The sequence below is a fragment of the Schistocerca gregaria genome, chromosome 9 (genome assembly GCF_023897955.1).
Source record: "Schistocerca gregaria isolate iqSchGreg1 chromosome 9, iqSchGreg1.2, whole genome shotgun sequence".
NCBI lineage: Eukaryota > Metazoa > Arthropoda > Insecta > Orthoptera > Acrididae > Schistocerca > Schistocerca gregaria.
In genome coordinates, this window is record NC_064928.1 from 174,391,205 (window position 1) to 174,463,293 (window position 72,089).

General features: G+C 39.7%; 1 protein-coding gene and 1 long non-coding RNA gene across 4 annotated transcripts; one reads left to right on the forward strand and one right to left on the reverse strand.

The window, feature by feature from the left end:
- Window positions 1-14,133: 14,133 nt before the first annotated feature.
- LOC126291827 (uncharacterized) lies at window positions 14,134-39,908 on the reverse strand. Of its 2 annotated transcripts, XM_049985526.1 has the most exons (4): window positions 39,769-39,908; window positions 35,931-36,255; window positions 17,226-17,346; window positions 14,134-14,984 (listed from the first exon to the last, which is right to left on the reverse strand). In XM_049985526.1, exons 2-4 carry the CDS (start codon window positions 36,114-36,116, stop codon window positions 14,821-14,823), a joined length of 471 nt encoding a protein of 156 aa, XP_049841483.1. In that variant the 5' UTR covers window positions 36,117-36,255; window positions 39,769-39,908; the 3' UTR covers window positions 14,134-14,820. The 2 variants fall into 2 exon arrangements, 1 of the variants encoding a protein (XP_049841483.1); XR_007551885.1 differs by lacking the exon at window positions 14,134-14,984 and having other exon boundaries at window positions 17,157-17,346; window positions 35,965-36,255; window positions 39,769-39,896.
- A 679-nt stretch (window positions 39,909-40,587) lies between these two features.
- On the forward strand, window positions 40,588-43,045 carry LOC126291828 (uncharacterized). 2 transcript variants are annotated; one of them, XR_007551887.1, is made up of 2 exons: window positions 40,588-41,957; window positions 42,902-43,045. It is a non-coding gene; the product is annotated as an uncharacterized LOC126291828 (long non-coding RNA). The 2 variants fall into 2 exon arrangements; XR_007551886.1 differs by having other exon boundaries at window positions 40,588-41,144.
- Window positions 43,046-72,089: the final 29,044 nt, after the last annotated feature.

A 72,089-nucleotide genomic window follows, 5' to 3' on the forward strand; every position in this document is an offset into this window, starting at 1 on the left:
GGCGTTCTAGGAAGTGGTTTGTGTCCTTGATGTAGGATGGGAGCCTGCAGGTGATAGGTTGGAGGTGTTGGTCTACCAGAGCTGAGATACGTTCTGTTGGGGCTTTGAAGCCTGCTACAATGGGACGGCCAGGATGGTTCTCTTTGTGGATTTTGGGTAATAGGTAGAAGGTAGGGGTACGTGGCTCAGGTGGAGTGAGTAAGTCTATGGAAGCCATTGTGAGGCCTTGTGAGGGACCTTGGATTTTTAGGATTTTCTGCAGCTCAGTCTGAATGGAGGGAATGGGATCCAGGGTAACAGCTTTGTAGGTTGAGGTGTCGGAGAGTTGACGCAGTCCTTCTGCCACATACTCCACACGGTCAAGTACCACAGTTGTGGAGCCTTTATCCGCCGGAAGGATTACAATAGAGCGGTCTGTTTTCAGCTGTTTAATGGCACGGGATTCAGCTGGGGTGATGTTGGGGGTTGTCGGAATGTTCTTCAAGAAGGACTGGGAGGCAACACTGGATGTGAGGAATTCCTGAAACGTCTGCAAGGGATGGTTTTGGGGGAGGGGAGGAGGATCCCTTTGAGAAGGCGGTCGGAACTGTTCTAAACAAGGTTCAACACTGGGTCTAGTATTTGGGGGCTGTGTTTGGGTGGTGAAGTGATATTTCCAGTTGAGGTTCCGGGTGAAAGAGAGGAGATCTTTAACCAGGGCAGTGTGGTTGAATTTAGGTGTGGGGCTAAAGGTTAAGCCTTTTGATAGAACTTTTGAAGGCCAGACCTACAAACAAATCAGGGGAACTGCCATGGGAACCAGGATGGCTCCATCCTATGCCAACCTCTTCATGGGCCGCATGGAGGAGGCTTTCCTGAAGACCCAACAGCTGCTTCCCCTGGCCTGGTATAGGTTTATAGATGACATCTTTGTGGTCTGGACTCATGGTGAAGAAACACTCCTTAATTTTCTCCATAACCTCAACTCCTTTTCGAATCTGAATTTCACCTGGTCCTTCTCCAAAACCAAAGCCACCTTCCTGGATGTTGACCTTCATCTTGTTGAAGCTCACATCCACACCTCTGTCCATATCAAACCCACCAACAAACAACAGTACCTTCACTTTGATAGCTGCCATCCATTCCACATCAAACGCTCCCTTCCCTACAGCCTAGGTATTCGTGGCAAACGTATCTGCTCCAGTGACGAATCCCTCAACAATTACACCAATAACCTGACCAGTGCTTTCCTCTCCCGCAACTATCCTGCAGACCTTGTCCACAAACAGATCTCCCGAGCAATACATTCCTCCCCGTCCAACAACAATATTCCTAGCCTCAGACCACACAGAAGCATCCCCCTTGTCACCCAATATTATCCTGGCCTCGAATACATCAATAAATTACTCCGCCAGGGATATGACTTTCTCAAGTCAACCCCTGAAATGAGATCATCCCTTGACAAAATTCTCCCCACACCACCCAGAGTTGCCTTTCGTCGTCCCCCCAACCTCCGTAACATCCTTGTTAAACCCTGCAATATTCCCAGACTACCTTCTCTACCCAGCGGTTCCTACCCCTGTAACCGACCCCGCTGCAAAACCTGCCCCATGCATCCCCCCACAACCACCTACTCCAGCCCCGCTACTAGGAAAACACACACAATTCAAGGAAGGGCCACGTGTGAGACTACACATGTCATTTATCAGCTGACATGCCTGCACTGCACAGCCTTTTACATCGGTATGACAACAACTAAACTGGCTGAGCGCATGAACGGACACAGACGAACTGTCCGCCTAGGAGATGTCCAATACCCAGTAGCGGAGCATGCCCTCCAGCATAATTCTAGGGACCTAGGAACCTGCTACACTGTACGTGCCATTTGGCTTCTCCCACCCAACACCAGTCCCTCTGAGCTGCGGAGATGGGAACTTGCACTCCAGCACATCCTTTCATCCCGCCATCCCCCTGGACTAAACCTACGTTAAACAACCTCACTCCCATTTACTTTTCAGTCTTCTCCTCTTTCCCTTTCCTCTTTAGCCATTCATGCATCTTTCCATCCTACATCTTTATACTATACACCTCTTTACTTCTGTATGCATCCTCTTTGGCTTGAAGCTGGCACAGTACCTGCAGTAGAATATCTTTGGCTTCCCTCTGACAACCATGCCTCCATCCTTGCTACCTTCCCTGTTTTCCTTTCCCTGTTGCTTCATAACCTGGGTTGTGAGTAACTAAATCCACTTTCCCTTCTTCCCTTTCTTTCCCCTCTCTCCTCCCTGATGAAGGAACATTTATTCCGAAAGCTAGGAGCTTAAATTTTCGGTTGTTTTTTGTGTCTCTATCGGCTGTACTGAGCTGAGGTAAGTACTGGCCAGCCCCTCTATCTCTTTGTTAGTAATTGTTTCACATCTTTATATGAGATTTTCCATTTATTATTTAGATCACCTATATGGTCCACATTCTTCATTGTTTTGTCCCTTTTGTTAGCTATCACTTACATCTGTCATCTAAACACTTTCTCTTCTTCAGTGTTTTATTTTCGTCACCAACTGTGCTAGTTTCATTTGCCTCCTATTGTCTTGTTCGGTTTATAGTCCACTTCTCTTTTTCTATTTATTGATTTATTTATTTAACATTCCATTATTTAACATTCCATAGTTTTAACGTTCGTTATTCGCTGTTTTCCAGCCAACAATCACTGCCAACAATCTCTTCCACACCTATCAGTATCATCCAATTCCGTCGATTTCGTGTTGCTCGTGATATTTTCGTGCCATTGCCTATCTTTCTCTGCCACAGGAAACATTTTTTGGAACATTTCTGCGCCACCCGCGAACCTTTTTGCGTCACGCGCGATCTTTTTTGCGTCACGCGCGATCTTTTTTGCGTCACGCGCGATCTTTTTTGCGTCACGCGCGATCTTTTTTTCGCTACTCGCTATCTCTGTTTTTGAGCAGCGTGTGTTCTTTTTCCCCTGATCTGGACATACCTGCTTGGTCTGGTCAACTTTTTCCGTATTTTTCTTATTCGGTGGTCTTTCTTTGGTATTTAACGTTACCAACACAATTTCTTTCTTTCTCGCCCTTCCTTCCGTGTTTTATTCCTTCTTATGATTACTATTCTAACTTTAGTTATTTAATTTCCCTACCCACCAGTTACCCACTATGTACCCTAATCCTATACCACATTATTTACATTCATTCCGGAAACATGCATTTACCGTAGCCAAACTGCAATCCCACATACTTTTCCTCCGTTCCTGCTTAACCTTTGGAATTACCCCTAAAGGACTTACCTTAAAAGTTCCCATCTCTGGGTGCAATTCCTCCTTCCACCAATCTCTCCTGGACTTCCAGAACCTTCAATCCTTAGCCCTTACCCAACTTGTCCTGAACCTCTACACTACTTCATGTAACCACCACTCCCAACAGCTCCTATCTCTCTTCAAAGTCCTCCACCTCTCAAACCCTTGCTTGGAGAACACACTCAGGAACATCATCCTAGAAGCCAGCCGCAAACTTGAGTCCCATGCCACACACCACCTGAAAAAACTATCCACAGTGCTAGTGCAACACCTAAGAAGTGGGGTCCCTCTCCCTATCCCTCACAAACACCAACCACAACAGAACCATCAACAAACCCCCCTCATAGCCAACAAACCTAGCCTAGCCACCCTACTCAATCTCCCCATCCCAGCACATACCCCACACAGACCAAATCTCAACTATAACCACAGTCAAATGCCACATATCACCAACTCCAATTCAGTTCTAAACCTCTCATCCAGATCCCTCTCTCCTCAAGAGACATCTGTTCTATCAAAAGGCTTAACCTTTAGCCCCACACCTAAATTCAACCACACTGCCCTGGTTAAAGATCTCCTCTCTTTCACCCGGAACCTCAACTGGAAATATCACTTCACCACCCAAACACAGCCCCCAAATACTAGACCCAGTGTTGAACCTTGTTTAGAACAGTTCCGACCGCCTTCTCAAAGGGATCCTCCTCCCCTCCCCCAAAACCATCCCTTGCAGACGTTTCAGGAATTCCTCACATCCAGTGTTGCCTCCCAGTCCTTCTTGAAGAACATTCCGACAACCCCCAACATCACCCCAGCTGAATCCCGTGCCATTAAACAGCTGAAAACAGACTGCTCTATTGTAATCCTTCCGGCGGATAAAGGCTCCACAACTGTGGTACTTGACCGTGTGGAGTATGTGGCAGAAGGACTGCGTCAACTCTCCGACACCTCAACCTACAAAGCTGTTACCCTGGATCCCATTCCCTCCATTCAGACTGAGCTGCAGAAAATCCTAAAAATCCAAGGTCCCTCACAAGGCCTCACAATGGCTTCCATAGACTTACTCACTCCACCTGAGCCACGTACCCCTACCTTCTACCTATTACCCAAAATCCACAAAGAGAACCATCCTGGCCGTCCCATTGTAGCAGGCTTCAAAGCCCCAACAGAACGTATCTCAGCTCTGGTAGACCAACACCTCCAACCTATCACCTGCAGGCTCCCATCCTACATCAAGGACACAAACCACTTCCTAGAACGCCTCAAATCCATTCCCACTCCTCTCCCACCTGAAACCTTTCTTGTCACCATAGATGGTACATCCCTTTACACAAACATCCCACACACCCATGGTCTCTCTGCCCTTGAGCACTACCTCTCCCAACGCCCACCCGAAGATCTTCCAAAAACCTCGTTCCTTATCACACTTACCAACTTCATCCTCACCCATAATTACTTCACTTTTGAAGGCCAGACCTACAAACAAATCAGGGGAACTGCCATGGGAACCAGGATGGCTCCATCCTATGCCAACCTCTTCATGGGCCGCATGGAGGAGGCTTTCCTGAAGACCCAACAGCTGCTTCCCCTGGCCTGGTATAGGTTTATAGATGACATCTTTGTGGTCTGGACTCATGGTGAAGAAACACTCCTTAATTTTCTCCATAACCTCAACTCCTTTTCGAATCTGAATTTCACCTGGTCCTTCTCCAAAACCAAAGCCACCTTCCTGGATGTTGACCTTCATCTTGTTGAAGCTCACATCCACACCTCTGTCCATATCAAACCCACCAACAAACAACAGTACCTTCACTTTGATAGCTGCCATCCATTCCACATCAAACGCTCCCTTCCCTACAGCCTAGGTATTCGTGGCAAACGTATCTGCTCCAGTGACGAATCCCTCAACAATTACACCAATAACCTGACCAGTGCTTTCCTCTCCCGCAACTATCCTGCAGACCTTGTCCACAAACAGATCTCCCGAGCAATACATTCCTCCCCGTCCAACAACAATATTCCTAGCCTCAGACCACACAGAAGCATCCCCCTTGTCACCCAATATTATCCTGGCCTCGAATACATCAATAAATTACTCCGCCAGGGATATGACTTTCTCAAGTCAACCCCTGAAATGAGATCATCCCTTGACAAAATTCTCCCCACACCACCCAGAGTTGCCTTTCGTCGTCCCCCCAACCTCCGTAACATCCTTGTTAAACCCTGCAATATTCCCAGACTACCTTCTCTACCCAGCGGTTCCTACCCCTGTAACCGACCCCGCTGCAAAACCTGCCCCATGCATCCCCCCACAACCACCTACTCCAGCCCCGCTACTAGGAAAACACACACAATTCAAGGAAGGGCCACGTGTGAGACTACACATGTCATTTATCAGCTGACATGCCTGCACTGCACAGCCTTTTACATCGGTATGACAACAACTAAACTGGCTGAGCGCATGAACGGACACAGACGAACTGTCCGCCTAGGAGATGTCCAATACCCAGTAGCGGAGCATGCCCTCCAGCATAATTCTAGGGACCTAGGAACCTGCTACACTGTACGTGCCATTTGGCTTCTCCCACCCAACACCAGTCCCTCTGAACTGCGGAGATGGGAACTTGCACTCCAGCACATCCTTTCATCCCGCCATCCCCCTGGACTAAACCTACGTTAAACAACCTCACTCCCATTTACTTTTCAGTCTTCTCCTCTTTCCCTTTCCTCTTTAGCCATTCATGCATCTTTCCATCCTACATCTTTATACTATACACCTCTTTACTTCTGTATGCATCCTCTTTGGCTTGAAGCTGGCACAGTACCTGCAGTAGAATATCTTTGGCTTCCCTCTGACAACCATGCCTCCATCCTTGCTACCTTCCCTGTTTTCCTTTCCCTGTTGCTTCATAACCTGGGTTGTGAGTAACTAAATCCACTTTCCCTTCTTCCCTTTCTTTCCCCTCTCTCCTCCCTGATGAAGGAACATTTATTCCGAAAGCTAGGAGCTTAAATTTTCGGTTGTTTTTTGTGTCTCTATCGGCTGTACTGAGCTGAGGTAAGTACTGGCCAGCCCCTCTATCTCTTTGTTAGATATTTACAATTTATATGACATACACTAACACTGATTATGTTACTGAAGTATTCTGCAGGAACTCATCCAGATTTCAGTAAGTAGCTAGCATCACTAGCTTTTATATAGTTTAAAATTGTACATATTCATCAACACTATAATAGAGTTTATTTAAAAGATATTTCTTTAGAGCCATTTTGAAATTCCTTAAATTTTTATGTGTCTTAATGTGGTGTGGTAACTTCTTGTAAAGTTTTTTTCCCTGTGAGTAGAGGCCCATCTTTTCTAAGTTTTGTTTTTGCATATTCACTATACAGTTACATTTTCTGTCATGTATTATGAATTGTTTCATTTTTTTTTGTACTAGTCATCTTCAGTGTCTGTTATTTTCTTAATAAAATGTGAACCTTCCAAAATGTGTAAGCAAGGTAGTGGAAGAATTTGTAGGTTTTGAAAGTATAATCCTGCAAGAGCTTCTAGCAGTTGAACTTCCCATGGTCCTTATAATTCTTTTTTGGACAACAAAGCAACTTCTGATAGCAGGTGAGATGCCCGCAAAAATTATGCCATTTCCTAACAGAGATTTCACCTGTATGTAATATATATTTATTTATCATTTGTTGTGACATGCAGCCAGTCAGAATTTTCATGCAGTGGTAGGTGGCACTTAATTTCTCATTGATGAAGCTTACAAATTTGTCCCACTTTATGTTTTCTTGGATCCATATTTCAAGAAATTTAGTGCTGTTTAAAGTTTGTAACTGATTGCCAGATAACATTATGACAGGGCTTGAGGGGTGTATCCTCTGTGTTGTATGTAAACGCATAGTTACTGTCTTTTCTGCTTTTATGATAAGAATGTTTCTGCAGAACCAATCAGTTATCTGCAAATTTTATACACATCTGGCAAGGGGTTGCTGATTCTAAGTCATTTGTAAACAGGAGGAACAAGAGTGGACCTAAAGTGGAACCTTGGGGCACACCATAAATAAGATTTTGTTTCCCTGGCTTGTACATATGTATGTTGTTTCCTTCTTGATATTTAAGTTCCCCTATTAGTTGGCTGTTGTTCAGGTATGATTGTATCCATTTGCGTTCCAGTTCCCTTACACCCATGTGTTCCAATTTTGAGAGCATGTGACTCAGAATCAGAAGTGTTTATGGTTAATGACATCAAAAGCTTTGGTGAGGTCCAAAATTACAGCAGATAAGTTTGGTTTATGGTCTACTGATGTCAGCGCTTCATTTATAAAATCAAAGGTGGCAGTTTCTGTGGACATACATTTATGAAATCCATGCTGTGATTTTGAGAAAAGTTTATTTTCTTCTATAAAATGAATCAGCCTCTTATAAAATATTTTTTCTAATTTTTAAGAAAGCCAGACAGTAGATAAATTTGTATGTAATTTTTTACCACTGTTCTTTGGCTCTTTTTAATCAGAGGACTCACTTTTGCTATTTTTAACTTTTCAGGAAAAAATCCCTGTAGCCAGTGACAAATTACAAATATCTCCAAAAGGTTTTGCTATTACTGCTGACCATTTCTTTACAATACCATCAGGGATGTTATGAAGGCCAGATGAGAATTTTGATTTTAGTCCTCTTATGACATTTGATATTTCTTTCTCATTTGTTGGATATATATAAAAAAAAAAACACTTATTAAAACGCCCTGGAACTTATTCTGTCCTAGCATTTGGATAATATTTTCTGCTAGTTGTGTAAAGTATGAATTAAATTTATTTGTGAAGAATACTCAGTATTGTAGAACACTCAGTATAAAGTCGTGTATTGAAACTGAACTACACTTCTCGAACAATCACTATATACACACACAAACAAATAACTTATAGACAATCATTCATCTGGAGCATCGGTGAGGTCCATCGGAGTTGGTCCTAGCTCGGTGAGGAACTGGCTGTACTGCTGCTGTGCTGGCCTTATAAAGCCGGCGGAGGCTTTACATATCTTGTGTAATCGGGGGTGCTGCTTCTTAATGATGCCACAGGTTCATCTTGATGTTACTGCATCGCCACACGGGAATCATGCAATGGTTAAAAAAAAGTCCAGTACTTCTTGTTCACAACAAGTTTTATTTCGCACACTAGATGTTTGGCGCCGAACTACATGCGTAACATTGCCTTAACAGTATCTCATGACCGATGTAAGACTGACCTCAGACTGAATGACTTGTAGCAGCATATAAATCACCTCCATTTATATGGTTTTAAACAATTACTGTCATTTTTACATATTAAATTTTTAATTTATACATTTAAAATTTTTATGTACATCTTCCAAAGTTACATAGAAATTTAGATGAATTAAAAGGGAATAATTTCACACAAAGACAAGAAAGAATCTGTCTCTATTAAAACTATAAATTAAATGTTTCATCATTACAACAATATATTTCATTAATTTGCATAACTCATTTTACTTACTTAAGGAATGATCACTATCAATTACAGGTGAACACAGTGATTAGTTTTATTGAATGAAAGGCCTAGATTCAGTTAATTAAATTTTGTATGAGTAAAATTTTACATTTTTATATATTTGTAATTGCAGTTCTGTTAACTAACTCCAATTAGAACATGAGCATATTTGGTTCTGACAGAAAAATCATCATGTCACATTTCTATTAGGGATACAAACATTTTTTAACTTGGAAACATAAAATTAGCTGTCTTTCGATGACTAGAAATATCAGAATTTTAATCATTAATTACTCCATAATTAAATAGCAAAATTATTCCTAGCATGTGCTTGAAGTTTGTATAATGTACAAAGTGTGGTGATACATCAGCTTTTAATAAAGCATGTTTCCTTCATTCTGCATACTGGTGAAGCCCAATGTAAACAATGTCGAAACCATAGCTTAAATTAAAATCAAAGCAGCAGGTAAATGGTGTAATATGCCCTCTTTAGGAGAGTGGGGATGAGACTGGAAGAAGATACAGGAACCAAAAAGGGTTGAGGGCATGTGAAAATACATGTTATGTATAAAGTTCAGTCAGTCCACTTTCTCATATACAAGAAAAATACAAGTGAATAAAATTTCAGTTTTATCCTCTTGGTGCACTTATGCACTCCATTGAATTTTCTATGAGGTTTCTTATTACTATATTCAATTGTTTACATATTATTACATAAAACCTTATATCTAAAAAAAATGTTAGTGTGAGTGACAAGAACATGACTCCACTGGCATGCCAGACATTGGATACATGCTGTGTCAAACCGATTTCAAATAGATTAAGGAAATGTATCATATTCCAAATTTAATGGTCAAATATATTAAAAACAAAGATTCCAAGACTTACTAAGCGGGAAAGCGCCGGCAGACAGGCACAATGAACAAAACACACAAACACACACACAGAATTACTAGCTTTCGCAACCGATGGTTGCTTCTTCAGGAAGAGAGGGAAAGATGAAAGGATGTGGGTTTTAAGGGAGAGGGTAAGGAGTCATTCCAATCCCGGGAGCGGTAGGACTTCCCTTAGGGAGGAAAAAAAGGACAGGTGTACACTCGCGCACACACACACACACACACACACACACACACACACACACATATCCATCTGCACATACACAGACACAAGCAGACATATTTAAAGGCAAAGAGTAAGGGCAGAGATGTCAGTCGAGGCGGAAGTACAGAGGCAAAGAAGTTGTTGAAAGACAGGTGAGGTATGAGCGGCAGCAACTTGAAATTAGCGGAGGTTGAGGCCTGGCGGATATCGAGAAGAGAGGATATACTGAAGGGCGAGTTCCCATCTCCGGAGTTCGGATAGGTTGGTGTTGGTGGGAAGTATCCAGATAACTGTGACGGTGTAACACTGTGCCAAGATGTGCTGGCCGTGCACCAAGGCATGTTTAGCCACTGGGTGATCCTCATTACCAACAAACACTGTCTGCCTGTGTGCATTCATGCGAATGGACAGTTTGTTGCTGGTCATTCCCACATAGAAAGCATCACAGTGCAGGCAGGTCAGTTGGTAAATCACGTGGGTGCTTTCACACGTGGCTCTCCCTTTGATCGTGTACATCTTCCGGGTTACAGGACTGGAGTAGGTGGTGGTGGGAGGGTGCATAGGACAGGTTTTACACCGGGGCGGTTGCAAGGGTAGGAGCCAGATTGTAGGGAAGGTGGTCTGGGGATTTCATAGGGATGAACCACGAGGTTACGAAGGTTAGGTGGATGGCGGAAAGACACTCTTGGTGGAGTGGGGAGGATTTCATGAAGGATGGATCTCATTTCGGGGCAGGATTTTAGGAAGTCGTATCCCTGCTGGAGAGCCACATTCAAGGTCTGATCCAGTCCCGGAAAGTATTCTGTCACAAGTGGGGCACTTTTGGGGTTGTTCTGTGAGAGGTTCTGGGTTTGAGGGGATGAGGAAGTGGCTCTAGTTATCTGTTTCTGTACCAGGTCGGGAGGGTACTTGTGGCATGCGAAAGCTGTTTTCAGGTTGTTGGTGTAATGCTCGAGGGATTCAGGACTGGAGCAGATTCGTTTGCCACGAAGGCCTAGGCTGTAGGGAAGGGACTGTTTGATATGGAATGGGTGGCAGCTGTCATAATGGAGGTACTGTTGCTTGTTGGTGGGTTTGATGTGGACGGATGTGTGCAGCTGGCCATTGGACAGATGGAGGTCAACGTATAGGAAAGTGGCATGGGATTTGGAGTAGGACCAGGTGAATCTGATGGAACCAAAGGAGTTGAGGTTGGAGAGGAAATTCTGGAGTTGTTCTTCACTGTGAGACCAGATCATGAAGATGTCATCAATAAATCTGTACCAAACTTTGGGTTGGCAGGCTTGGGTAAACAAGAAGGCTTCCTCTAAGCAACCCATAAATAGGTTGGCATACGAGGGGGCCATCCTGGTACCCATGGCTGTTCCCTTCAATTGTTGGTATGTCTGGCTTTCAAAAGTGAAGAAGTTGTGGGTCAGGATGAAGCTGGCTAAGGTGACGAGGAAAGAGGTTTTAGGTAGAGCCCTAACAGCCATGGGTACCAGGACGGCCCCCTCGTATGCCAACCTATTTATGGGTCGCTTAGAGGAAGCCTTCTTGGTTACCCAAGCCTGCCAACCCAAAGTTTGGTACAGATTTATTGATGACATCTTCATGATCTGGACTCACAGTGAAGAACAACTCCAGAATTTCCTCTCCAACCTCAACTCCTTTGGTTCCATCAGATTCACCTGGTCCTACTCCAAATCCCATGCCACTTTCCTATACGTTGACCTCCATCTGTCCAATGGCCAGCTGCACACATCCGTCCACATCAAACCCACCAACAAGCAACAGTACCTCCATTATGACAGCTGCCACCCATTCCATATCAAACGGTCCCTTCCCTACAGCCTAGGCCTTCGTGGCAAACGAATCTGCTCCAGTCCTGAATCCCTCGACCATTACACCAACAACCTGAAAACAGCTTTCACATCCCGCAACTACCCTCCCGACCTGGTACAGAAACAGATAACTAGAGCCACTTCCTCATCCCCTCAAACCCAGAACCTCTCACAGAAGAACCCCAAAAGTGCCCCACTTGTGACAGAATACTTCCCGGGACTGGATCAGACCTTGAATGTGGCTCTCCAGCAGGGATACGACTTCCTAAAATCCTGCCCCGAAATGAGATCCATCCTTCATGAAATCCTTCCCACTCCACCAAGAGTGTCTTTCCGCCGTCCACCTAACCTTCGTAACCTCTTGGTTCATCCCTATGAAATCCCCAAACCACCTTCCCTATCCTCTGGCTCCTACCCTTGCAACCGCCCCCGGTGTAAAACCTGTCCTATGCACCCTCCCACCACCACCTACTCCAGTCCTGTATCCCAGAAGGTGTACACGATCAAAGGGAGAGCCACGTGTGAAAGCACCCACGTGATTTACCAACTGACCTGCCTGCACTGTGACGCTTTCTATGTGGGAATGACCAGCAACAAACTGTCCATTCGCATGAATGGACACAGGCAGACAGTGTTTGTTCGTAATGAGGATCACCCTGTGGCTAAACATGCCTTGGTGCACGGGCAGCACATCTTGGCACAGTGTTACACCATCCGAGTTATCTGGATACTTCCCACCAACACCAACCTATCCGAACTCCGGAGATGGGAACTCGCCCTTCAGTATATCCTCTCTTCTCGATATCCGCCAGGCCTCAACCTCCGCTAATTTCAAGTTGCTGCCGCTCATACCTCACCTGTCTTTCAACAACTTCTTTGCCTCTGTACTTCCGCCTCGACTGACATCTCTGCCCTTACTCTTTGCCTCTAAATATGTCTGCATGTGTCTGTGTATGTGCGAATGGATATGTGTGTGTGTGTGTGTGTGTGTGTGTGTGTGTGTGTGTGTGTGTGTGTGTGTGTGTGAGTGTACACCTGTCCTTTTTTTTCCCCCTAAGGCAAGTCCTTCCGCTCCCGGGATTGGAATGACTCCTTACCCTCTCCCTTAAAACCCACATCCTTTCGTCTTTCCCTCTCCTTCCTGAAGAAGCAACCATCGGTTGCAAAAGTTAGTAATTCTGTGTGTGTGTTTGTGTGTTTTGTTCATTGTGCCTGTCTGCCGGCGCTTTCCCGCTTGGTAAGTCTTGGAACCTTTGTGTTTAATATATTTTTCCCATGTGGAAGTTTCTTTCTATTTTATTTACATCATCACAAATTTAATGGTCAGAACGATCACAACTATATCAGTGTTCTCAAACAAATATGAATGTACATCAGTAAACAAAATTAATTGTTTCTCAGAGTAATCCTTTTGTTGACATACCTATTGTGCCTCTCACCTCTATAAGTTTATCAAATGCAGTAAACTGTATATCAGTATAGGGTGCTGCGTTTTACCATACTCCACTGCACATCACTTTCTTCCAACTCCTCCTTTGGTTCATTTCCAACTTGCATCAGCACAAGATCAATTAATTAATCTAATCATAGTGTAACTTCCCATTCAGAAGTATGGTGAGATGAATGTAAAGAGTTATTCTGTGTATAAAATACAACGTGACAAAGCAAAATTCAAGTTGATAACATAAAACCTAACCTACTATACCAGACAAAATGTATATTCATTTCCATGAATGACAACTCAGATTCAAGAGTTATACTGCATCAAATCATAGAAGTACACTAATTTTAAGCATATAACAGAAAAAATGCAAAGGACAAATCCCTCCAGTCTGTTAAGTGAGACCTAGGTAGTGCATATAACTGTACAGAGTTCATTCCCTCATGGGAAATACATACATAAAAAAATGTTTTGCATTGTCTTGGTTCTGAGAGTTCCGGAATCTGTACAGAAAATTGTAATAGAGATCAACATAAACATCATTTCTGTCTCTCTTATTGCTCAGATTGATGTGCACACCGGTACCTCTAATATCCAGTAGCATGTCCTCTTGCATTGATTCATGCTTGTATTCATCATGGCATACTATCCACAAGTTCATCAAGGCACTGTTTGTCCAGATCGTCCCACTCTTCAACAGCGATTCAACGTTGATCCCTCAGAGTGGTTGGTGAGTCATGTCGTCCATGAACAGCCCTTTTCAATCTATCCCAGGCAGGTTCATTAGGATTCATGTCTGGAGAACATGCTGGCCACTCTAGCAATGTCTTTATCCTGAAGGAAGTCATTCACAAGTTGTACATGATGGAAGAGTGAATTGTCGTCCATGAAGACAATTGCCTTGCCAATATGATTGCACTATCGGTCAGAGGATGGCATTCACTTATCATACAGCTGTTACAGCGCCTTCCATGACCACCAGCGGCATACATCGGCCCCACATAATGCCACCCCAAAACATCATGGAACCTCCACTTGCTCGCACTGGACAGTGTATCTAAGGTGTTCAGCCTAACTGGGTTGCCTCCAAACACGTCTCCAACGATTGTCTAGTTGAAGGCATATGCGACACTCATCGGTGAAGAGAACATGATGTCAATCCTGAGTGGTCCATTTGGTATGTTGATGGGCCCATTTGTACCGTGCTGCATGGCGTTGTGGTTGCACATATGGACCTTTCCATGGACACTGGGAGTGAAGCTGCACATCATGCAGCCTACTGCGCACAGTTTGAGTCATAGCATGATGTCCTGTGGCTTAGTCAACATGGTGGCATTGATAAGCCATAGGTAGTGGTCATCCACTGTAGTAGTAGCCCTTGGGCGGCCTGAGCGAGGCATGTCATCGACAGTTCCTGTCTCTCTGTATCTCCTCCATGTCCAAACAACATCACTTTGGTTCACTCCAAGATGCCTGGACACATCCCTAGTTGAGAGCCCTTCTTGGCACAAAGTAACAATGCAGATGTGATCGAACCATGGTATTGACCATCTAGGCATGGTTGAACTACAGACAACATGAGCCATGTACCTCCTTCTTGGTGGAATGACTGGAACTGATGGGCTGTCGCACCCCCTGCATCTAATAGGTGCTGCTCATGCACAGTTGTTTACACCTTTGGGAGGATTTAGTGACATTTCGGAACAGTAAAGGGGACTGTCTGTAATACAATATCCACAGTCACCATCTGTCTTCAGAATTACTGGGAACTGGGGTGCTGGAAAACTTTTTTTGGTGTGTGTACAATTGCAGCAAATGACTGTAAGGCCACAAAACAAGTTATTTTTTGAAGAAAATCATTTACACCATAACATACAATCAAAAACAAGAGTTAACCTACAATGCACAAAACTATATAGAAAGTCCAAAATCATGACATCACAATGGAAAACCATATCAAATGGTTATAGCAAGCAAAATTACATGAAGCTGTAATTTGGCATGAGACACCTCAAACCAAATTGAAAACACTCAAGGCCTATGTTTGTGATGATCAGACCAACCTGAAAAATCCAAACCACTGGGTAATAACCAGTAAGAAAATGCATAATCAATCAGTTCAAATCTAAAAATCCGTAAGGAATAAGTATGCAAATATATGAATCAATATGATATGGAACTTCAAGTTCTAGACAAAATGTTCGAGGCCATGTTTGTGATGCACGGACCAACCTTAAAGTTATGACTTTCCATTCCAAGAAATAAGAACTGGAGCATTTTATCCAGGCCATAGAAACAGAAGATTATTAAATGGGGTTCATGAGTCATGAACTGGATTTTGTGATGAGGTTTTGCTCACAAGAAATGTCTATAGACAACAGACAACGATTACAACTCATGTCAAATGTGGGAAAATCTTCCAGATAAACAAAATTATTCATGTTCATACTGTAATAAAACATGGTGAAAATGATTTTACAGATGATGTTCAGCCATTATCTATCTATTTCATACCACATTTTAATACGAATGGCTGTTTGAAGAGAAATACATATGTTGGTGCATAAATGATTCAATAAGAAAAACAATGTAAGTATTCAATAGTATCCTGCACAAACAGTTGAAGAAACTCAATGACAATACCCATACATATCACTGATATCATGACATTGATGTAAGAATGTATCCTGACAAAAGCATTTCAACAATGATGATGTCAAAGATTCTGTGGCAAACTCCGACAACATGGTTAAATTGAGAGATAAAGTTGAAAATATATATGTATTCATAAGTTATATGTAAGAAATTTTATCTAACAAAAATATGTTGGTCAGATGGTCATGTGCATAAAATAAAACTGATTAAGTAGAGTATCAATATACTGCATGACAATGTTGCAAATCAAAGTATTAAAGAACGTATTATATGATGAATGCTAACAACCTGTATAGAAAAGATGACCCAAAAACACATACAGAATCAAATATAGATAAAAGCATGAAGTGTAATGCAGAGCAAAGTAACACACTTGACATACTGAAACATAGATTAAAATCCATGCGTAACTGGTGTGTCAAAGAAACAGTTGATGTCCAGCCAGAGCATCCAACCAAAATATCTCCTACTTCACTGATGCCTTCAACAGACTAATCAGCCAACACATATATTTCATCAAGACTGTGGTCATCTGTAACCACACAGCCAAAAATCCACTATTAATACTATTGGCACCCTAGGACAACAACAAGCAGACTAATCCTAAATCATATTAATCAAAAGCTTTGAGAGACAACACCAGATTTACCATAGAGCAGTGAGATTCATTATAGTCAAAACAGAGTAAATGATAAGTAAATCATTATAATCCACAGAATTTGTGTCATGTATAAACTTCAAATAGCAGGCTAAGTGTAATCAATGTAATTTATGTCGACTGTCACTAATTGTCTCTGTAATAATCATGCTGAACATTTAATAATTTAGTATGAAGTACTTCAGATTTACATGATGTTGAATAATTGTAAAATCATAAAGCTGTGAAATAATGCCAAATTTTATACAAGTGACCAAAATTATACCATAGTTCCTGCTGATCAACTAGTGTGTTAAGTAGACAAATGCATGTGTATTATCCAGTTATTATACTTCTCTTTGAAATTCATATTGTTGTCAGTTCCTGTCAGTATAGATGAGATAAGATGCTATTTGCAGATCAGCAAATCACTTTATATGCCAAGAATTGGTTTAAACATGTGACACCAAACTAAATGCAAATGGTGCAAAAGTATAGAAAGCCTAGCAACCAAGAAGTCATAAAATTAATCAGTAGCACATGAGACTGAGAATTTAAATGTATCTTAACGTGCAATAATATAAAATATGGCTACTGTGATTAAACAAGAACATTTAATGACTCTCTTCTCATTCCTAAATGCAGAAACTTTAGTATACACATTTATTTAAATGAAATTTAATACACTGAAAACTGTCATTAGAATTTAAAACTACTATTTATTTTAGGTTTCATTTTAACTGCTTTTATATCAAGACACAAGCTTACCAGTAAGTGGTTTCACAACAACTCCAGACATTCCTAATGTCTCTCCCATTATGAAAGAATTTGCTGTCAATATCAGCATCTCTGGCATATCACTGCAATGTTGCAGACAAACTTTTCTTTTCTGTAATTACAAAAGGAATTCAAACTATGAAAAAGTTAGTCTGTTGAGAACAAAAGGAATGCAAAGCTGAAAATCACTTTCATATGATCATATTTTATTCAGTTCATGGTTTTGTAAGAGAATTTATCACAGTCTGTATTGAATATTTTACAATCACTGCTATTTTGCTCATCTACTTTTTGTTACTGAATGTATTCCTACAAATTATTTGCTCATTAGAAATGCTGCTAAGTTATATAATGAACATATCCTAAGTACTGCTTATTATTAATGAAACCTGCTTAGGTTGCAGACGATTGTAAATGGTCAAATAATCATGAATCCTTGATATAGCTCTTTCTTTACAGTGTAATTTGATAAGAAAGTCATACAGGGATAGGACCCATCCTTGGGTTAGTATTCACTGTGACCAAAAACTATGAAAACAATCACATCCCTGCAACATGTTGATTGGAAAATGTTATGACCATTCCTCTTGAATTTGCAGTGCTCACTTTAATCCACTACGCAACTGCATGTTAATAATGAAATAATAATCAACCAGTTGTGTATAGGAAATTTAATTCTTTGACCAGTTTGAGGCACTTGGTGTCCTTCTTGAGAAGATTAAGCCTGTTGCATCTTTTGTGTGTCTCAATAATGGGGTGCATACATCACAATGCCATGGTCCTAATACCATAACAAACATAGCATAAATACTGATTATTGAGAATAAAAACTACTTATGTTGCAGAACATTATAAGTGGTCAAATAATCATGAACTCTTGATATGGTCCTAGGACTGTGGCATTGTGCTTTATGCATTTTATTATAGACACTTGCAAATAATGTGGCAGGCATTACCTTCTGAAGAAGGGTAGTAGGTGCCCAGAACCAGTCAAGAAAATAAATTTCCTGTTTGCAACTGGTTGCTTATTATTTCATTACAGTCAGCCACAGTTGAAGATGGACAAAATACTCAGCTGCATGTTATACAGTGCCAGTTGATCAGAGGAGGCAAGTGAGGCCGGGCCTCCTCTCTTTTCTGTGGTAGAAGAGGTAGTATACTAGCAGCAGTAATTATTTGTACACTGAACCTTAATGAACTTTTGTCAGTGATCACAAAAGACGTTAGAGCAAGTCAAAGTGCGAAACCTTAATTGTAACCTAAGGCACACGGAGGAGTGAAGCATATGACGAGGAGGCCAGGCACTTGCCAAACTGCCTGTAAATGCTTGGTTGCTGTGGTAACCCCATGTCTTTCGTGTGCACAGTATCACAGGTGTTGCTTTGTGTTTCTGTGGCATGGCAAGCCAGTAGTTGTGGTGCCGTATCTCTATGTTTTTCTTAACATTAGTTGCCCCATGTGCAGTAGTTGAACCACGTGCAATGGGCATAAATGAAATGCAAATCAGGTACAAGTACTGATGTAACAGTTTTATGTATAGACATAATTACCTTCTTGTAGGAGCTGTCATTTTGAAGGAGATGTGAAACTGAATGAGGAATTTTTGAAGAGTGGATGTCCAATATTGGTGCACATCTGCATAAGCAGGAGTTACCTTTCAGACATCATGATGAGACAGAAAATTCCCTGAATCCCCAAACGTTCAGACCCATTTTTAAATTTGTGCTAAACATAAATGAAGATTTGAAAGCATGCTGGGAGAAAATGAGGTATTTGCAGGGATTTTTGAATACTACACAGAACAAACTGATGGAATGTATAAATGAGGAGATTTGTGTTCATGTAGATTCAAGTATTGACAGAACTTCACTTTATGCCTGCATTGTGGGCAAAACTACACACCCTTCATACAAATCACAATGCTCTATTATTGTGAGTCTAGTGGACTCAAATGGTGATACTCCAGAATATTTTCTTGGTCTTCATGATCTTAGTGAAACCAGAATTGCTCCTGCTTCATCGACTGTGCTGAGTAACATGTTTCACAATTATGATATAAAGAACATATGATGGTGCTTCTGTTCTGGCTACAGAATTAAATGGCATGTAAGCTGAGGTCATTGAAATTGTCCCACAAGCTCTTTTTAGGCACTGTTTTGTACAGTGTTTGGATTTATTTTTGCAGGAGAGCTATTCCTGTATAAAACCAGTAAGGAATTTTTCTCCACACTTCAGTATATTCCTGCTTTCTTCTACTGGTCTTCCAAATGCACAGCAGTTCTCAATAGTATTGCTGGTAAATGTATTTCTTCAAACAGTGAAATGAGATGGAACAGTAATGCTAGAATTATATCTGCCATTCACAAAAACCATCTGGGACTCATTGAGGTTTTAAATGAAATAACTGACAATCCTAACTTCAGTGCAATGTCTATAAGAATAGCCTGTGGTTTCAAAACTTCCCTCCTAGAGTCTGACTTCATTTCCTTCTCTCTATTTTTCAAAGCATATTTTTAAAGACTGAATTGCTTTTCAACATTCTTCAGAAAAAAACAACAACAGTGAAGCACATTTTTGGAACAATATTGTCCCAGAATGCATAGCTTACAAGAAAAACTCAGTAAATGAAGATATATTGCCTGATTTTTTAAATTCCATGAAACATATGACTAATTTGCAATATATAGCTTCTGAGACTAGAGCTGAAATGACAGATGAATACATTGGCAATCCACTGACGTCAAAATACAAATAAGTGTACTTTGAATTTTGTGATAATATTGTAACACTACTGGATACAAGATTTTCATATTGTAAGAAACTGTTCTTCATTAAATTACTTTATACTACACAGTTTACCAGTTATGGTCATCATTTCCCTGTATATGGTGTGGAGTCAATATTAAATGGCATAATCTTTTGGGGAAATAAATCTACTGGCAAAAGTTGTTTTATATGCCAAAAGAAAAATGTAAGAGCAATAGAAAATGCTGCATCAAGAAGCTCATGTGAGCCCTTATTTAAGAAACTACATATCCTTCCACTACCATGACTGTACATTTTACAAGCAATCATATTTGTAAGGAAAATCTTAGAAAATAGCAACAATCTTGTGTCAACCAACCAGAGTATCCACCTGTATAACACAAGGAGAAACCAGGACATACATGTTCAACATGCACATACAACACTGCAAACAGGAAACAGACTATACAATAAGCTACCTACGAACATTAAAACAATAAAAGACACTTCAAAATTTAAAACTGCTGTCCATAAATATTTATTGCAAAAATGTTATTATAGTATAGATGAATATCTCAAAACATAAAAATTTATTGCCAAGGTTAAATATAATGTATGGAAGCTGAACCTTCAGTTGTGATAATATTAAGCCTAAATCAATGTAAATATTCTTGTATGATTTAAAAACATGCACTGTAAATCACAATGACTTGTCCAATATCATATTGTATACCTTGTACAACAAATGATCAAAAGGACCAATAAAAACATAACATAACATAACATAACATAAAGAATATAGTAACAAAGTATAAATATGTTGAAAAAAAAAAAAGATACTACATTAGCTGGGGCCCTTGTGCTTGCCAGACACAGGGTACACACAGAGAATATACCCCCTTGAGGGTTGATCATATTAAACCACACTCTGCAAATTCTCTAACTGCTTCTCAACCACCTTCCTCTTACAAACAGGTACTCCATAACGCTTTATGAAAATGGTTCATGTAGTTTTAACTTATACACGTAATATTTCACCCTGCCCGGTTTGTCACTGAAAATGCTATTATATTCCCACAGGAATCCCTCCAAGTCAGTTTTTTTCATCGCCACTTAAATTGTCTGCTAAGTTAAGTTTGTCCAATATTAATTGAGAGAAGTCTTCACTAACCACCTGGTTATCAAAATATTAATTATCTCCATCAAAACATTTTCTGTCATCAAATACTTCCACTCCCCTTAAATTATTGATACAATTCTCATCAAACATTACGTATACTTTAGTTTCACCATGAAAGCCAGATTTTGGATCAATAAAATCTAACTCCATATTTAACCAATCAAAGCTAGCATTAACTTTCAGTATCCAAGACATCCCTAATAACATGTGTTGATTCAGGTCAGTTATTACCAGCTATCCCTATTCAAATACAACGTTACTGACAGTATCGACATCTACATCTACATCCATACTCCGCAAGCCACCTGAGTACCTATATCGGTTCTCCCTTCTATTCCAGTCTCGTATTGTACGTGGAAAGAAGGATTGTCGGCATGCTTCTGTGTGGGCTCTAATCTCTCTGATTTTATCCTCATGGTCTCTTCGTGAGATATACGTAGGAGGGAGCAATATACTGCTTGACTCTTCGGTGAAGGTATGTTCTCGAAACTTTAACAAAAGCCCGTACCGAGCTACTGAGCGTCTCTCCTGCAGAGTCTTCCACTGGAGTTTATCTATCATCTCCGTAACGCTTTTGCAATTACTAAATGATCCTGTAACGAAGCGCGCTGCTCTCCGTTGGATCTTCTCTATCTCTTCTATCAACCCTACCTGGTGCGGATCCCACACTGCTGAGCAGTATTCAAGCATTGGGCGAACAAGCGTACTGTAACCTACTTCCTTTGTTGTTGGATTGCATTTCCTTAGGATTCTTCCAATGAATCTCAGTCTGGCATCTGCTTTACCGACGATCAACTTCATATGATCATTCCATCTTAAATCGCTCCTAATGCGTACTCCCAGATAATTTATGGAATTAACTGCTTCCAGTTGCTGACCTACTATTTTGTAGCTAAATGATAAGGGACCTATCTTTCTATGTATCCGCATCACATTACACTTGTCTACATTGAGATTCAATTGCCATTCCGTGCACCATGCGTCAATTCACTGCAGATCCTCCTGCATTTCAGTACAATTTCCCATTGTTTCAACCTCTCGATACACCACATCATCATCTGCAAAAAGCCTCAGTGAACTTCTGATGTCATCCACCAGGTCATTTATGTATATTGTGAATAGCAACGGTCCTATGACACTCCCCTGCGGCACACCTGAAATCACTCTTACTTCGGAAGACTTCTCTCCATTGAGAATGACATGCTGCGTTCTGTTATCTAGGAACTCCTCAATCCAATCACACAATTGATCTGATAGTCCGTATGCTCTTACTTTGTTCATTAAACGACTGTGGGGAACTGTGTCAAACGCCTTGCGGAAGTCAAGAAACACGGCATCTACCTGTGAACCCGTGTCTAAGGCCCTCCGAGTCTCGTGGACGAATAGCGCGAGCTGGGTTTCACACGACCGTCTTTTTCGAAACCCATGCTGATTCCTACAGAGTAGATTTCTAGTCTCCAGAAAAGACATTATACTCGAACATAATACGTGTTCCAAAATTCTACAACTGATCGAGGTTAGAGATATAGGTCTATAGTTCTGCACATCTGTTCGACGTCCCTTCTTGAAAACGGAGATGACCTGTGCCCTTTTCCAATCCTTTGGAACGTTTCACTCTTCTAGAGACCTACGGTACACCGCTGCAAGAAGGGGGGCAAGTTCCTTCGTGTACTCTGTGTAAAATCGAACTGGTATCCCATCAGGACCAGCGGCCTTTCCTCTTTTGAGCGATTTTAATTGTTTCTCTATCCCTCTGTCATCTGTTTCAATATCTACCATTTTGTCAACTGTGCGACAATCTAGAGAAGGAAGCACAGTGCAGTCTTCCTCTGTGAAACAGCTTTGGAAGAAGACATTTAGTATTTCGGCCTTTAGTCTGTCATCCTCTGTTTCAGTACCATTTTGGTCACAGAGTGTCTGGACATTTTGTTTTGATCCACCTACCACTTTGACATAGGACCAAAATTTCTTAGGATTTTCTGCCAAGCCAGTACATAGAACTTTACTTTCGAATTCATTGAAAGCCTGTCGCATAGCCCTCCTCACACTACATTTCGCTTCGCATAATTTTTGTTTGTCTGCAAGGCTTTGGCTATGTTTATGTTTGCTGTGAAGTTCCCTTTGCTTCCGCAGCAGTTTTCTAACTCGGTTGTTGTACCACGGTGGATCTTTCCCATCTCTTACTATCTTGCTTGGCACATATTCATCTAACGCATATTGTACCATGGTTTTGAACTTTGTCCACTGATCCTCAACACTATCTGCACTTGAGACAAAACTTTTGTGTTGAGCCGTCAGGTACTATGTAATCTGCTTTTTGTCACTGTTGCTAAACAGAAAAATCTTCCTACCTTTTTTAATATTTCTATTTACGGCTGAAATCATCGATGCAGTAACTGCTTTATGATCGCTAATTCCCTGTTCTGCATTAACTGATTCAAATAGTTCGGGTCTGTTTGTCACCAGAAGGTCTAATATGTTATCGCCACGAGTCGGTTTTCTGTTTAACTGCTCAAGGTAGTTTTCAGATAAAGCACTTAAAAATATTTCACTGGATTCTTTGTCCCTGCCACCCGTTATGAACGTTTGAGTCTCCCAGTCTATATCCGGCAAATTAAAATCTCCACCCAGAACTATAACATGGTGGGGAAATCTACTCGAAATATTTTCCAAATTATTCTTCAGGTGCTGAGCCACAACAGCTGCTGAGCCCGGGGGCCTATAGAGACATCCAATTACCATGTCTGAGCCTGCTTTAACCGTGACCTTCACCCAAATCATTTCACAATTCGAATCTCCGTCAATTTCCTTCGATACTATTGCACTTCTTATCGCTATAAAAACGCCTCCCCCTTCACTGTCCAGCCTATCTCTGCGGTATACATTCCAATCAGAGTTTAGGATTTCATTACTGTTTATGTCTGGTTTTAGCCAACTTTCTGTTCCTAGTACTATATGGGCGTTGTGACCGTTTATTAATGAGAGCAGTTCTGGGACCTTTCTATAGACGCTCCTGCAGTTTACTATTAGCACATTAATATTGTTATTCCTTGTTGCATTTTGCCTACTCCTGCCTTGCCGCGTCTCAGGAGGCGTCTTGTCGGGCCTAGGGAGGGAATTCTCTAAGCTAAAAAAAACCCCATGTGCACTCCACACGTACTCCGCTACCCTCGTAGCCGCTTCCGGCGTGTAGTACACGCCTGACCTATTCAGTGGGACCCTACATTTCTCCACCCGATAGCAGAGGTCGAGAAATTTGCACCCCAGCTCTCCGCAGAATCGTCTGAGCCTCTGGTTTAAGCCTTCCACTCGGCTCCAAACCAGAGGACCACGATCGGTTCTGGGAACGATACTACAAATAGTTAGCTCTGATTCCACCCCGCGAGCGAGGCTTTCCGCCTTCACCAACTCCGCCAACCGCCTGTACGAACTGAGGATGACCTCTGAACCCAGACGGCAGGAGTCATTGGTGCCGACATGAGCAACAATTTGTAGTCGGGTGCACCCAGTGCTCTCTATCGCCGCCGGTAGGGCCTCCTCCACATCTCGGATGAGACCCCCCGGCAAGCAGACAGAGTGAACACTGGCCTTCTTCCCCGACCTTTCCGCTATTTCCCTAAGGGGCTCCATCACCCGCCTAACGTTGGAGCTCCCAATAACTAATAAACCCCTCCCCCCATGTGCCTGCTCGGACCTTGCTGAAGGAGCGGCCACATGTCCACTCACAGGCAGAGCGGGCGATGCCACACGGCCAGCCTCCACATTGACCCTCCGCCTCATGCGCCGCAAACGCCGCTGAACCCGCCACTCCCCTTGGGGAGAGGGTGGCCCAACCGCGCCCGGTACCTGCGAAGATGTCTCGACAGCAGGGACAGTGGGTGAAGCATGTAACACCTGGGGTGTACCTTGCGACGCACCAGACTCCCCACTGCCGCTACACTCCGAGGCAGCAGCCTGAAGCTGGCTGACCGCGGCCATCAACACGCTCAGCTGTTCGCGAAGAGTGGCCAGCTCCCCCTGCGTCCGTACACAGCAGCCACACATCCTATCCATCCTAAGAAATCAATTTACTATAGAGTGTTAATCAACTTTTAAGTAGACTGCTAATTCACTAAAAGCGGTTGATTATTGGCTAAACTGTGATTGCTAACCACTTCTTGTAGAAAACAAGGAAAATAGCACTACCTGTCTCTGGACTGTATTGAAAACAAACACTATCACTACTAGCACTATGACTGACTAAAGGGACTCTCTGACTGTATTCAAAACAAACACGAGATCTATGGAACACTTAATAGCACTCGACTATTAAAGCTTCCTAAAAGCAAAAACACACAGAAGAAGAAGTGACAAGTAAGAAAAATACAGATAATACTTAAATTAAGGTAGCTCGCTGCACAGCAGACGTGAAGCAGACGGCGGTTAGGAAATTAATGCTTGCCTACTGATTAATTTACTGAGTTTACCAGTTGCTCCTTTTATTTTAGCACCAGTAATGAGAAATTCAGTATACTGGTCAGTGTTCTTTAATCTATCTCTTAATTTACCAGACACACCACTCATCAGGCTACCAGTGTTCAATAGAGCAACTCCCTTCCAGTTGCCTACAGATATTTCAATATAGGGACTACTGAGCATTTCATGCTTATTACTTCCTTCCTCTTCTGCCAATAAATCATCTTCGATATCCCTACAATTTAAATCAGCATTTACTGGAACCTCATTTCCTTACTTAGGTTGTAAAGTACTTAAAGATAGCTTACAACTAGAGTGTGTGTGTGTTTAATGCTATCACAGTAATCACCTTTTCTTACAGACTCCTCATTATCTTCCAATACTTTCAGTATCTTAACACTAATTAGCTTATCTTGAGCCTCCTTTCTGTAACAACCATGTAGTATCTCTCTGACCTCAATGGGTATCAACTGATTTTCATGTACCTGTTTTTCTGACTCCAAATTATCATATCCTATTATTCCATTACTCATATCATTGTCTAGTACTTCCACATAAACCATACCACCTAATTCATCATAAAAAAACATCAGCATCAATAGTCACAAAATACTCATTTGCAACATCATCTGCACCTACATGAACCTCAATTTCAAATACACATGTCTCCACATCACAATCACTATAAAAGTACTAGAAGTCATGTCAGAGGGCACATAAACATAACTAACTTATGTATATGATCCTTGCTTTCTTCTACATATTTTTCAGTCAACAATGAAAATTCATCATCACATAATAAGCAAACTAAATCATACTCATCAGCATCATCATAAATATTACCATTAGAAAACACACAACTCTCATCAAATAAGTTAGTCAAATAATCTGTACTAAGATTAAATTTATTTTCTACTCTTATCTTTACCCATTTATGTCAGCATGAAGTTCCAAAATGCTTTATCATAATCAGCTCTGTTTATCTGGTAATTATTGTGTGAATTGTGGTACTTGTGACCTGAATTTCACCTTCCTCTCCCACCTCTAGCCTTATTTCTGTAATGGTCCTTGTTGTTGGTGGTGCTCTGGTGGTGTTGTGATGACTCCATATTCTGAAAACTGTTCTCCCAAGCATGACCCAATTTACCTATGTATTTCAGAAATTCCCCAACAGTGTCATCTGGTCCATAAACAAGACTCCACTGAACACGGCCAGGTAAACGCTGCTTCAGTGCATCAATTTGGATTAATTCATCAAGTGATTTATCTAAGTATGCTATTCTGTCCAAAATATGTTTAAAAATAATTTTTCAAACTCTGCGAATGTCATTTCTGGGTTAACATGTTAGTTAGCCCAGGATAATGATTCTCGATCTAAATATATTTTAGCAAATTTCACTTTCATATGTTCTGGCATGCCCGGTGCAAAGCTGTCCTTGCACTGGTACAAATAATTGACAGGGAGAAGTTTAAAATCACCCGAAAAATTTTCATATTAACATTATTGCAACTGTTTTGAAACATGTCACTGAAACATTCCACGTGGGAAAAATATATCTAAAAACAAAGATGATGGGTAAGCGGTGGCAGGTCGATAGGTCTATCGACCTGCCACCGCTTTTGATTGGTAAATCCCATCATCTAAACATATTAGTCTCTAGATTTACAAGTTTTGAGTTGACTGTTTGAAGATTATTTGATACTTCATTTACTTTGACGTTTACTGAAGAGATTTGGTTCCAAAACAAGTATAGAATTTAATTTTAGTTACGCATCAATGAAATTATTTTCAGTTTCAATATAAGTATGTATGTTATGCAAATCTGATTTTCGTCTGTTGAGTTCGTCAATGGCAAAGTTTTCTATTCTCTTTACTCGTCCATTGACTACATCAACACATAATTCAGTAACAGCAAAGTTCTTCAAACCATCCACTTCAGATTCCACACTGTCCACTCTTTCATTTAAACTGTTTATTTGTCTATTTGCCTTATTAACATCTTCCCTAATTTGCTACTAGCTTCCGGTTCATTTTTACGAGAATATTGTCTATTTTTCTAAAATTATTTTCAGTGTCTCCTCTATTTTTTTTTTTTTTATTTAGCTCCAACTGTTCACCATCCAATAATTTATAAAGTTGATCTAATATATTTTATGATTGTTGAAATCCATGGAAAGGTGAAATTATACTATTTAATGGATTCTCACGGCTTTGAGTGTTTAGATTCAGTGCCGATGCATGCAGCTGGCAACCCAATCTTGTTGTGATTCCATTTTGGTCACATATAGAAAATATATTGTTACTACTCATTTTGACTACTATTGCACAACTTGATGAGATGATAAAAAACACTTCTGAAAGCTATCTCTCCTATTATATTTTCAAAGTGTGTCACACACAATTATTTTTGCCTGACTTACACATGCAATTTCACTTCCTAACAGTGCACTGTTTCACTACTCTGTTACATAAATAACATTTTGGTACTCATCTGACAATTCATGCTGCTGGCTCTTGCTGTTGGCCCATTATTATTCTCACACATCCATTTTTTCCATGCAGGTCCTTGTTTCCATTCACATCCCAATACTGGTATATGGGGCAGTACACTGTATACAATTGTTTCACCTGAAACTTAATAACCATTAGCATACACCAGCCCACCTCCTTTCACCACACTGTAACATAAGGTGGAGTAAATGTTTTTCTGTGAGGTTTGGGATGTGTATCATTGCTTAACACAAGAAAAGCAGAATACCACATCATATTATGGATATTCTCCACCAAATAAATAATACATCCGGGGTGCTGCATCTTAATGCTGCCATAGGTTCATCGTGATGTTACTGCATCGTCACACAGGAATCATGCAATGGTTAAAAAAGATTCCACTATTTCTTGTTCACAAAGAGTTTTATTTCGCACGCTACATGTTTAGCGGCAAATTGCATGTGTACAATTGACTTAACACTGTCTCATAACTGACCTGTGGTGGCATACAAATCGTCTCTATTTTTTATGGTTTCAAACAACTACTGTCATTGTTACATACTAATTTTTTTGTTGTTGTGGTCTTCAGTCCTGAGACTGGTTTGATGCAGCTCTCCATGCTACTCTATCCTGTGCAAGTTTCTTCATCTGCAAGTACCTACTGCAATCTACATCCTTCTGAATCTGCTTGGTGCATTCATCTCTTTGTCTCCCTCTATGACTTTTACCCCCCACACTGCCTCCAATACTAAATTGGTGATCCCTTGATGCCTCAGAACATGTCCTACCAACCGATCCCTTCTTCTAGTCAAGTAGGGCCACAAACTTCTCTTCTCCCCAATCCTATTCAACACCCATCCAATCTTCAGCATTCTTCTGAAAGCTTCTATTCTCTTCTTGTCCAAACTATTTATCGTCCATGTTTCACTTCCATACATGGCTACCCTTCATACAAATACTTTCAGAAACGACTTCCTGACACTTAAATCTATACTTGATGTTAACAAATTTCTCTTCTTCAGAAACGCTTTCCTTCCCATTGCCAGTCTACATTTTATATCCCCACTACTTCGACCATCATTTTGCTCCCCGAATAGCAAAACTCCTTTACTACTTTAAGTGCCTCATTTCCTAATCTAATGCCCTCAGCATCACCTGACTTAATTTGACTACATTCCATTATCCTCATTTTACTTTTGTAGATGTTCATCTTATATCCTCCGTTCAAGACACTATCCATTCCGTTCAACTGTTCTTCCAAGTCTTTTGCTGTCTCTGACAGAATTACAATGCCATCGGTGAACCTCTAAGTTTTTATTTCTTCTCCATGGATTTTAATACCTACTCTGAATTTTTCTTTTGTTTCCTTCACTGCTTGCTGAATATACAGATTGAATAACATCGGGGAGAGGCCACAACCCTGTCTCACTCCCTTCCCAACCACTGGTTCCCTTTCATGCTCCTCAACTGTTATAAATGCCATTTGGTTTCTATACAAATTTTAAATAGCCTTTCGCTCCCTGTATTTTACCACTGCCACCTTCAGAATTTGAAAGAGAGTATTCCAGTCAACATTGTCAAAACCTTTCTCTAAGTCTACAAATGCTAGAAATATATGTTTGCCTTTCCTTAATCTAGCTTCTAAGATAAGCCGTAGGGTCTGTATTGCCTCATGTGTTCCAATATTTCTAGGGAATCCAAACTGATCTTCCCCAAGGTCGGCTTCTACTAGTTTTTCCATTCGTCTGTAAAGAATCCGGGTTAGTATTTTGCAGCCATGACTAATTAAACTGATTGTTCGGTAATTTTCACATCTTTCAACACCTGCTTTCTTTGGGATTGGAATTGTTATATTCTTCTTGAAGTCTGAGGGTATTTCGCCTGTCTCATACATCTTGCTCACCAGATGGTAGGGTTTTGTCATGACTGGCTCTCCCAAGGCCATCAGTAGTTCTAATGGAATGTTGTCTATTCCCTGGGCCTTGTTTCGACTCAGGTCTTTCAGTGCTCTGTCAAACTCATCACACAGTATCGTATCTCCCATTTCATCTTCATCTACATCCTCTTCCATTTCCATAATATTGTTCTCAAGTACATCGCCCTTGTATATACTCTCTATATACTCCTCCCACCTTTCTGCTTTCCCTTCTTTGCTTAGAACTGGGTTTCCATCTGAGCTCTTGATATTCATACAAGTGGTTCTCTTTTCTCCAAAGGTCTCTTTAATTTTCCTGTAGGCAGTATCTATCTTACCCCTAGTGAGATAAGCTTCTACATCCTTACATCCTCTAGCCATCCCTGCTTAGCCATTTTGCACTTCCTGTCGATCTCATTTCTTAGACGTTTGTATTCCTTTTGGCCTGCTTCATTTACTGCATTTTTATATTTTCTCCTTTCATCAATTAAATTCAATATTTCTTCTATTGCCCAAGAATTTCTACTAGCCCTCATCTTTTTACCTACTTGATCCTCTGAGCCTTCACTACTTCATCCCTCAGGGCTACCCATTCTTATTCTACTGTATTTCTTTCCCCCATTCCTGCCATTTTTTCCCTTACACTCTCCCTGAAACTCTGTACAACCTCTGGTTCTTTCAGTTTATCCAGGTCCCATCTCCTTAAATTCCCACCTTTTTGCAGTTTCTTCAGTTTTAATCTACAGTTCATAACCAATAGATTGTGGTCAGAGTCCACATCTACCCCTGGAAATGTTTTACAATTTAAAACCTGGTTCCTAAATCTCTGTCTTACCACTATATAATCTATCTGAAATCTCTCAGTATCTCCAGGCTTCTTCCATGTATCAACCTTCTTTTATGATTCTTAAACCAAGTGTTAGCTATGATTAAGTTGTGCTCTGTGCAAAATTCTACTAGGCGGCTTCCTCTTTCATTTCTTAGCCGCAATCCATATTCACCTACTATGTTTCCTTCTCTCCCTTTTCCTACACTCGAATTCCAGTCACCCATGACTATTAAATTTTCGTCTCCCTTCACTATCTGAATAATTTCTTTTATTTCATCATACATTTCCTCAATTTCTTCGTCATCTGCAGAGCTAGTTGGCATATAAACTTGTACTACTGTAGTAGGTGTGGGCTTCGTATCTATCTTGGCCACAATAATGCGTTCGCTATGCTGTTTGTAGTAGCTTATCCGCATTCCTATTTTCCTATTCATTATTAAACCTACTCCTGCATTACCCCTATTTGATTTCATGTTTATAACCCTGTAGTCACCTGACCAGAAGTCTTGTTCCTCCTGCCACCGAACTTCACTAATTCCCACTATATCTAACTTTAACCTATCCATTTCCCTTTTTAAATTTTCTAACCTTCCTGCCTGATTAAGGGATCTGACATTCCACTCTCTGATCCGTAGAACGCCAGTTTTCTTTGTCCTGATAACGACATCCTCTTGAGTAGTCCCCGCCCCGAGATCTGAATGGGGGCCTATTTTGCCTCCGGAATATTTTACCCAAGAGGACGCCATCATCATTAACCATATAGTAAAGCTGCATGCCCTCGGGAAAAATTACGGCTGTAGTTTCCCCTTGCTTTCAACCATTCGCAGTACCAGCACAGCAAGACCATTTTGGTTAGTGTTACAAGGCCAGATCAGTCAATCATCCAGACTGTTGCCCTGCAACTACTGAAAAGGCTGCTGCCCCTCTTCAGGAACCACATGTTTGTCTGGCCTCTCAACAGATACCCCTCCATTGTGGTTACACCTACAGTATGGCTATCTGTATTGCTGAGGCACGCAAGCCTCCCCAAGGTCACGGGGGACTAAATTTTTTAGATTTATACAATTAAAATTTTTACATACATCTGCCAAGATTACATGGAAATTTACATGAAATAAAAGTCAATAATTTGATACAAAGACAAGAAAGAATCTATTTCTATTAAAACTATACACTAAATGTTTTATCATTACAACAATATATTTTGTTAATTTGCATATATCATTTTACTTACTTAAAGAATGATCGCCCTATCATTTACAAGTGAGCAGAGCGATTAGTCTAAAATAAAAATAAATAAAAACATAAAAAACTTCAGTATTTTCTAATTCAGATAACCAGAAAAGACAAAATCAAAGCAGCAGTTTAAATTGGTGTAAATTACTGGCATTTCACATATGCCCTATTTGGGAAAGTGGGGATGAGACTGGAAGAGAATATAGGATCCCAAAAGGGTTGTGGTATTACAAATTCACTGTCTTTATGCCACCTTGTTATCTGGAACTTGGGTCCTTGAAGTTCAATAACCATTTCAGTGTGGCATGGTTTGTAATCACTGGAAATTCTCTTCCCGTCATGATAGATCTGTTACGTATTATATAAAAAACCAAAGCACAAAGCACCTTTTCTGTGTTAGTGTAATGACGTTCTGCTTTTTTTTTAAATGTCTGGAAACAAATAATGTTTAGCGTTCATTGCCCTCGAATTCTTGATATGAAATAGCACCAACAGCAAAATTTGAAGGATCTATTGAAAGAATGAAGGACTTGCTGAAACCTGTACAGGCTAACACAGGAGATGTGGTTATATCAGGTTTAAGTTCTTCCAACACCTTTTTTCATTCTGTTGACCAATTAAATGTGGTTCCTTTTTTCAATAGCTGCATCGTTGGATGTGCTATATTTGCACAACCAGCTATGAAATGTGTAGAAATTCGCTAATCCAAAAAATGATAGTAGTTAAGTTCTGTGGTTCAGGAAAATTCTTGTCAGCTTCAGTTAATTTCGGATCAGGGCAAATGTCTTCCCTGGTTATAACATTGTCCAAGGTAGTTCATTTGGCTTTGTGAAAAATGGCATTTGCCTATTAACAAGGACGGATTTGAACCTTTTATATGCCTGAAAACTATGCTGCATAATGTTTTCACTGAAAATTACTGTGTCATTGAGGCTTACAAGAGTTTGTGTTGGTGTGAGCTCTTGTAAAATTGAATCCATCGGGTGCCGAAAGCTAGCTGGTGCAGTACAAAGTGCAAATGACATACAGAAAAGTATTTATACACTCCTGTTGTGATAACAAATTAAGTTTTTGCTTGAGCATCTGGATGCACTGTCAGCTGAAGATATCCACTAGTTAGAACACAAATCAAAAAGAATCAACATCTGCTCAGGTAATCTAGTATGTCCAACAAGTTTGGTAGGGACAAATGCCTTGTGTTACTGCATTCAGAGCTCAGTAATTGACACAAATACAGAACTGTGTTTCTCCAGAAACAGATTTCTTCTCACAGCAACAACTGGTATAAACCACAGAGGATCTCCAGTATCTTTTGGATTTATAATTCTGGCTCTCAGTTGTTCTTTAACCATTTCTTCTACCATCTATATTTGACTGAATGGTATTCAATAAGGTTTCTAGGTGATTGATGATGCATTTTGTAATCTTATCCTCCCACAGATCGCCATTAAAGTTCTCATTCTTTGCACAAATTTTGAAATTTCGAGAGGAGTAAGATTACAAAAGACGAACTTGTTTCACTTATCTTGATTATCTCATTGTTGTTGTTGAATCTTGTGTCTAGGAGTACATTCTTGCTGCTGAAAATTTTGATCTGCTGTTGCAGTGAAGTAACTGGTGAAGAGTTGCCTGTTGCTATGAATCTCTTTTTATTTTATCCCATTCTTCTAAATGACACTGATTTTATAATTCCCACATTCAAGAAACCAATAATTACATTGTTGGTGAAAAACTTATAAAAACATCTACTTCCATCTGAGGCATGCCCACTACTCCTTATTTTCTGCAGTACTAACTATTCCAAAGAGTTTACAAAGTGAAAGAGTTTACATATTTTCTTGACAACAGAAGAATCATAACCAAGATGTAACATTATTTTATAACTGAGTCTAGAAATATATTTAATAATATGTGTTAAACTGTACAATTAATAACATGAATTTTAAATGTGCCAGAAATTTCATAATTTCAAAAAAGAAGATAAAAGGTAATGTTAGAGGACCGTGACATGTTACAATTTCCAGTATGTATATGATGTTAAACTAAATGATTTTGAACATTCTCAGGAAGGCAATTTTTCACTACCACTACAAACATATGTCTTCATGACTGAAACATTTGCTGTTCTGTTTGGAACCTGTATTACATCATTTCTACTTATGCTCGAGAGACTTCAGCAATCATCATTCCATGTGGCAATACAATGTCTTCATTGCTCATCTTTGTTATTGCTATTGTGATTCTATCTACATTTTGTCTCACCACTGCAGCCACATCTACACTTCTGTCATCATAACAGTGCATGTTTTCCAGTTATCCACATTTCTCCGATTGCTCAGTCAATAACAGAGCTCTTTCCCTGCATCTGGGTGACTTGACTGCAACATAAACTGTTTTCCCTGCTCCATGGGGAATTTACTGAGGCAGATCAATTTGTACATCAATTCTGAGGCTTTGAAGAGGCGTGTTGCTCAGGTGGTCCAATCCCACAATGTCAGTGTTGCTGCTCCGTTGAGTGCAGTTTGAAGAATTATTTCCCAGGTTGTAGTTACTATAGTCTAGTCTAATCTAATCTTCCTTTTTGCAACAAATATCTCTGTCCTGTTAGCAAATAAGAAACCAAATCCAAGTACACCACCATAGCATGTTTCATTATTTGAAAGTACTTGCACCCTCACTGTGTATTTTTCTTGGCCTAAACTTTATTCTTCATGAACATCTCTGTTGTTACATAGCTTCCTGACATTTAACCCTCACACCTTTACCTGTATCAGTTTTAAATTACCCCTTTTATCAATGCAACACCACCATCAGTGAGATTGTGTTCCTGTATCAATAAGTAGCTTGATTTTTCTTCAGCGATATAGAACACATGTCCCAAAGTGATTTACGATCTGAGTTTCAATGGAGGAATCACTTTCTTGTGCAGAGAAAATATAGTGTGGTGACATATATGCTCTGTACCCATTTAATGACCTGTCAAGTTGCCTATTTCTCACATTAGTTTTTCTTTTATTGCAGCAGTCTCTCAATATGTGACCCTGTGCATTATACCTGTAACATTCCACATTTGTGTTGAATACAAGGCGCCCTTCTCTTCGCATACTATTTGGCCTCCTTAATGCTTCCACAAAGCCAACAGTTGTTTCTACTGCTTCCTGAGAGGTCTTACATTGTGCCAATCTGACTGCTTTGCATACGTCCGCTCCATAAAACCCACGGCAATGTGTCCAGAGCTCTCTGATCAGCTTAGAACAGCTGAATGCAATTTTCATTCTTATCTTCTACCAGCTCATATATTTGTGTATTTATGTTTCAAATTTTTTCAGCAAATTGCTCAATATATTCATCCCACCACATTCACACTCTATGAAGTTGCTCTCTGTAGAATCTGACAGCATATTTGCATTTGAATCTGCTTTTAACTCATTGTAATCTTCTGATTTTGTGCAAGTGGGCTCCACACGAAATCTTGTGCAGGTCCTTCATTCTTAATTTAACAACTGCTAAACTATCAGAATTAGTCCACAAGCCCAACAAGACAGCTCATTCAAAAAAATACTTTCATGACTTGCTAGAGTATCCTGCTAAATATGGGTACTGATGGTAGTAACAAGAAATTCTTTATTGAGCCAGCAAAGCATGATGTATCACTTGAAAAGTTATTCAACAGGCTTTGCTCCCATCTATCTTGTTTTACATGCTGAATCCCTCTTTGCAAATCATTAATAACAGTTTGGGCACCAACCCTGTTACTCAGGTTGGATTCTGCCATTTTAACTAAACTAACCCACACCAATGAAATCACTCAAGTACAGAAAAAAGTTTTCCATATTGATCACTACCTTTTGTTTTGCAACCAAATTTGAGCAGACCAACCTAAATTCCAGCATCAGATGTCCTCGTGTTGTTGGACGATGTCCACGTTGCTGCTGCTTAGCCACGGAGAGATGGCAGGAACTTGGGAATTCTTGGAAGCTGACACACTGTGCATCTCCTAGGGACTGCAGAATTTCCAGAATTGGCCCCATGCTGACACCGTTCCTCCAAGGGGGGATCTCATCAGCTGAGGAACCCACATGCTTTACTGCATGCAGGCAACCAGTGACTCACTGTGTGTGTGTTCTGTGCCAGCAACAACTGGTAACAACACAGTAGTTCGTCAGCATCCTGAAATAGTGATAGTTTGCACGTGTACACAAGAGGCTGTGGCTTGCAAGATTTACATCTCCATATTCCCTGTTTGTCTAATTTCCTTCACTCTTTAGTAGTCCTGAGTTCATTTACTTCTATGGTAATCCATTGCCTATGGTGACACTGCCATTTCTGGCAAGTCATTTTGGGGAAGAATGCATGGAAATGACACATTTCTGTGTTTAGAAATGCTTCATACTTCTCATTTGTGCCTTGTGCTGGAATTTTTTCACTCCATCCTTCTTGCCACAAGGCATACATCTTCAGCAAGTAGATGTAGCCAAGTATTTTTAGTTACAGATAAAGAGGACAGCCCACTAAGGGCAGAAATACTTGCATTAATTTGTAGTTGACTACATCAGCAAGCAGATGACCTACACGCCATAAGCACCAGAGAACCAAAAGGCATCTGATGGGAGTGACAGACATGAAATAATAGTGTCAGAAGACTTTTTGTGTGTAGAATACAGAACATTGTATATTAAGGTGCGGTGTTTCCCTCTATTGTGTACGTGTGGTGACTTGACTGTAATACCATGAGTAGAGAACAGCACGGGGTGGATCTGTCAGTCTGATGTAGTCTAAGTTACTTTTGACTGTTCTTCTTCTGATATGGTATCCTTTCCATTTTGTTCTCAAGGGCCTGCTAATCTGAACCATGGCCATACACATACAAACTTATCCTCCTTGACTTCATCTTCAGGCAGATATCACTCTACTTCTCACTACTGAATTATGAACATATCCTCAATGATAATCTTTTGTATTGTTTCAACTATGTACATCAATTGTGAAGACAGATCCAAATATCAATAACCAATAAATTCAAATACATTAATCAATATGTCTGACCACATCGAACTTGACTCAAGATATAAGATTTACAATTTTCATTCATCTTGAGTATTTACATTGTGTGCATTGAAGCGGGGACCTAGAAACGATGGAGAGGCTTCGTCCCTGCCTTAGCCTTCAGTGGTTCACAATCCCACAACAAGCTACAGCAGTCCACTCGCACCACGGCCACCCCACACCGAACCCATGATTATTATGCGGTTTGGCCCCTAGCCAACCCCCCCTTCCCCCCTCCCTCCTGGGAACGTCTCATACCAGATGAGTGTAACTCCAAATATCCGCATGGTAGATTAATTACGGTGTGCATGTATGTGGAGACAATGTCGTAGTGTAACTGAGGCAGACTAAGGGGAACCAGCCCACATTCACTGAGGCAAATGGAAAACCACCTTAAAAACCAACCACAGGCACACCAGACCTCGACACTAATCTGCCAGGTGGATTCGTGCTGGGAACCGACATGCCTTCCCACCCAGGAAGCAGCGCGTCAGACTGCGTGGCTATCCGGGCAGGTGTCAAGTATTTACATTGTAGTACATCCATTTTCTCTGAGGTGATCATGACACCTTCAAGGGCTGGCACCAAGGTATAAATGTCCATATCCAGCATGTGCTATCTTGCTCACTATGCCGTGCCTTGCCACTGTTGTGTTAGGTCACTGCATACACACCATCTGCACCGACCACAGATCTGAGCATGCACAGTGCTTTCTTGCGCTTCATAAAATGTTTATAAGTGACAAGGCCATCTCTCACCAGCATGAGCATCCTCAATATAACATAGCTCATTCTCACGAATAATCCATGCTACACAGCAAAAAACAAACCCAATGAGGCAGTGCAACTGTAAAGCAGCTAAGCTCATAAATTGGAGGATGGGGTTTGCTCTGTACAATCATCCTGATTAGGGTTTTCCTGGATCACTTCTGGCAGATTCCAACATACTTCCTTCATCAAGACCACAGCTGACCAACTGTTCTAGAATCAAGAATCATCACTGGCCATTGATCATATGATCAAGATGAAATAGGCTTTGTCTGTGGTGTACATCACAATAAAAATTTCTGACAATATATACAGTGAACACGTAGAATTAATATGCAAGTAATTTGTAAATGCCATAAATATTAAGACAATGAATGTAGTTTCAAACACACATTACACTTACTAACTTTGTGAATACAATTAACATACAAACCAACCAAATGCAAAATATACTGAAACAGTGAATACAGTGCTTGTACGTTCGGCCGGGAATCTCATAAACTGCAGTAGAATGATCTTCCAAAATGAGTGTCGCTTCGAACTGAGCTCCCATAACTAATGAAGAAGTGTCTGGGTATGCCCCAGACAGCAGTGGGATACCATTCTGACTGTCGCCCACCATACAACCTGACAACCAAGACTGATGGTCTAGGGTACCATTTCATTTCTACCATTCTGACTGTCGCCCACCATACAACCTGACAACCAAGACTGATGGTCTAGGGTACCATTTCATTTCATATCAGGACCTCTTTAGTTTATAATCCGCAGTATATGGAGGATATTCTATGCACTTTCTTGGTGTCATCCTTGGCAAGCTAACCTGGGGTTTCATTTCAGCAAGATAATGCTCGTCCATACATGGCAAGTTTTTACTGCTTGTCTTCGTGCTTTCCAAACCCTACCTTGTCCGGCAAGGTCGCTGGAATCTCTCCCCAACTGAGAATGTTTGGAGCATTATGGGCAGAGCCCTTCAACCAGCTTGGGATTTTAATGAACTAACACTCCAATTGGTCAGAATTGCTCGCAATATCCCTCGGGGGGGGGGGGGGGGGGCATCTTATCAATGTCACGCCAAATAACTGCTTTTATACAAGGGCCAGACATAGACCAACGCATTATTGGATTGCCTAATTTGTGAAGCTCTTGTTCGTGAAAGAATTATCCAATTTTTCTGAAACTGTAATCATTTGTTTGTGACATATGTATATCAGACCTACCGATTTCCGTCCCATAATAAATCTTTTTTTGGGTGTATTCAGTCAGATCTTGATAAGATGTCAAAATGGTATGGAGATTGGCAACTTGCTTTAAACGTTCAGTTGTAAAATTGTGCACTTCACAAAAGGGGAAAACGTAGTATCCTACGACCGTGTCAGTCGCAGCTTGAATCGGACAGTTCATATTAACACTTCGGTGTAACACCATGTAGGGATATGAAATGGAATTATCACATAGGCTCAGTTGTGGGTAAAACAGGTAATAGGCGTCAGTCTATTGGTAGAATACTGGGGAAATGCAATCGGCCTTCAGAGGAGATAACTTTTAAATCACTAGGGCGACTCATTCTGCAATACTGATCACGAGTTTAGGACACATACCAAATAGGTCTAATAGGGGATAATGAATGTACATTGGGAGGGGTAACACGAATCGTCTCTGGTTATGAACCGTTTGACTCACAGACAAGAACCTAAACAAGCAGACTCTAGACGTAAACAATCCGAAGGAAGCCTGCTTACAAAGTTTTATGACCAGCTTTAACTGATGACCCTACGAATGCAATAGAAGCCTCTATATCGTGAGCACATGACTAGATTCGTTACAGCACGCACAGAGGCATTCAACCAAACATTCTTCCCGTTCTCACCCTCTGCGGTGCACTTCACAGTAGTTTGCAAATTATAGATGTTGATGTAGCTGTAGCCGGTAGACGCCAAGAGGCCAAGTTGACTACTGAAAAAGAGGGAAAGCGCGTGGTCTGTTGTATTCTCGGATGTGTATTTTTTTTTTTTTTTATTTCTCGAGAACGACATTCAAATTACGTAATTGCCCATTTCTCTGAATGTGCTGAATCCAGGATGGCACAGAGCAGCGTTAGTGATGTGGATAGCGAAATTACGTAATTGCCAATTTCTCTGAACATGCATGATTCTGCGACATGCAGGGCAGCAGTATTCATGCGCATTTCGTATAACGTTCCTACAGTCCAAAAAACGCAGCTAATACGAAAAATAAGGAGTACTTCAAATCAAGGAATATTTCGTACACGAAAATAGCGTCAAGTAGAAAATTAAATGGGTCTACACGTTATTTACAGAATAATAAAGAAATTTAATGGGGCCTATTTTTTTTCCATGAGGCGGCAGACTACAGCGAGCGAGCAAATAAAACGTCACTAGTTAACGAAATTTCTAGCAATTATTGATTTGACTAATTTATGTCAGAAATGAATTGATTGGATACGGTTAATTGAAATAGTACAAGTAATGGGTATAATTTGTGCCATATGCTTAAATTCCTATTTAGATAATTTGTTTGACATCTTTTTTAATGGGACTATATTAACGTTACGCGGAAGAATACTTCGTGCGAAGTCCTGTTGTAGAGAACTTATATGCGCGAACAGTAGCTTACCGTGGCTTAGTGCAACTGATGTTATACCCGTGGACAGTCTGAGGAGGTAAGTTGATGTTAGTAGTATGTGGGTGCTATGGTGGAGGTGATTCCCTAATGAGCTTTAAAGTTCCTAACAACGATGAAAGGTAATGATATACAGGGTGAGAACAAAGTTTTTGCCTTGTTTATAAAAAATTATAACCGTTTGACATAATAAGTTACATTTGATGCCCTTACATCGGTTAGTGTTACTCGTTGTTTTGATCAATGCATGGGGCTAGTGCTCATTATCAGCGACGTGGTCAGTTAGGTCACTAGTTGCTGGTGAAATGGCGTCTAAGCAGGAGAAAGCGCAATGTGTGCTTTAGTTTCATGAAACGTAATCGCCCATCAGTATTCAACGTAAATTTCGGGCTTATTAAGGACGCAGCCCTCCTGGCGTTATATCAGTAAAGAAGTGGTGTGCAACGTTTAACGAAACCCGAAACAAGCAGCGTTGAATATCGCCCTCGAAGTGGCATGCCTCGTGTGAGTAAAACAACAGTTGGTAGTGGTCGGCAATAGTTTCAACGGAGTCCCTCTAAATTAACTCGTCAAGCACCATCACGTGAACTTCAAATACCGCAAGTAAGTGTGGTGAAGATTCATTAAAGGTGTAGGTTTGTATGCTTACAAAGTGCAAATCGTGTAAGCCTTCTGACATGTTGCTGAATTTGCAACTGAAATCCTCAAGAGGATTGATGGCCCTAACGTTTATTTAGTGTATGCTTTATCGATGAATCAACCTTTCATGTTAGTGGAATGGTAAATAGGCATAATGTCCGTATATTGGGTAGGAGTCTCAACAAGCTACTATACAGTTACAGCTAAAAAGTGAACGCTGCCTCATGCATAACAAGGTTTTTGACCGTTTTTCTTCGCGGAAATATCAATAACCGCTAACAGTTACTTTGACGTTTTGCAATAGTTCATTCCCACACAGAAGAATATAAACCATGGATAATTTTCCAGCAAGATGGAGTACTCATATCGCCCACTGGGCTTTGATAGTGCGTGATTTCCTGGATGAAAAGCGGATTGGAAGGAACGGTCCAACATTCTGGCCATCTCGCTCTCCAGGCATTACGCCTCTTGAGGCCTTTTTTTTTTCCTCCTGCGGATATATCAAGGTCAGTCTTCGTCATGGCGACGAACTGAAGCTGCTGTTTGTACTGTGACGGAACGCATGTTACGGAACACCTGTCGGAACTATTAACACTTAAGCTAATAACCGCATCAAATGTAAATTATGTCAAACGGTTTTTCTGTAATTGTGTAATCAGGGCAACACTTTGTGCTCACTTCTTTTTTTTTACATTCCGTGGACGATTCGAGTGAATGATGGTCGAGTTGGACCACGCGACAGGAGCCCACATCGAGCATCTCTTAATGGAGAGATCAGTACGTGAATAATATCCTGCCCCAGCAACCCTTTTAGCAGTTATGGCCGGCTGTAGACAGCAGGCTCGATATTTTTGCCAACAACTGGATAATTTCTTCGCATATGCTGTCAATACCAAAGACACACACGTGAGCAGCAGGATTTTCGGTTGTACTGGATTATGGACCTAATTTTTCCGACACGTCTAGAATTTCTATGTTTAGTCGTACCAACAACAACTAGTGTATTGAAACTGTCATGAGCCAGAGCGTATTTTCGTATCCTTTCAACTACTAATGTTGTATTGCGGCAATTGGCCAATATGGCGTCAAATCCGGTAAGCTTATGTCTGCCTGTTCAGGTGAACTGCTCCAAAAGTAGTTGCAAGGAAATTTAAGCGTCGTATTCTCTTAAACTGGAAAACGTGTTCATGCCCTTAACAATGTAGTGTGGCCCCGTGGATGTTACTGAATCCTCATTGTGTGGTAGGATGTTGGGGGAATAGTATGTTGATGGAAACTATGATTTTTCTCTATTGAACCGATTTTGTGAGCGAATGCCTGAACGAACTAGATCGTCGTAGATATTGGACACTAATTGCCCCCACTAACATATAGACATAAAACCGATTAGCTAACCTATTTTATTTAGTTGTGTCTATGCTGCTGATCCATGTCGCCACGGCCAAGGTTTAGTGACGATGGCGGCATCAGTCATATTGTAGCCGTCAATACGGCTTGTTTTGTAGCTGGAAGCTAGTTTCTAATTTTAAAAAATTGCTGTAGAAAAGAAGTTTTGGTTTTCTTAAACAAGCCAAACTAACAATGAGGAAGTAAAAGTTGAAAGTTCTCGAAGGTGGCTGTGATTAATTAAGCACTCATAGTAAATTCTTTTAAAAGTGAACTTTTCTCTGTTAATAGCTGCATTGACTGTAAAGTACTAAGAGAATGTTTTCTCTTTTCAGTTGCAAGGCTGTGCAAGAAAACTGGAAGCAGACAGTGTAAAAGGATTGGGTTTGTTTTCAGGATTTGTGACAGTTCTTACTCAGTAAAATAATGGCATGTAATAATGTAGAACTTTATTTAATAAAGACTTCCACAAAGTGATAGCAAGTAAAGGTTTTGTGAATATTTGCTAAGTGCCTTATCCTTACCCTAATTTAAGTAAAATTGCTCAGAAGAAAATGACTGAAATTGTAGAAAATTTAATGTTGTTATTAATCTAGATTCCAGCGCTCCTGATTCATGGTGAAACAACATTGTTGATAGTAAAAGAAATAGCTTTGAGTTGTGCTTGTCAACATTGACAGTCTGCAGTTAACTGAAGAACAATGAGATACCAGTGTTTCATATTTTCAACATTGCCAGGTATTATACACAGGTTTGGTTGTCTTGTCCTTGCAGACAAGTGGCAGCTACTGAACATTGACATGACTGCTGTAAAAGTTCTTAAACATTAATACTTTAAATGTAGGCCCAACTTTTAATATCTTGGAATTATGAGCCTTTTAATGGAAACACCATTGGATGCTTATTATACATATGATAAACATTGACATTTCAGGATGTGTTAAAATAGCTTGCAGATTAAGCAGTCAAGTTCCTCATGATAGCTGCAGTTATGGAAATGGAATTTCAGATTTGTTTTGGAAAACGCCATATTTGTGGTATGGTTGCACCTAATCAGATTTCCAATAAATTGAATTCCTGCACTAAGATTAGTCAAGGACATGACAGGTTTGTTATACAGCTGTCCATGAAGTGTGTGTGTGTGTGTGTGTGTGTGTGTGTGTGTGTGTGTGTGTGTGTGTGTGTGTGTGTGTGTGTGTGTGTCATTGGCTAGTGCATCATATACTGTGGATCATTATATGAAGCATGTTGTTGAAGAGGGTAAGTGCCAGTTTCTCATTAGCATTCTAGTATGGAAGCCCCCGAGTAGCAATATTGACATTAGTGCCAGTTATGCTTGGCTGATGGTATTGCAAAAGGAGGGTGTACTGTATATTCTTGTTTGTGCCTTTTATTTGGATTAAAATTTGAGGTAATAACAGCTTTGTGGAAACTTACTGAGTAGTGTATATTTTCTAGTGTCAAACTTAAACGTAACTGCAAAGTTACAGGATAATTTTCAAGCTCTGGGGTATAGCCAAAGTTGTGATATCAGTCCAAGAGAGATGTATACCAGACTGTCGGGAAAAGGGTGGGGTGGGTAGTCCGATATGGTTTCAGTTTTGTGCATTGGCAAGGGAATGGGGTATGACATAACTATTAATGTTCCTAAATTGAATTGTGAGAGAAGGGAAGTGCAGCAGTGTAACACAATAAAATTTGAATCCAGTTAGTGTTTACCTTCGCACTCAAAGTGAGGCTGTGGTGTCAATACCGAAGATTTCTTGGACATTAAAACAGAAGTAACATTCCTGGGCCGCCTCTCTCTCTCTCTCTCTCTCTCTCTCTCTCTCTCTCTCTCTCTCTCTCTCTCTCTCTCTCTCTCTCTCTCTCTCTCTCTCTCGCCCTTTTTTTAAGTGTGTAGTTTTAATTGAAATTGCATTCTTAGTCTAAAAATGTCTCTTTTAGAAATAACTTTGTCACTTACGACTTTTGATACCTTTGCTTGCTCTGTAGCCATATTGTGGCACAGTACAGCCTGGTGATACAAATTTACTTCCCTTGAGCAATCTTTCTTTTATTTCCAGAATTCTATGGCAGTGGTGCTTCAAACGTGCATTTCATGCCCAAGGCTAATGAATTAACTTGCCAGAGTATATCTGAAGTTGACTTTGTAGAATAATTTTTACTTAATTAAAATTTTGGTCTGTTGAGAGTAGAGTACAGTTTTACTAACAGCAGACAGATTAAGGTCATTTCCAAAATTTAACACTGGTTGGGGAAGTCCAACATAGCATTTCTTGTAAGTACTGTTTTTATCAGTTCTTTATATATTTCTTCTGTAGGGTTCTGCAGTGAACAAGTGTCTGTAGGTGTGTGGTTGCTAATGGTGACTGAGGGCCTGTTAAGTTATTGTTAACTCTTGTTTCCTTTACTTGGAGAAAAACTTCCCAGACAAATGTTGTTGCTGTAAACTCGCAATGAAGCTAGTGATAGTTTAAGCTGACACTACATGTAGTGATATATTGCCGTAATAGGTTCATCATAAGAACAAATTTGATGTAATCAAACACAATGTTTGGTCGGAAGTGGTAGCACATGTACATCATGTTACTCTTTGAAGTAGGTCCTACTTATGTATCGGGTATTTTATAACTAGGTTATGTTAAATGAAACCTTGAGATCAAATGTATTAACAGCCATTAACTTTTTTCTTAATCCAACTGTAGCTACGTAGTTTTTATTTCAAAAATAGGGCAATCACAGCCATTGCAGTGTTGTGCTCTGATTACTGCGCTATTAATGCACAATATGAAAATGGCAGAGGCTGCGTTCTGTTGGGTAGTGGAACACTGCTAAAAAGTGCCAAGAAATGGGGTCATAAATTTACTGAGGTAATTGGCTTTGAAATATCCCCAGCAATATACACTGCAGTTGATAAACTAAAACCACATTGTACATGTAGTGCAGTCAGTAGCATAATGGTATGTGAACCAAATGTGATTATTCATGCATTGGTTCAGATATCCCCAGAATCATTCGCTTCCCCCCCCCCCCCCCCCCCCCCCCCCCCCGCACCCCCCATTCAATCTGAAATAATTAAATCTTGTTTCCTGTTATGAATAATGCATGTCTCCTTTCTAATTACATATTGGACGTGAAATTCCTGTTTCCATTTCAAATACAAATTCTTAATTATTAATCTTTTATGAAAGACTGTACATAAAAGTTGTTTAAGGAAAAATAACTTCATTTTTTAAAGCAAAAATGAAAAACCAACTCCTCTTTATTTGGACTATGTCCATTGTTTACTACCATAGAGGTAGTAGATACGTAATGTAGAAACATGAAAGACGATCATTTTCACAGCATTGTGCACATCGTCCAAATGATGTATTTTACATTTTCTACTGTGTCATTACAGTATGAACTCCACAGAAGTGATCTGGAGCCTAGCTGTGGGATGTGGCCCACGAAGTAACAGGACTATTATCATGCTATACGTACTGGAACTAATGCACACAGCTTTTACATGCTGACAGGATATATAATGGCTCGTCATAAAAGAGAGAATGCTTCACGTTGCTGGTTTTGTGGATTCTGTTGTTGATAGGCTTATTATCAACGTAGCAAGTGACATTTCCATAATAGAAATGTGTTTTCGGATAAGGAAGGATCTAAGAGATCACCAGATGACTGACTGTAAGTAATACCTTTCGTATTTCACTATACACTGAAATCTTTGAATACTCCGTTATACACAGCTTATGCAGAAAAATTTCGCATGGTTAATTTAGGAATTTTAATAATTCTTGTTTTAGAGTACTATAGTGTGTTAGCTGAAGTGTTGCAGCTTCATCTAGTCGTGTAAGGAGCATATTGTGGGATATTTGCAGTATATTTCGTTCTGCTTAAAAGTTAAGGACATTACAAGTTGTATTGCTCCTCTGATCATTTCTTTATGGGTGATCTGTAACTGGCCGTGCCACTGCAGGTTAGCTGACCAGTCATGTTGTTCTGGTCTTCAGTCCAGAGACTAGTTTGATGCAGCTCTCCACACTACTCTATCCTGCACAAGCTTTATCTCCCAGTACCTACTGCAACCTACATTCTTCTGAATCTGCTTGGTGTATTCATCTCTTGGTCTCCCTCTACGATTTTTACCCTCCATGCTGCCCTCCAATGCTAAATTGGTGATCTCTTGATGCCTCAGAACATGTCCTACCAACTGATCCCTTCTTCTAATCAAGTTGTGCCACAAACTTCTCTTCTCCCCAATCCTGTTAAATATTTCCTCATTAGTTATGTGATCTACCCATCTAATCCTCAGCATTCTTCTGTAGCACCACATTTCAAAAGCTTCTATTCTCTTCTTGTCCAAACTATTTATCGTCCATATTTCACTTCCGTACATGGCTACACTCCATACAAATACTTTCAGAAATGACTTCCTCGCACTTAAATCTATACTCAATGTTAACAAATTTCTCTTCTTAAGAAATGCTCTCCTTGCCATTGCCAGTCTACATTTTATATGCTCTCTACTTCGACCATCATTAGTTTTTTGCTCCCCAAATAGCAAAACTCCTTTACTACTCTGTCTCATTTCCTAATCTAATTCCCTCAGCATCACACAACTTAATTCAACTACATTCCATTATCCTCGTTTTGGTTTTGTTGATGTTCATCTTGTATCCTTTCAAGACACTGTCCATTCCGTTAAACTGCTCTTCCAAGTCACTAAATCAATGTGTGTGATGCATTGCACAAAACTTAAGCCTTATTATACTTGACAGTACTCAAAACAGCTTGGCTACAGTTCCATGTGAAAAGGAAATACGATCCAGTAAATGTGGAAGAATAGGTAGTACATTTTTAATCTTATGATGAATGGATTATAGGTGGTAATTTTGTTGAATACTTGAACAAAACAAACTGAAAATTCATTTGGAACAAGACTGCTCCTTACTGTGTACTTACTGCTCAGCCAGATAAAATTAACATAACAATTTGTTCACACTACGTTGACTCCTTTTGCAGTTCAGGAGACAACTTCAACTTCTTAAAGTAACCCAACACTGAAGTGTTGACCAATTTGACAGTATTTTCGATAATATAAAGCAACTCATTTTGAGATGTAGGTTTCTTTCCTTAAATCTGCTTTAGTTTATGAAACGTGCAAAACATTGTACATCAGTTTAATGCAGGATTCACACGACATAAGTGCATATTTGGCAGTTAGCAAGCTCTGAGCACTATGGGACTTACCATCTGAGGTCATCAGTCACCTAGAACTTAGAACTAATTAAACCTAACTAACCGAAGGACATCACACACATCCATGCCCGAGGCAGGATTCAAACCTGCGGTCGCTCGACTCCAGACTGTAGAGCCTAGAACTGCATGGCCACTCCGGCTGGCTTCAGTTATCACATTGACTACATGGTGAGTAAGCTTGCAGCTTTGATTTTGTAGAGGATTGCACAGTAAATATTTCCATAGCTGGATGTCAGGGTTGTTCCCTAAAATTGGTATGGTGCAGTAAGACAGAAAACATGTAAACTTTGTATAGTTCTTGGAAACTTACGGTTCTATGTAAGTGGACAATTCAGTAACTCAAAATTATTGGTACAATCTGATTGCTTCTCAACACAGCATAATTCTGTGATGGTAAAAACAAGTTTTTAAAATTGTTGCACCATCAGGAAAGCTATGCAGTTATCACGTAAATGGTTGCTAATGTAACTTTTTTAAATGCAGTGGCTATAATTGTTTTCCCATTTGAGTGTATGGGAACGGGATGCAAATATCAGTCAAATGAAAGAACTATCCCCATTAAATTCCACATAGATACATTTCATAGTTAGTCATAAACATGTACCCAGCTTGAGATACAAAACAGAACTAAAAGTTAACATGGACACTCGATAGAGCAATAATAATCCAAATATGTTGTTAATTGTGGTTGATACAACCTATCAACGCCACAACTCTTATATTTTGAAAGATGTGTTGTTGAATGATTATAGCGGTGTTTGTATAAATGCTCAGTAAGTACCAATGTTGGATTATATTAGTTGCCTTTTTATCCATCATCTTTGTGAACCTGCTTACCCTACTGGTCTAAAAGTGCTCGTGCTCATAGCTACAACTCCATTAGCGAAGTTCTGCTGAAGGGCAGAAAGTTTAACGTGTAATATGACTGGTTTTGAGTTCTTTAGTCTTTAGATTTCAATTGCTAACTTGTCAACTGAATGGGCTTACAGAGGTCCTCCGTTACATTCACCTGCTGAGTTCCTGTATTAGGTATTAAGGTCTGATACAGGCTAGAAGTTGACACTGGTCATATTGTGAGCCAAGGCTAAGAAAGACAGTAAAATTGTCAGTCTTATCATTGGGCAATTAGCCTAATACATGTAATAAAACTAGTTCTGCAGGGCAAACTTTAGTTGTCATTAACAGGCAGTAATGGATAATGGCTTGTAACACAAGCTATAGGCATTACTCACAGAAGTAGGTGAGTTGATAAAAATAGTTATTAAATTAAGCAGTTGTGCAGTGTTTGTGACAGTAAGAAAAGAAAATGTGTTCAAATGAAGTGTGTGCATTTAACTTCCAGCACAGTTAGACTGAGTCAGCTTAAATCTCATCCTAGAAAGTGTAAATTAGACCCAGTTGTGACTCCTGGTTATTTGTGATAGTGGCAACAACATTATAAGACATGAGTGTTAATATTATTTGTATTGGTTTATAACATGGTTTTTGCAGATTTGAGAGCATATATTGCTCCATAAAATTCGCAATAAATATATGCCTTCTTTGGTTTCCTCAGAACTGAGCAAGATATGAAATGGTAAATTATACAACAGAGAACTTGTGAATCTTGTACCAAGCATATTTTTACTGAAAAGTTTTAAGAACAGTGCGGCTAGCAAACAGAAGACTTGACCTTCTGCAGAAAAACATGTATGATATACTTTGTAGAAAGCAGTAATAATGTTTACTGAACAAGCAAGAAATCCAGTTTTATGCAACAATTGCTGCTACAGCAGATCTACAAAAGGTAGGTATCTAACACATACACTTCCGAAGTAATCCCATTTGCAAAAACATTTGTATTTTAGTCAGGGAATTGAAAGACTGCAAATCATTGGACTGCATACAAAATTGATAAGCTGAGGAAAATGTCTAAGTTAACAGACGTGTTTCTTGTGCATGACAATTTCTCAGTCTCTCACTTTCAGTGTCCGCAAACTGAAATTGTTCACTTATTCTCAAGTATAGCTTCGTGAATAAATTTGGTTTGTAACTGAATTGCCAAGATTTGACTATTCTTTACCATGCAGGGGCAGTCATGTCTCCATAATTGTTTGTGATGTGAAAATGTAGCTTTTATTATTTAATGGATAGAAATATAAAACAGATTGATCTTAGGCATAGCTTTCACTGCTGGGCATTGGAGTGAAGTTATCAAGTTGATAATGTTCACAGCACTGTGGCTGTATGTGTTAGATGTGGAACTACACAGACTTGGTAACTCTTGTAGAGCTAAACATTTTGATGAAACATGGCTCCCATATTTGAAGAATACATTGTGATTTGCAGTTAACCAGTTCTGGGTACATTGTGCAATCCTTCAGACTGTACTGACAATTTCTCCAGCAGAATCAATAATTTAGCATTGTAATTATTAAACTAACAAATAGGTGGCATCTGCCAGAAGATTAAAACAAATGGCAATATGAATGAATTGCATATACACATTTAAAAATATCAATAAAAGTAACTAAAATTGTATTTTGATATAAGAACATTATCAGAACTTTTCACTTTTTAGGTAAAAGAATAGTGCAGTAGGCACCTTTGGGAGACACTTGTTAAGTAGCATTGTATTCAGTATAGGTTCATATTGTGTGAACTGCACTCCACCAATATGATGCTTCATAATTTTAATACTAAGAAACTCAGGAATTTGTAACAGTTGTATGATACAGACAGTATCTAATAAATCAAACACGAGCCATCACACAAGGACAGCAGCAGATACTTTTTTTATATTAAAAACGGGTAAGTAGAGGTATTGTCCATTGTTGACATGCATGTAGTTATTTGGTTTGGTGCACAATCTCAACTAAGTGAACTTGTATACCCTCCATTGTAACTAGTCAAAGAGCCTCAATAATTACCTTCGACAGGGAAGAATACCATTAGCTCTTTACTAGAAGAAGAAGAAGAAGAAGCACACTACGCTGCAAAGCATCATGGCACATTACCAAAGTGGAGTGTCACACATGTTTTGCAGCAATAGAACTGTCTCATTTATAAAAGACCAATACAGAAATCAGCTACAAATGTTTCAGCTGCTGCTGAAAATTATTTACTTCCTAAATTGGCCTGTAGTGGTGTGCTTCAGAATTTTGGCAGTGATTTCAGTGTGTATTACGTGCACAGATGGCCTGAAGAACAAAGTAAAATTAACACACATGTAGGTCCTCCCTCCCTCCCATGTACTTGAAATTGAGTGGCACACTGGTTATAGTTTCACAAAATGTATGACACATCAAAGATGTCACATTTCCTATCTTCGGGGTTGACATAGTTGTTATAAATGTTTCTACTGTAATGCAACTAAATACAATGGGAAGCAGGTATACTGTGAGTGGTGGTTATCCCTCATGAGGTAATAGAATAATTGTTAAGCTTAGTACAGTATATCTAGTGATGATACACAGAGTGGAGTAATAGTTAAAATCATATACTAATAGGAGAAAATTCTCATTACTTGTGGGACTCTTGATAAGACTCGGGCAGTGTTGTCTGGTGTGAGTGCAGGATGAAAAAACAGATGTAAGGAAGATTATTTGGAAAACGGCGTGGCATTGATTGCTTTGCTACAATTAGAGTAAAGAAGAAAATAGAAACAATTCCTCCCCCAGAGATTTGTCAAACTAATTGTACGTTAATGGCATATGCAACTAGACTTAAAATGGATTTGAAATACGGGCTTCCAGCCAAAGTAGAAATGACATGTATAATTAAACACAATTGCAGAAAATATAAGAGCTGCAAAGTTACATAATGATGGCAGTAGAATCTAAAATAAGACAGTCAGCGGCATTCAAAGAGGGTGTGGAGAGAGAAAAGTTAGGAAATTACAAATGTTTTGCTTCTGTTCATGTTTGCAAGAAAATATTTCAGTTAACTTATGTAGATATTAAAAACAGACACATCTACTGCCTCATTTAAAATGGGATTTGATGGCCGGTATGTGCAACTATCGGTTAATTTTCCCTTTAACAAATGACGGAATTGCACATGATCAACAGAAAGTGAGAACCACTTATTACAAGAAAATTGATGAGGATCAAACAATAGGCCAAACTTGTATGCAATGAAACTGAGCTGTTAAATTGAGGTCAAAGCATTGTTAGCAATTGAATGTGGGAAGGGCTTGCCATTGGAACACAATCCACGGTGTGCCAATTATAATTTTCAGACACTAGGGTTTCACTCAGTGGGCTGGCAGCATGACAGCAGCAGTTCATTCTGCTCAAACACATGCGCTGAGCTGCCAACAAATCCAGTGTAGGACTAAACCAGTCAGGACCAATACTTGGTCACTGATATTGTTTCAGAGTATTGTCTGTGATAGCGATCGTTTTGTTATTCCGGTATTTCGAGAATAAAGCATATTGTTAGCAGATATTTTTGTTCCATTAGACCCAATCATTAAGCAAGAGGCACCAGTTGTGGATGTCAGCTCCGTTCATATCCTGATAGATATCATTTGTAGATTTCAGAGAAGGAAACACAGTTGGGGTCTAACGCTTCAGCGAAATCTCACTACTTATCGCTCTGCAATACTTGTTGGGTTCTTGCTAAGTAATTTTTGTGGGTTCTGGTTGATTTCAGAATTAGCAGTTAATGGAATAACCAGTGTGAAGGTTTTTCAGTTTTCTTTGTGTAGGCAAGATCTTTGATGTGCATTGTTAATGTGTTTGCTGCTACTCGTGTGATAACTAAAAGTATCAGATATTTTTCCGTGAGTGCGTCTGTGTTGTGAGAATAACGTTCATGTCTGATGGAGTGCACCTGCGTCATTAGCTGTTGGAAAGAACTTGCATATGGCAGCATGGTAACAACTGTCTTAACAGATGGAAAGTGAATCTGTACTGTGGAAATGTGAAGAAGACGTTTGATGTTGTTCCTTGATGGTAGAAGTGTGAATGGACATTAGGAGAAATACAAAAGTGATGCTGTACTGAAGGCATTGAAACAACAGACCAGTTAGAGGAAGAACAGAAGTAACTTTGCACCGTGTGTTAGAGGCACAAGTGGAAGAACAGTATGAATACAGGTTGCCTCCTGATGCATGAAACATCTCACACAGGGACAGTGATTGTTTTCTTGATGCAGGCTAATTTGTGTTAGTTTTGCTTGTGTATTGATATCCTCTTCCAGAAAAAGACATGAAATGCTTTGTTTGAGAACACAGATTATTGGACAGAGATTTGAAAGAAGTTATGTCATGAATGCTTGGAAATGAGTTTTGAACAAAAGAAACATATGCTGTTGAGTTTTGGAGATTTCATTTGGCAAGTAGTAGTGGAATGGCAATGAGATTAAGTTGCTGGTAATCCCAAGTTCTTGAATGTCATGACATTTTCTACGAGCTGGCATTTGGAATTTGTATGACATTAGCTGACGGACTACAGTGGTGCTGCACACAAGGTTAGTGAGTGTGTACTTTTTGAGTGAGCAGACTAAACTGGTGGCCATGTGAGAAGATTTTCTCAGTGTGCTACTACCGTAATGGGTCTTACATGTTTATTGCAGCTCTTTTCAGTGTATATCGGTATAGACAAAAGAACTCAATCCCATAATTGAATGTGAAAACCCCATGTGGCACTAGAGCGAGACTTGAAATGGAAGGTTTCTAGAAGACGTCTGGCTGAATATATTCATGTGATACAATTACTGTGCATTGGAATTGTATAGAAGGTTGACTCACAAATTGTAATGTATTGGGAGGCTACCTATCTACTGGCGTCAGCTCCCATTGGAAGTAAAGGTTTGTGAATGTGTTTGCAGTTTGCTTGTCGAATTCGTTGACTAGTGTAAGAGCTAAGTAAATAGTGCAGGATCACTATTAGTTGCCCTTAGCTATTGTTAAATTTGTACTTTTGACATAGTCAGATCTGTTTAGTGTGATTATTTGCAGTTGGGTGTACTATGTTTAGCACAGGGCGTTGCATCTTTATATAGTGAGAAGTGGCACAGAGCTAGTGGAGAATAGCGTTGTTCTCTCCGAGTTTAGTATTTTGTATGTTCATGAGTAGTTGAGTACTAGGTGGGGGATGAGTGCTACTATGAAAAATGACATAGCTTACTTAATGATGACTACTAGACACGGGATGTGTGTGTTAATTGGGTATATGACGAGTGTTTGAAGTTCTTGAGAAGAATTAGTAACTGTCATTTGCACTTGTAAATAAGTGGCAATAGGAGTACAGTGTTTTGTTATTATTGCAATGCTTGAAACATTTGTTTTACATTCTAACATGTCTTGGTGATACGTGTCTTGCTTTGACAGGATGATCGATGCTAGTGAATATTATCGATTTCACCGATAGCGGATTAAGACAGTGAGGTTTTCATGCAGCGAAGCGTTGGAGAAATTTGAGAGAGCAGAGCTAAGAGTTTTCGAAGCTTGTTGGGAAGTTGTATTTCATAGTTTGGTGCTTTTCTTGAACCGGGTCCATTTACTATTTTTTATGCGGTGAAGAAGCAAAGCAGTGCGTTATCATTAGTATATGCTGAAGGCAGACTTGCAGTGGAGAATAGTTGCTGCACATTGAAGTACCAAGAGGAAATGTTGATGAGGTAAGGAATAGTGTTTGGATACAAAAGTTTAGTCCTAAAGTTATTTAAGGAATGAGAGGGAGATTGAAATTTAATTGTGCATGTTGTATTTGAAGTTATGCAAAGTTTGTGGAGGGTAAATTTGAATGTGACAGTGTCAGAGTGATAGGTTGAAATTTCGAGTTATGTGCGTGTCTTGCTAATTTTTGGATAGTTGGTCGTATTTACAGTGATGTGATTATTGTTTCAATACAGAAGACAATTGCCGTGTTACACCATGCTAATGAGTATACTAGAAAAGTGTAGAAATGTTGTCAGAAAATCTGTATGCTTGTATGGACAATAGTGAGAAAATATTTGTATTGTTAATTTGTTTAAATGATAATATGAATACATGACAGCAAATGTGTTGTCAACTTAATGCCTTGCCTGTTGGCCAGTATGTGCAACTGTTGATCAATCAATTACTCCTTTCAGTAATGATGGGATTGCACATGGAGCTGAACCGTAAGTGGGTGTGAGCCACATATTACAAAATAACCTGAGGAGGATCGAAATACATGGAACTTGTTCGTGCAGTTGAATTGAACTGATAAGTTGTTGAGGTGAAAGCATTGATTTGGACTAGATGTGGGAAGAAAGAGCCCGCAGAAGACTCTCTCTTGTTGTGAGAATTAAATGACTATAACTTGGAGAGACAATTGTTTCTCTCAGTGAGATGCAGTTTGGGAATGACGGGAACTGATTGTGCAGAATAGCATGGGCTGAACTGCTAACGAATCCAGCATAGGACCGAACCAAATTGGATGGATACTTGGTAATTGTACTTAGTGTTTTTGTTTCAGAGAAAGTGGTCTTTGATAGCGATTGTGTTTTGTTATCAGAGTATTTGGAGAATTGTGCTGCATAGTAATGGCAGTTAGATTTTTGTTGTGTTAGATCTAATGATTAACCAAGAGGCAGTAGTTGTGGATGTCAGCTGAGTTCATATACTGATTGACATCTTTTGTAGATTTGTCAGAGGGTAGCTCAACTCAAAGGTGTAACCCCTCAGTGATACATGAGCAGTTGTCGTTGCTGTGGAATTTTAAGTGTGTGTGTGTGTGTGTGTGTGTGTGTGTGTGTGTGTGTGTGTGTGTGTGTCAGGTGATTTAAGGCTGAATGTGTTCTGAGTTGAGAATTTAGTAAGTCCTAGGTATGGCAAATAATGTGTGTTTGCATTACTTCTTGGATCTTTGCTGCGTAATTTTTGTGGATTTTTGGTTGATTTGATGATCATTACGTGATAGAATGTCGATAGTGAAGGTTGCTTCTGTTTTCTTTGTGTAGGCAAGCTCTTTAATGTGCATTGTTAATGTGTTTGCTGCTACTCGTGTGATAACTAAAAGTATCAGATATTTTTCCGTGAGTGCGTCTGTGTTGTGAGAATAACGTTCATGTCTGATGGAGTGCACCTGCGTCATTAGCTGTTGGAAAGAACTTGCAAATGGCAGCGTGGTAACAACTGTCTAACAACAGATGGAAAGTGAATCTGTACTGTGGAAATGTGAAGAAGACGTTTGATGTTGTTTCTTGATGGTAGAAGTGTGAATGGACATTTGGAGAAATACAAAAGTGATGCTGTACTGAAGGCATTGAAACAACAGACCAGTTAGAGGAAGCACAGAAGTAACTTTGCACCGTGTGTTAGAGGCACAAGTGGAAGAACAGTATGAATACAGGTTGCCTCCTGATGCATGAAACATCTCACACAGGGACAGTGATTGTTTTCTTGATGCAGGCTAATTTGTGTTAGTTTTGCTTGTGTATTGATATCCTCTTCCAGAAAAAGACATGCAATGCTTTGTTTGAGAACACAGATTATTGGACAGAGATGTGAAAGAAGTTATGTCATGAATGCTTGGAAATGAGTTTTGAACAAAAGAAACATATGCTGTTGAGTTTTGGAGATTTCATTTGGCAAGTAGTAGTGGAATGGCAATGAGATTAAGTTGCTGGTAATCCCAAGTTCTTGAATGTCATGACATTTTCTACGAGCTGGCATTTGGAATTTGTATGACATTAGCTGACGGACTACAGTGGTGCTGCACACAAGGTTAGTGAGTGTGTACTTTTAGAGTGAGCAGACTAAACTGGTGGCCATGTGAGAAGATTTTCTCAGTGTGCTACTACCGTAATGGGTCTTACATGTTTATTGCAGCTCTTTTCAGTGTATATCGGTATAGACAAAAGAACGCAATCCCATAATTGAATGTGAAAACCACATGTGGCACTAGAGCGAGACTTGAAATGGAAGGTTTCCAGAAGACGTCTGGCTGAATATATTCATGTGATACAATTACTGTGCATTGGAATTGTATAGAAGGTTGACTCACAAATTGTAATCTGTTGGGAAGCTACCTATCTACTGGCGTCAGCTCCCATTGGAAGTAAAGGTTTGTGAATGTGTTTGCAGTTTGCTTGTCGAATTCGTTGACTAGTGTAAGAGCTAAGTAAATAGTGCAGGATCACTATTAGTTGCCCTTAGCTATTGTTAAATTTGTACTTTTGACATAGTCAGATCTGTTTAGTGTGATTATTTGCAGTTGGGTGTACTATGTTTAGCACAGGGCGTTGCATCTTTATATAGTGAGAAGTGGCACAGAGCTAGTGGAGAATAGCGTTGTTCTCTCCGAGTTTAGTATTTTGTATGTTCACGAGTAGTTGAGTACTAGGTGGGGGATGAGTGCTACTATGAAAAATGACATAGCTTACTTAATGATGACTACTAGACACGGGATGTGTGTGTTAATTGGGTATATGACGAGTGTTTGAAGTTCTTGAGAAGAATTAGTAACTGTCATTTGCACTTGTAAATAAGTGGCAATAGGAGTACAGTGTTTTGTTATTATTGCAATGCTTGAAACATTTGTTTTACATATAACATGTCTTGGTGATACAAGTCTTGCTTTGACAGGATGATCGATGCTAGTGAATATTATCGATTTCACCGATAGCGGATTAAGACAGTGAGGTTTTCATGCGGCGAAGCGTTGGAGAAATTTGAGAGAGCAGAGCTAAGAGTTTTCGAAGCTTGTTGGGAAGTTGTATTTCATAGTTTGGTGCTTTTCTTGAACCGGGTCCATTTACTATTTTTTATGCGGTGAAGAAGCAAAGCAGTGCGTTAACATTAGCATATGCTGAAGGCAGACTTGCAGTGGAGAATAGTTGCTGCACATTGAAGTACCAAGAGGAAATGTTGATGAGGTAAGGAATAGTGTTTGGATACAAAAGTTTAGTCCTAAAGTTATTTAAGGAATGAGAGGGAGATTGAAATTTAATTGTGCATGTTGTATTTGAAGTTATGCAAAGTTTGTGGAGGGTAAATTTGAATGTGACAGTGTCAGAGTGATAGGTTGAAATTTCGAGTTATGTGCGTGTCTTGCTAATTTTTGGATAGTTGGTCGTATTTACAGTGATGTGATTATTGTTTCAATACAGAAGACAATTGCCGTGTTACACCATGCTAATGAGTATACTAGAAAAGTGTAGAAATGTTGTCAGAAAATCTGTATGCTTGTATGGACAATAGTGAGAAAATATTTGTATTGTTAATTTGTTTAAATGATAATATGAATACATGACAGCAAATGTGTTGTCAACTTAATGCCTTGCCTGTTGGCCAGTATGTGCAACTGTTGATCAATCAATTACTCCTTTCAGTAATGATGGGATTGCACATGGAGCTGAACCGTAAGTGGGTGTGAGCCACATATTACAAAATAACCTGAGGAGGATCGAAATACATGGAACTTGTTCGTGCAGTTGAATTGAACTGATAAGTTGTTGAGGTGAAAGCATTGATTTGGACTAGATGTGGGAAGAAAGAGCCCGCAGAAGACTCTCTCTTGTTGTGAGAATTAAATGACTATAACTTGGAGAGACAATTGTTTCTCTCAGTGAGATGCAGTTTGGGAATGACGGGAACTGATTGTGCAGAATAGCATGGGCTGAACTGCTAACGAATCCAGCATAGGACCGAACCAAATTGGATGGATACTTGGTAATTGTACTTAGTGTTTTTGTTTCAGAGAAAGTGGTCTTTGATAGCGATTGTGTTTTGTTATCAGAGTATTTGGAGAATTGTGCTGCATAGTAATGGCAGTTAGATTTTTGTTGTGTTAGATCTAATGATTAACCAAGAGGCAGTAGTTGTGGATGTCAGCTGAGTTCATATACTGATTGACATCTTTTGTAGATTTGTCAGAGGGTAGCTCAACTCAAAGGTGTAACCCCTCAGTGATACATGAGCAGTTGTCGTTGCTGTGGAATTTTAAGTGTGTGTGTGTGTGTGTGTGTGTGCGTGTGTCAGGTGATTTAAGGCTGAATGTGTTCTGAGTTGAGAATTTAGTAAGTCCTAGGTATGGCAAATAATGTGTGTTTGCATTACTTCTTGGATCTTTGCTGCGTAATTTTTGTGGATTTTTGGTTGATTTGATGATCATTACGTGATAGAATGTCGATAGTGAAGGTTGCTTCTGTTTTCTTTGTGTAGGCAAGCTCTTTAATGTGCATTGTTAATGTGTTTGCTGCTACTCGTGTGATAACTAAAAGTATCAGATATTTTTCCGTGAGTGCGTCTGTGTTGTGAGAATAACGTTCATGTCTGATGGAGTGCACCTGCGTCATTAGCTGTTGGAAAGAACTTGCAAATGGCAGCGTGGTAACAACTGTCTAACAACAGATGGAAAGTGAATCTGTACTGTGGAAATGTGAAGAAGACGTTTGATGTTGTTCCTTGATGGTAGAAGTGTGAATGGACATTTGGAGAAATACAAAAGTGATGCTGTACTGAAGGCATTGAAACAACAGACCAGTTAGAGGAAGCACAGAAGTAACTTTGCACCGTGTGTTAGAGGCACAAGTGGAAGAACAGTATGAATACAGGTTGCCTCCTGATGCATGAAACATCTCACACAGGGACAGTGATTGTTTTCTTGATGCAGGCTAATTTGTGTTAGTTTTGCTTGTGTATTGATATCCTCTTCCAGAAAAAGACATGCAATGCTTTGTTTGAGAACACAGATTATTGGACAGAGATGTGAAAGAAGTTATGTCATGAATGCTTGGAAATGAGTTTTGAACAAAAGAAACATATGCTGTTGAGTTTTGGAGATTTCATTTGGCAAGTAGTAGTGGAATGGCAATGAGATTAAGTTGCTGGTAATCCCAAGTTCTTGAATGTCATGACATTTTCTACGAGCTGGCATTTGGAATTTGTATGACATTAGCTGACGGACTACAGTGGTGCTGCACACAAGGTTAGTGAGTGTGTACTTTTAGAGTGAGCAGACTAAACTGGTGGCCATGTGAGAAGATTTTCTCAGTGTGCTACTACCGTAATGGGTCTTACATGTTTATTGCAGCTCTTTTCAGTGTATATCGGTATAGACAAAAGAACGCAATCCCATAATTGAATGTGAAAACCACATGTGGCACTAGAGCGAGACTTGAAATGGAAGGTTTCCAGAAGACGTCTGGCTGAATATATTCATGTGATACAATTACTGTGCATTGGAATTGTATAGAAGGTTGACTCACAAATTGTAATCTGTTGGGAAGCTACCTATCTACTGGCGTCAGCTCCCATTGGAAGTAAAGGTTTGTGAATGTGTTTGCAGTTTGCTTGTCGAATTCGTTGACTAGTGTAAGAGCTAAGTAAATAGTGCAGGATCACTATTAGTTGCCCTTAGCTATTGTTAAATTTGTACTTTTGACATAGTCAGATCTGTTTAGTGTGATTATTTGCAGTTGGGTGTACTATGTTTAGCACAGGGCGTTGCATCTTTATATAGTGAGAAGTGGCACAGAGCTAGTGGAGAATAGCGTTGTTCTCTCCGAGTTTAGTATTTTGTATGTTCACGAGTAGTTGAGTACTAGGTGGGGGATGAGTGCTACTATGAAAAATGACATAGCTTACTTAATGATGACTACTAGACACGGGATGTGTGTGTTAATTGGGTATATGACGAGTGTTTGAAGTTCTTGAGAAGAATTAGTAACTGTCATTTGCACTTGTAAATAAGTGGCAATAGGAGTACAGTGTTTTGTTATTATTGCAATGCTTGAAACATTTGTTTTACATATAACATGTCTTGGTGATACAAGTCTTGCTTTGACAGGATGATCGATGCTAGTGAATATTATCGATTTCACCGATAGCGGATTAAGACAGTGAGGTTTTCATGCGGCGAAGCGTTGGAGAAATTTGAGAGAGCAGAGCTAAGAGTTTTCGAAGCTTGTTGGGAAGTTGTATTTCATAGTTTGGTGCTTTTCTTGAACCGGGTCCATTTACTATTTTTTATGCGGTGAAGAAGCAAAGCAGTGCGTTAACATTAGCATATGCTGAAGGCAGACTTGCAGTGGAGAATAGTTGCTGCACATTGAAGTACCAAGAGGAAATGTTGATGAGGTAAGGAATAGTGTTTGGATACAAAAGTTTAGTCCTAAAGTTATTTAAGGAATGAGAGGGAGATTGAAATTTAATTGTGCATGTTGTATTTGAAGTTATGCAAAGTTTGTGGAGGGTAAATTTGAATGTGACAGTGTCAGAGTGATAGGTTGAAATTTCGAGTTATGTGCGTGTCTTGCTAATTTTTGGATAGTTGGTCGTATTTACAGTGATGTGATTATTGTTTCAATACAGAAGACAATTGCCGTGTTACACCATGCTAATGAGTATACTAGAAAAGTGTAGAAATGTTGTCAGAAAATCTGTATGCTTGTATGGACAATAGTGAGAAAATATTTGTATTGTTAATTTGTTTAAATGATAATATGAATACATGACAGCAAATGTGTTGTCAACTTAATGCCTTGCCTGTTGGCCAGTATGTGCAACTGTTGATCAATCAATTACTCCTTTCAGTAATGATGGGATTGCACATGGAGCTGAACCGTAAGTGGGTGTGAGCCACATATTACAAAATAACCTGAGGAGGATCGAAATACATGGAACTTGTTCGTGCAGTTGAATTGAACTGATAAGTTGTTGAGGTGAAAGCATTGATTTGGACTAGATGTGGGAAGAAAGAGCCCGCAGAAGACTCTCTCTTGTTGTGAGAATTAAATGACTATAACTTGGAGAGACAATTGTTTCTCTCAGTGAGATGCAGTTTGGGAATGACGGGAACTGATTGTGCAGAATAGCATGGGCTGAACTGCTAACGAATCCAGCATAGGACCGAACCAAATTGGATGGATACTTGGTAATTGTACTTAGTGTTTTTGTTTCAGAGAAAGTGGTCTTTGATAGCGATTGTGTTTTGTTATCAGAGTATTTGGAGAATTGTGCTGCATAGTAATGGCAGTTAGATTTTTGTTGTGTTAGATCTAATGATTAACCAAGAGGCAGTAGTTGTGGATGTCAGCTGAGTTCATATACTGATTGACATCTTTTGTAGATTTGTCAGAGGGTAGCTCAACTCAAAGGTGTAACCCCTCAGTGATACATGAGCAGTTGTCGTTGCTGTGGAATTTTAAGTGTGTGTGTGTGTGTGTGTGTGTGTGTGTGTGTGTGTGTGCGTGTGTCAGGTGATTTAAGGCTGAATGTGTTCTGAGTTGAGAATTTAGTAAGTCCTAGGTATGGCAAATAATGTGTGTTTGCATTACTTCTTGGATCTTTGCTGCGTAATTTTTGTGGATTTTTGGTTGATTTGATGATCATTACGTGATAGAATGTCGATAGTGAAGGTTGCTTCTGTTTTCTTTGTGTAGGCAAGCTCTTTAATGTGCATTGTTAATGTGTTTGCTGCTACTCGTGTGATAACTAAAAGTATCAGATATTTTTCCGTGAGTGCGTCTGTGTTGTGAGAATAACGTTCATGTCTGATGGAGTGCACCTGCGTCATTAGCTGTTGGAAAGAACTTGCAAATGGCAGCGTGGTAACAACTGTCTAACAACAGATGGAAAGTGAATCTGTACTGTGGAAATGTGAAGAAGACGTTTGATGTTGTTCCTTGATGGTAGAAGTGTGAATGGACATTTGGAGAAATACAAAAGTGATGCTGTACTGAAGGCATTGAAACAACAGACCAGTTAGAGGAAGCACAGAAGTAACTTTGCACCGTGTGTTAGAGGCACAAGTGGAAGAACAGTATGAATACAGGTTGCCTCCTGATGCATGAAACATCTCACACAGGGACAGTGATTGTTTTCTTGATGCAGGCTAATTTGTGTTAGTTTTGCTTGTGTATTGATATCCTCTTCCAGAAAAAGACATGCAATGCTTTGTTTGAGAACACAGATTATTGGACAGAGATGTGAAAGAAGTTATGTCATGAATGCTTGGAAATGAGTTTTGAACAAAAGAAACATATGCTGTTGAGTTTTGGAGATTTCATTTGGCAAGTAGTAGTGGAATGGCAATGAGATTAAGTTGCTGGTAATCCCAAGTTCTTGAATGTCATGACATTTTCTACGAGCTGGCATTTGGAATTTGTATGACATTAGCTGACGGACTACAGTGGTGCTGCACACAAGGTTAGTGAGTGTGTACTTTTTGAGTGAGCAGACTAAACTGGTGGCCATGTGAGAAGATTTTCTCAGTGTGCTACTACCGTAATGGGTCTTACATGTTTATTGCAGCTCTTTTCAGTGTATATCGGTATAGACAAAAGAACGCAATCCCATAATTGAATGTGAAAACCCCATGTGGCACTAGAGCGAGACTTGAAATGGAAGGTTTCCAGAAGACGTCTGGCTGAATATATTCATGTGATACAATTACTGTGCATTGGAATTGTATAGAAGGTTGACTCACAAATTGTAATCTGTTGGGAAGCTACCTATCTACTGGCGTCAGCTCCCATTGGAAGTAAAGGTTTGTGAATGTGTTTGCAGTTTGCTTGTCGAATTCGTTGACTAGTGTAAGAGCTAAGTAAATAGTGCAGGATCACTATTAGTTGCCCTTAGCTATTGTTAAATTTGTACTTTTGACATAGTCAGATCTGTTTAGTGTGATTATTTGCAGTTGGGTGTACTATGTTTAGCACAGGGCGTTGCATCTTTATATAGTGAGAAGTGGCACAGAGCTAGTGGAGAATAGCGTTGTTCTCTCCGAGTTTAGTATTTTGCATGTTCATGAGTAGTTGAGTACTAGGTGGGGGATGAGTGCTACTATGAAAAATGACATAGCTTACTTAATGATGACTACTAGACACGGGATGTGTGTGTTAATTGGGTATATGATGAGTGTTTGAAGTTCTTGAGAAGAATTAGTAACTGTCATTTGCACTTGTAAATAAGTGGCAATAGGAGTACAGTGTTTTGTTATTATTGCAATGCTTGAAACATTTGTTTTACATATAACATGTCTTGGTGATACAAGTCTTGCTTTGACAGGATGATCGATGCTAGTGAATATTATCGATTTCACCGATAGCGGATTAAGACAGTGAGGTTTTCATGCGGCGAAGCGTTGGAGAAATTTGAGAGAGCAGAGCTAAGAGTTTTCGAAGCTTGTTGGGAAGTTGTATTTCATAGTTTGGTGCTTTTCTTGAACCGGGTCCATTTACTATTTTTTATGCGGTGAAGAAGCAAAGCAGTGCGTTAACATTAGCATATGCTGAAGGCAGACTTGCAGTGGAGAATAGTTGCTGCACATTGAAGTACCAAGAGGAAATGTTGATGAGGTAAGGAATAGTGTTTGGATACAAAAGTTTAGTCCTAAAGTTATTTAAGGAATGAGAGGGAGATTGAAATTTAATTGTGCATGTTGTATTTGAAGTTATGCAAAGTTTGTGGAGGGTAAATTTGAATGTGACAGTGTCAGAGTGATAGGTTGAAATTTCGAGTTATGTGCGTGTCTTGCTAATTTTTGGATAGTTGGTCGTATTTACAGTGATGTGATTATTGTTTCAATACAGAAGACAATTGCCGTGTTACACCATGCTAATGAGTATACTAGAAAAGTGTAGAAATGTTGTCAGAAAATCTGTATGCTTGTATGGACAATAGTGAGAAAATATTTGTATTGTTAATTTGTTTAAATGATAATATGAATACATGACAGCAAATGTGTTGTCAACTTAATGCCTTGCCTGTTGGCCAGTATGTGCAACTGTTGATCAATCAATTACTCCTTTCAGTAATGATGGGATTGCACATGGAGCTGAACCGTAAGTGGGTGTGAGCCACATATTACAAAATAACCTGAGGAGGATCGAAATACATGGAACTTGTTCGTGCAGTTGAATTGAACTGATAAGTTGTTGAGGTGAAAGCATTGATTTGGACTAGATGTGGGAAGAAAGAGCCCGCAGAAGACTCTCTCTTGTTGTGAGAATTAAATGACTATAACTTGGAGAGACAATTGTTTCTCTCAGTGAGATGCAGTTTGGGAATGACGGGAACTGATTGTGCAGAATAGCATGGGCTGAACTGCTAACGAATCCAGCATAGGACCGAACCAAATTGGATGGATACTTGGTAATTGTACTTAGTGTTTTTGTTTCAGAGAAAGTGGTCTTTGATAGCGATTGTGTTTTGTTATCAGAGTATTTGGAGAATTGTGCTGCATAGTAATGGCAGTTAGATTTTTGTTGTGTTAGATCTAATGATTAACCAAGAGGCAGTAGTTGTGGATGTCAGCTGAGTTCATATACTGATTGACATCTTTTGTAGATTTGTCAGAGGGTAGCTCAACTCAAAGGTGTAACCCCTCAGTGATACATGAGCAGTTGTCGTTGCTGTGGAATTTTAAGTGTGTGTGTGTGTATGTGTGTGTGTGTGTGTGTGTGTGTGTGTGTGTGTGTGCGTGTGTCAGGTGATTTAAGGCTGAATGTGTTCTGAGTTGAGAATTTAGTAAGTCCTAGGTATGGCAAATAATGTGTGTTTGCATTACTTCTTGGATCTTTGCTGCGTAATTTTTGTGGATTTTTGGTTGATTTGATGATCATTACGTGATAGAATGTCGATAGTGAAGGTTGCTTCTGTTTTCTTTGTGTAGGCAAGCTCTTTAATGTGCATTGTTAATGTGTTTGCTGCTACTCGTGTGATAACTAAAAGTATCAGATATTTTTCCGTGAGTGCGTCTGTGTTGTGAGAGTAACGTTCATGTCTGATGGAGTGCACCTGCGTCATTAGCTGTTGGAAAGAACTTGCAAATGGCAGCGTGGTAACAACTGTCTAACAACAGATGGAAAGTGAATCTGTACTGTGGAAATGTGAAGAAGACGTTTGATGTTGTTCCTTGATGGTAGAAGTGTGAATGGACATTTGGAGAAATACAAAAGTGATGCTGTACTGAAGGCATTGAAACAACAGACCAGTTAGAGGAAGCACAGAAGTAACTTTGCACCGTGTGTTAGAGGCACAAGTGGAAGAACAGTATGAATACAGGTTGCCTCCTGATGCATGAAACATCTCACACAGGGACAGTGATTGTTTTCTTGATGCAGGCTAATTTGTGTTAGTTTTGCTTGTGTATTGATATCCTCTTCCAGAAAAAGACATGCAATGCTTTGTTTGAGAACACAGATTATTGGACAGAGATGTGAAAGAAGTTATGTCATGAATGCTTGGAAATGAGTTTTGAACAAAAGAAACATATGCTGTTGAGTTTTGGAGATTTCATTTGGCAAGTAGTAGTGGAATGGCAATGAGATTAAGTTGCTGGTAATCCCAAGTTCTTGAATGTCATGACATTTTCTACGAGCTGGCATTTGGAATTTGTATGACATTAGCTGACGGACTACAGTGGTGCTGCACACAAGGTTAGTGAGTGTGTACTTTTTGAGTGAGCAGACTAAACTGGTGGCCATGTGAGAAGATTTTCTCAGTGTGCTACTACCGTAATGGGTCTTACATGTTTATTGCAGCTCTTTTCAGTGTATATCGGTATAGACAAAAGAACGCAATCCCATAATTGAATGTGAAAACCCCATGTGGCACTAGAGCGAGACTTGAAATGGAAGGTTTCCAGAAGATGTCTGGCTGAATATATTCATGTGATACAATTACTGTGCATTGGAATTGTATAGAAGGTTGACTCACAAATTGTAATGTGTTGGGAAGCTACCTATCTACTGGCGTCAGCTCCCATTGGAAGTAAAGGTTTGTGAATGTGTTTGCAGTTTGCTTGTCGAATTCGTTGACTAGTGTAAGAGCTAAGTAAATAGTGCAGGATCACTATTAGTTGCCCTTAGCTATTGTTAAATTTGTACTTTTGACATAGTCAGATCTGTTTAGTGTGATTATTTGCAGTTGGGTGTACTATGTTTAGCACAGGGCGTTGCATCTTTATATAGTGAGAAGTGGCACAGAGCTAGTGGAGAATAGTGTTGTTCTCTTTGAGTTTAGTATTTTGTATGTTCACGAGTAGTTGAGTACTAGGTGGGGGATGAGTGCTACTATGAAAAATGACATAGCTTACTTAATGATGACTACTAGACACGGGATGTGTGTGTTAATTGGGTATATGACGAGTGTTTGAAGTTCTTGAGAAGAATTAGTAACTGTCATTTGCACTTGTAAATAAGTGGCAATAGGAGTACAGTGTTTTGTTATTATTGCAATGCTTGAAACATTTGTTTTACATATAACATGTCTTGGTGATACAAGTCTTGCTTTGACAGGATGATCGATGCTAGTGAATATTATCGATTTCACCGATAGCGGATTAAGACAGTGAGGTTTTCATGCGGCGAAGCGTTGGAGAAATTTGAGAGAGCAGAGCTAAGAGTTTTCGAAGCTTGTTGGGAAGTTGTATTTCATAGTTTGGTGCTTTTCTTGAACCGGGTCCATTTACTATTTTTTATGCGGTGAAGAAGCAAAGCAGTGCGTTAACATTAGCATATGCTGAAGGCAGACTTGCAGTGGAGAATAGTTGCTGCACATTGAAGTACCAAGAGGAAATGTTGATGAGGTAAGGAATAGTGTTTGGATACAAAAGTTTAGTCCTAAAGTTATTTAAGGAATGAGAGGGAGATTGAAATTTAATTGTGCATGTTGTATTTGAAGTTATGCAAAGTTTGTGGAGGGTAAATTTGAATGTGACAGTGTCAGAGTGATAGGTTGAAATTTCGAGTTATGTGCGTGTCTTGCTAATTTTTGGATAGTTGGTCGTATTTACAGTGATGTGATTATTGTTTCAATACAGAAGACAATTGCCGTGTTACACCATGCTAATGAGTATACTAGAAAAGTGTAGAAATGTTGTCAGAAAATCTGTATGCTTGTATGGACAATAGTGAGAAAATATTTGTATTGTTAATTTGTTTAAATGATAATATGAATACATGACAGCAAATGTGTTGTCAACTTAATGCCTTGCCTGTTGGCCAGTATGTGCAACTGTTGATCAATCAATTACTCCTTTCAGTAATGATGGGATTGCACATGGAGCTGAACCGTAAGTGGGTGTGAGCCACATATTACAAAATAACCTGAGGAGGATCGAAATACATGGAACTTGTTCGTGCAGTTGAATTGAACTGATAAGTTGTTGAGGTGAAAGCATTGATTTGGACTAGATGTGGGAAGAAAGAGCCCGCAGAAGACTCTCTCTTGTTGTGAGAATTAAATGACTATAACTTGGAGAGACAATTGTTTCTCTCAGTGAGATGCAGTTTGGGAATGACGGGAACTGATTGTGCAGAATAGCATGGGCTGAACTGCTAACGAATCCAGCATAGGACCGAACCAAATTGGATGGATACTTGGTAATTGTACTTAGTGTTTTTGTTTCAGAGAAAGTGGTCTTTGATAGCGATTGTGTTTTGTTATCAGAGTATTTGGAGAATTGTGCTGCATAGTAATGGCAGTTAGATTTTTGTTGTGTTAGATCTAATGATTAACCAAGAGGCAGTAGTTGTGGATGTCAGCTGAGTTAATATACTGATTGACATCTTTTGTAGATTTGTCAGAGGGTAGCTCAACTCAAAGGTGTAACCCCTCAGTGATACATGAGCAGTTGTCGTTGCTGTGGAATTTTAAGTGTGTGTGTGTGTATGTGTGTGTGTGTGTGTGTGTGTGTGTGTGTGTGTGTGCGTGTGTCAGGTGATTTAAGGCTGAATGTGTTCTGAGTTGAGAATTTAGTAAGTCCTAGGTATGGCAAATAATGTGTGTTTGCATTACTTCTTGGATCTTTGCTGCGTAATTTTTGTGGATTTTTGGTTGATTTGATGATCATTACGTGATAGAATGTCGATAGTGAAGGTTGCTTCTGTTTTCTTTGTGTAGGCAAGCTCTTTAATGTGCATTGTTAATGTGTTTGCTGCTACTCGTGTGATAACTAAAAGTATCAGATATTTTTCCGTGAGTGCGTCTGTGTTGTGAGAATAACGTTCATGTCTGATGGAGTGCACCTGCGTCATTAGCTGTTGGAAAGAACTTGCAAATGGCAGCGTGGTAACAACTGTCTAACAACAGATGGAAAGTGAATCTGTACTGTGGAAATGTGAAGAAGACGTTTGATGTTGTTCCTTGATGGTAGAAGTGTGAATGGACATTTGGAGAAATACAAAAGTGATGCTGTACTGAAGGCATTGAAACAACAGACCAGTTAGAGGAAGCACAGAAGTAACTTTGCACCGTGTGTTAGAGGCACAAGTGGAAGAACAGTATGAATACAGGTTGCCTCCTGATGCATGAAACATCTCACACAGGGACAGTGATTGTTTTCTTGATGCAGGCTAATTTGTGTTAGTTTTGCTTGTGTATTGATATCCTCTTCCAGAAAAAGACATGCAATGCTTTGTTTGAGAACACAGATTATTGGACAGAGATGTGAAAGAAGTTATGTCATGAATGCTTGGAAATGAGTTTTGAACAAAAGAAACATATGCTGTTGAGTTTTGGAGATTTCATTTGGCAAGTAGTAGTGGAATGGCAATGAGATTAAGTTGCTGGTAATCCCAAGTTCTTGAATGTCATGACATTTTCTACGAGCTGGCATTTGGAATTTGTATGACATTAGCTGACGGACTACAGTGGTGCTGCACACAAGGTTAGTGAGTGTGTACTTTTTGAGTGAGCAGACTAAACTGGTGGCCATGTGAGAAGATTTTCTCAGTGTGCTACTACCGTAATGGGTCTTACATGTTTATTGCAGCTCTTTTCAGTGTATATCGGTATAGACAAAAGAACGCAATCCCATAATTGAATGTGAAAACCCCATGTGGCACTAGAGCGAGACTTGAAATGGAAGGTTTCCAGAAGACGTCTGGCTGAATATATTCATGTGATACAATTACTGTGCATTGGAATTGTATAGAAGGTTGACTCACAAATTGTAATGTGTTGGGAAGCTACCTATCTACTGGCGTCAGCTCCCATTGGAAGTAAAGGTTTGTGAATGTGTTTGCAGTTTGCTTGTCGAATTCGTTGACTAGTGTAAGAGCTAAGTAAATAGTGCAGGATCACTATTAGTTGCCCTTAGCTATTGTTAAATTTGTACTTTTGACATAGTCAGATCTGTTTAGTGTGATTATTTGCAGTTGGGTGTACTATGTTTAGCACAGGGCGTTGCATCTTTATATAGTGAGAAGTGGCACAGAGCTAGTGGAGAATAGCGTTGTTCTCTCCGAGTTTAGTATTTTGTATGTTCATGAGTAGTTGAGTACTAGGTGGGGGATGAGCGCTACTATGAAAAATGACATAGCTTACTTAATGATGACTACTAGACACGGGATGTGTGTGTTAATTGGGTATATGATGAGTGTTTGAAGTTCTTGAGAAGAATTAGTAACTGTCATTTGCACTTGTAAATAAGTGGCAATAGGAGTACAGTGTTTTGTTATTATTGCAATGCTTGAAACATTTGTTTTACATATAACATGTCTTGGTGATACAAGTCTTGCTTTGACAGGATGATCGATGCTAGTGAATATTATCGATTTCACCGATAGCGGATTAAGACAGTGAGGTTTTCATGCGGCGAAGCGTTGGAGAAATTTGAGAGAGCAGAGCTAAGAGTTTTCGAAGCTTGTTGGGAAGTTGTATTTCATAGTTTGGTGCTTTTCTTGAACCGGGTCCATTTACTATTTTTTATGCGGTGAAGAAGCAAAGCAGTGCGTTAACATTAGCATATGCTGAAGGCAGACTTGCAGTGGAGAATAGTTGCTGCACATTGAAGTACCAAGAGGAAATGTTGATGAGGTAAGGAATAGTGTTTGGATACAAAAGTTTAGTCCTAAAGTTATTTAAGGAATGAGAGGGAGATTGAAATTTAATTGTGCATGTTGTATTTGAAGTTATGCAAAGTTTGTGGAGGGTAAATTTGAATGTGACAGTGTCAGAGTGATAGGTTGAAATTTCGAGTTATGTGCGTGTCTTGCTAATTTTTGGATAGTTGGTCGTATTTACAGTGATGTGATTATTGTTTCAATACAGAAGACAATTGCCGTGTTACACCATGCTAATGAGTATACTAGAAAAGTGTAGAAATGTTGTCAGAAAATCTGTATGCTTGTATGGACAATAGTGAGAAAATATTTGTATTGTTAATTTGTTTAAATGATAATATGAATACATGACAGCAAATGTGTTGTCAACTTAATGCCTTGCCTGTTGGCCAGTATGTGCAACTGTTGATCAATCAATTACTCCTTTCAGTAATGATGGGATTGCACATGGAGCTGAACCGTAAGTGGGTGTGAGCCACATATTACAAAATAACCTGAGGAGGATCGAAATACATGGAACTTGTTCGTGCAGTTGAATTGAACTGATAAGTTGTTGAGGTGAAAGCATTGATTTGGACTAGATGTGGGAAGAAAGAGCCCGCAGAAGACTCTCTCTTGTTGTGAGAATTAAATGACTATAACTTGGAGAGACAATTGTTTCTCTCAGTGAGATGCAGTTTGGGAATGACGGGAACTGATTGTGCAGAATAGCATGGGCTGAACTGCTAACGAATCCAGCATAGGACCGAACCAAATTGGATGGATACTTGGTAATTGTACTTAGTGTTTTTGTTTCAGAGAAAGTGGTCTTTGATAGCGATTGTGTTTTGTTATCAGAGTATTTGGAGAATTGTGCTGCATAGTAATGGCAGTTAGATTTTTGTTGTGTTAGATCTAATGATTAACCAAGAGGCAGTAGTTGTGGATGTCAGCTGAGTTCATATACTGATTGACATCTTTTGTAGATTTGTCAGAGGGTAGCTCAACTCAAAGGTGTAACCCCTCAGTGATACATGAGCAGTTGTCGTTGCTGTGGAATTTTAAGTGTGTGTGTGTGTGTGTGTGTGTGTGTGTGTGTGTGTGTGTGTGTGCGTGTGTCAGGTGATTTAAGGCTGAATGTGTTCTGAGTTGAGAATTTAGTAAGTCCTAGGTATGGCAAATAATGTGTGTTTGCATTACTTCTTGGATCTTTGCTGCGTAATTTTTGTGGATTTTTGGTTGATTTGATGATCATTACGTGATAGAATGTCGATAGTGAAGGTTGCTTCTGTTTTCTTTGTGTAGGCAAGCTCTTTAATGTGCATTGTTAATGTGTTTGCTGCTACTCGTGTGATAACTAAAAGTATCAGATATTTTTCCGTGAGTGCGTCTGTGTTGTGAGAATAACGTTCATGTCTGATGGAGTGCACCTGCGTCATTAGCTGTTGGAAAGAACTTGCAAATGGCAGCGTGGTAACAACTGTCTAACAACAGATGGAAAGTGAATCTGTACTGTGGAAATGTGAAGAAGACGTTTGA

Excerpts from the sequence above, each read along its gene's own strand:
- LOC126291827 (XM_049985526.1), bottom strand. The coding sequence starts at position 36,116 with ATGGGGCCAATTCTGGAAATTCTGCAGTCCCTAGGAGATGCACAGTGT. Across the intron at positions 17,347-35,930 it reads ATTTGGTTGCAAAACAAAAG|AAAAGAAAAGTTTGTCTGCA; the intron begins GTAGTGATCAAT and ends TTGTAATTACAG. Across the intron at positions 14,985-17,225 it reads TGTTGTGAAACCACTTACTG|TCATTTGCTGCAATTGTACA; the intron begins GTAAGCTTGTGT and ends GTGGCCTTACAG.